The sequence below is a fragment of the Bidens hawaiensis genome, unplaced genomic scaffold (assembly GCF_021521415.1).
Source record: "Bidens hawaiensis isolate Kalapana, Puna unplaced genomic scaffold, B.hawaiensis_p1.1 tig00013425_1, whole genome shotgun sequence".
NCBI lineage: Eukaryota > Viridiplantae > Streptophyta > Magnoliopsida > Asterales > Asteraceae > Bidens > Bidens hawaiensis.
The window spans coordinates 171,863-243,951 of NW_027492137.1; the positions used below are offsets into that span (position 1 = coordinate 171,863).

Sequence of the window (72,089 nt, forward strand, 5' to 3'; positions counted from 1 at the left end):
AATTTCGGATCTCGTTTGTATTCGTTATCATGTAAACCGACCCATTTTGTAAACCAAAGCTTATGATATAATCAAAATGATGGATTTTATGTTACAATATTGTTATACACTTGTTGGGTCTTAAAAACATTTTTTTTGTCCTTAAAACTCTTTAAAATTGACTTAAACCAAACTTTGGGGACTATTATTGCCATTTACCAAAAACTTGTTTGACCATTTCAACCATCACATGCATCTTTACTCTATTTGTATGAACCATACTCTTACCATTATAAAAGCAAGGCTCCATACACCATTTTGGTTGTTCATCTTCTCCAAATCTCTCTCAAATCCAAGTATTCATCTTCAACATTTTGTTATTTTGATTTCTTAAGGTCAACTAACTATAGTCTTTCATTTTAACTTGTTCATCTAATATTACTAACACTTGAATATGGTGGTAAAACATATATATAATACACACCCATTGTTTCCTTAATTTGTTACTTCACCGACTCCGGTTGGTTAAGTTTCGAATGTCATAAGGCAAGGCTTCATGGAGGAATTCGTGTTCTTGATATATATTTACACACACATAACTTATTATACATATCACTTATGACTAACTTCTAACCCTTTTTAGTTTGTTCATCTTATTTACAAGTTCCATGGTGTGGGTTTGTATAAGACTAACTTCGGTTTAATCGAAACTAGTCCAAACCGGAAACCGAACTTTTGTTTACTAGTTTTGTTAAAATAGTTGTTTAAACATGTTTATTGCTATATTTGAGTTTCAAAAATTATTTTTACAAGTTCTTTGATATTAAGCATATGGAATCCATCTATGAACTCGTTGGGAGATGGAAACCGAACTAAACCGAAACTTTTGCTTAAAAGACTTGTAGTTAACTTTTTAGTTGTAAAATTTAAGTTTTCTTCATTTATAAACCAATATACAAGTTCTATGATATTTGGCCATGTAGAAACCATCTATGAACTATTTGTGAGATGGAGACCGAACCAAACCGAACTATACCGACTTTTACTCGCTTAAGACACACAAGTGTGTTTTTAGCTATCAAGACTTGTATATTTCTTTAAAAATAGTTACAAACTGATTTTAATTATTTTTCTTAAGTACTTGGAATTGTTGGATCCAACTTGATCTCATCACATAGTTTGGACCGACAAAACCGAACACTCGCTTAACGTGCGCTGTTAGTTCTAAACAATAGATCTACATACTTGGTTAAGTGTTAGTATATTTTAATGAGTTATCTCATAACAATTAATATGTTGGAAAGTTGACTTTGGGTTTGACCATTTGTCAAGACCCGAACCGACAACCCGAACACTCGTTAAAGACCCGTTTTAGTATCTTTGTCCCAAAGGAACTTGCATTTTAGCATTTTTCCCACCTTATTACTTAACATTGGTTAAGTAAATATTAAGGTTAGATACTTTAACCCGGTTTCGAGCAAACTTACGTTTTTAAAGGATTGTTATTATAAATTCTTAAATAGTTACATTTTAAACCTTGAACTTTAATTGTTTACTTTTTGCAACAATTATTTTATTTAAAGATCTTCAAGACAACCATTCTAAATCCAAGATTTTATTGTCATTTAGGCCTTGCTCGTTAAACTTCATCCATCCGGTTATTCATCTTTTACCGATCAAGTTTTATACTTGAACGTGAGTAACTTAATACCCCGTTTTCTATCTTTTATTTTGGGGGTGACATTTCATCTTATCTAAACTAAATGTTTTATACTTGGGTCTTAAACCACAAACGTTGTTTTATACTTTACTTGAGTAATTGCACGATTTGGTGTTCTATGCTTATTTGCCTATGTGTTTATCGCTTTTGGATGGTGGAACTATAAATCCTAGACCATTTGGCAACCCCTCATGGCAAGGTGTCGTTAACGTAATGCAATTAACGATAACTATAAAATACTAAACTATTTGGCAACCCCTTATAGTTGGGTGTTGCTAACTTGTTAGCGATAACTATTTATCCAAGTTTATAGCTATTATTTATGGTTTTGTATACTAGTTTTGTGGCTTTTCATACTATATATCTATTGTTCAAACTTATGAATTGCTCACCAACCTTTGTGTTGATAAACTTTATTTTATGAAATGTTACAGGCTTGCATCTAGGTTGATTTTGGAGTTCGGTGAAGAAAACGTCACAAATACCGTTAGGATATTAGCAAAAATGAACAATATTTGATTTGCTATATTTGGTTATATTTTGTTGTATTTGACTTATGAATATTTGGTTATGTGACATTTTCGATGTTGTGAAATGAAATGAGTTTGTTAAATATTGTCGCTTTAAATAGTGTCATGCGCTTATGAGCAATCGTTGCACCCCTTTGGTCGGGGTGTGACACACCAGATTTATGAATTAAACTTCCTTACGGTTATTTAATAACTTATGCCTAAGTATCTTTTATGACGAAAACCTACCTTACAGCGCGAAATTCAAAGATAGCAAAGCAGACTCAACTAACTTAATAGACTAAGCTGACAATCAAATCTAAACGGACTCCTTACGAAGAACTAAATCTAGCAATCCTGACCAACAAAGATCTATCAATAGCCTATCACCTTACAGCTTTTTAGGCTAGTAGCTCACTTTTATCTATTTAATTGATTTTATTGTTTCTATGATTTTAATCGATATTAATCACAAACTAGTCAAGAACACACAGTAAATGACCTAACAAAACCCTATCCTATGAAACAATCAACAAGGGCAATGCGAACACAATAAATCCAAGTAAACAAAACCAAACAATCATACGTATCAATTAAATCAAACTCAACAGTTTACTTAGAACATAAAATCCATAACGAAACGAAATCCAAATAAAATCAAACTGAACAATGGTTCATAACGACGTAGGTAGTTTATGAAGTTTAGCCTAGCATCATAAAGTCTAAATCAAACAAAACAATTAAAACTAAAAACATGGTGAAAATTTAAAGAACGAAGAATTAAAGGCGATAAAACCCGTAATCTCCAAACGTGAACGTATATCTCTTCACCAGCTGTCTCCTTGCCTTCAAAATCACCAAGAAACTCGAAAGATAGCTCCAAGAACTCTAAAAATCGGCCAGTGGCTTCAAGTTATGTTCAGGTTTAAGTTAAATATGTTTAAATACCCAAAACAAGGCCCAACTTGAAGCAAAAACGAATTAAACCCAACAGCAGCCTCCCTAGGCGTCGCGCGACCGGGGGGCTGAGAGCCTGGTCGCACGGCGCGACGTGTCTCATCCATAAGGCTGGTCAGACCGGCCCAGTCTGACTGGTTCTCTGCTCTAGTTCCTTCCTAACGCGTTCTGGATCTCCGTTTTGGCTCTTTTTAGCTCGTTTTTCGTCCTTTTTGATCACGATCAACTACCAGAACCTACGAAACATAAAAGTGTTAGTAGTATACAAATTCGACTAAAAACGGATAAAAACTATTAAAATATTAAATAAACTATACACGGGAAACATAAACATTTAGCATTATATCAAGATGTTTATCAAATTTATAAATTTGAGATTTCAGACTTCTTAATATTTGTACGATGTATTTCAATTCTTTTTTATCTTTAATTTTGTTCATTTATTTCAAATAGCAATCATTATTTTTATCATTTAACAAATCTCGTATAATACGCGGGTTCAAAAGCTAGTATACTATATATATAATGCATAATCCATGTGTGAAGTACCACTTAAATTTTAAGATATATAAATAAAATGTAAAAGTTACAACATGTAATGAAGGGGTGTTCTTTGATTTAGTTTTTCGGGTTTTGGTTTTTTAGGTTGAGTTCTTCGGATTTCAAAGTTTTAAATCCAGGCTGGAAACCCAACCCAAATCTCTCACAAATTCTTCGGGTTCGGGTTATTTCGGGTTGGGTTACTCTGGTTTAGAGTATCCTAAGATAATAAAAACTACATTGCTAAATTTAAATGTAACAAAAGTAAATTATAAACCATAACAAAACAAAGATAACCCGATAAAACATCCTAAAAAGAGTAAAGTTTAACAAAGTTCAACCATAATAAATTATGGTCAGGTGTAAATCATGTAATTATTTCTATTATTTTATTAGTTTTAGTTAGTTTATTACGTGAACAATGGTACTTCATACGTGTTTATATGTTGCAGGTCTTTGAATGTTAAATATGATAAATTGGGACTTGTACGAGCATTGATGAAGTCTTGGGATTATGGGGGGATAAACGGAAGCTAATCAAAGTGGAGAATTAAGCCTAAGCATGTTATACAAGCGTTGTATTGGAAACAAGACGAAAACATGGAATTTCAGGTCTCAGCGTAACTTACTCTGGGTTTGGTGTAACTTACTCTGGGACCTGACATAAAGGGCGTAAGCAACTTATAAAACAGTTGTATTTGGCGTTGGAAAACATGACCCGACGTAGCTTATGCCGGGTAGGGAGTAACTTACGCCAGGTGCTGATATGTGACGCGAACTTACGAGTTTTTTAGGGTATAAAAGGCAATAATAAACCCTAACTCGTTTTTAACTTCTCTGGCCGTTTTGGAACATCATGGGACAATTTTTGGAGCTAGGAAACACCAATAAACATTATTCGATCGATGGCTAACAGATTCCAATCATCAACTGAAGATCTAATGGCTACTATGAAAGGCTAATTCCCTTCGAGTCATACCCGGGATGTAGTGTTTGTATTTTTCAGTTTTCTCATGTGTTTAAGAACAAATGATTTGTAATTGTTTATGATTAATCTATAAGTATTGATATTTGGTATTACTGTGCACTCAGTCGATTTAGGTTTACTTCGATCAAAACGATTAGCTTGCCAGTTGTTATGATAATCGCTTATACGGTTGTTTTGACTAGTTTGAATATGATGAAGCATACAATTGCCCTTAGTTGAGTCACACTGTCAGGGACTGTTTGATAGTCAGTGTCGTGTGTTAGCGATTTTTGATGCCTAAGGTTTGCCTAGTTTGTCAATCTGATTTTATCTTTGACAATTAATTTGTTAAGTGAACATGAGATTACTGTATATTTGCTTACTTGAAACCCGGGTGTGATTTGGCTTTATTAACTGTTCAAAAGTTGTTTAATATTTGTTTGATATTAAAACTAAATCTCTTGCTAGTGTGATCAACACTCATCTGTGACTTCATAATTACAAATTGGTTACACGTTACATTGACCACATAATTCTCGTGGTTCTACACCCTAATTACCCTAGCTTGCTTAGGTGATTAGGAATTGATTTTAATTTTTCTTTACTGGATAGCGACAGTTTAGCATCAAAATGGCGCCGTTGCCGGGGAGTTAGTGCGCTTAGGGTTTTCGTGTTATTTGTTTTTCTTGTTTATTTTAGTTTTAATTTTAGTTTTAATTTCTAGTTTTCAGTTTAAATTTTAGTTTTCTATTTTACGCGGGGTGTGTTGTTTGCGCAGGTAAAAGGGTTATGCACACCCACCACTCGGGAAGGCAGTCACCGCTTGTTTTCAAGCCATTGAGATATTATCCCAACAGAACCGAGCTCAGAACAGAGGGCCAGAAATGGAAGTCCAACCTCAAAATAAAAACAGAACCAACCTTAGAACCAAGATCAAAACCCACTACCATAAAATAATGTTTTCAACCCAAGCAATAATTACCAACCCAAAAATGACCAACTCCAACCAATAAATTCCAACCAACAACAGAACCCAAACAATTCAGCCCGCTTATCCAGAAACCGAAACCGAAACCAAAATATTAATCAGGCCGGAGCATCAGCCCCACATAATACCTCCAGACGCAGAGTTCAAATTATCCATGATGAGGATTATGTCAGTATCCATACAGAGGATGAAGAAGAAGGCGAGTGGAATGATACTGGTCACGGTGAAGACGGTAGTAACGGAACAGACTAGCGAGTTAAAGATAATGCGGGTTTGAGCCAATAATCGAGGGTAACGATAATTGGGATGAAGTGGTGGAAGAAAGGGTAAACCAGAGACAGCGTGAGTTTGTTAATAGAAACAGGGGAAGAAATGGTATTGGGATAAACATGGTCAACAGAGCTGAAAAAGTTGATAGAGGTAAGGGGATTTAGGTGAATAGAGGGGGTATGGTTAAGTAGATAGGAAGAAGGAAGAATTATGTGGCCCTAGTTCAGAGTGTAAAAAGTCGGTTCAGACCGGCTATTTCAGATGAAGCATATCTGATTGTCCCACAAGTACGAGTGTCGGGACACCAAACATTTAAGTCCCGACCGTCTTACATTAACATCATGCCACATTTTCACGGGATGCTTCTAAGGACATGTATTCAGATTTGTCTGATTTTTCGGCTACTTGCGGGTCGATTGGCGATGGTACATATGACCAGGATGAGGTTCGGTTACGGTTATTTCATTTCTCATTGAAAGACAAAGCAAAGCACTAGTTTAACTCGTTACCAATGTACATTATTAGAAACTGGGCCGAGATGCAGCAAGTATTCTTGAACGAGTATTATTCACAGTCAAAGACAAACGAGGCCCGAATGGAGATTCGCCATTTTTCACAGTTATCGGGCGAGCTATTTCACAAGACGTTTACCAGATTCAAAGAAATGATTAGAAAGTGCCTGCACCATCAGATCGAGTTGTGGGAGTTAGTGAAGTGCTTCGATGTTGGGTTATCGTATGAAGACAGAAAACATTTGAAAGCCTCGTGTAATGGTCAATTATTAAGCCAGCCTGAAGAAGACGACTAGGATTTTCTTAAGTTCATATGTGAAGATTCTAAGTCAGAAGCAGCCGCAGAAAGGATAAGAAAACAGACTACACCAAATCAATAAGGTCGACCATAATTGAGTCTGAACGGATAACTGAATTAGAACGTGAGCTGGCTGTGTACAAAAAAGATAAGAAGAAAGAGGTTGGTAAAGTCGGGGTGAAATTCCCGCATTCTGAAGAGTGTAGGGAACTCGGGCACAAGGCATAAAATTGCCCCGTGTATGATGATAATGAAGAGAATCCCAAGGAGGTTAACTATGCTTACGGGGATTCCAAGGGCCAAAGGTTTTATTCAAATACATCACCCCGGCCTAAGAAACCACCCGAACTTTAGATACGGGACGAGGCTACCCAGTCAATTTATGTGAGGGGCGTTTTTATAATTTAGGAAGTGATGTAGGGTGTTGTGAGTGAATATTTTTTATATTTTAGAAAACGTAGTGATTTTTTAGTATATTTGAAAACTATTGTTCAGTGTTCACCCCCAATAATTTTTTAATATATTTTGAAAATTGTTGTGAGTGAAGCAAAAGGTATAAAAAGGTATTATTTAATTGAAAATGAGAGACAAAATATAGTATATTTTAGTGTAATTTTGAATTTAGGAATATGTGGTTGGATGAGAATGCTCAAATGCATAAAATTATGAAGAGTTAATGGCAATATTGGCTTTTTGTCTTTAGAGCATTGTTAACTTCAGTTTTTCTTAAAAAATACTATTAAGTTTGTTCCTTCAACTTCAATCAATTTTGTTAATTTATATAATAGTTACAAATTTACTCATTATTCAAAACCAACCATCCCCACGTCTTTTCAACGACTATAATTATCCACACGTTAATATTATTTTATAAAAAATTACAACATAAAAACGACAGTTTATTCTCTTTAATTTGAGTATAGTATTGCCATACGTTTTTAAATTTAAATTGTTAACATATAACACGTTTATCAGTTAAAACCGGCAACAGTTCCAGTTGGGCGAGCTCGGGTCATGCGTAAATCGCATTAGGTTCGGAAAGGGAAAGATTTTCATCACCTTTCCCTCCTTAGAACTATTCCGAACCTAATTTCCTCTCATCTCAAAACAGCCGTCATAAAAACGATTTGTGACTGCGTGCAACAGAGGTAGTGGGTACCCTGATATTTGACGAAACTCTCTCTGACAATTACTAATTGACCTTCAAATTTGATTTAGGGTTCTACAGTTCCGTATTGGGTGTAGTGGCTCCATATTTACTTATGAATGGTGGGCTTACGGTTTGAAAATCTGGTAAGATTTTAAATCAATTTACTTATTTTATTTACAACGGTCACTGTAATTGACTAGGATGCAAGTTTTCAAATTACAATTTGGGCGTGGCTCTTGTCATCGACCACTAATGATTCTATTTTTGTGGATGGTATGTTTTGTTGTATTAAGTGTATAGCTAATAATCACTTAATCATTAGAATTCAAACTCATTGAGGTTGAATGCCATCTATTTAACTCATTAATTCATATTTTTTTTAGATATTGATAATTTAGACATGGAACTTGTTCCTTTACAAATCTGCACATGTATGAGCTAAACAGACAATGTGAATTTTACAGAGGGGTGTTCACGGTTCGGTGTCAAACCGTGAAACCGCCCGAAACGGTCATCGGTTCGGTTTCATGGTTGGTTTTCTTACTTAATTTTTGGTTGGTCGGTTTCAATATTTTCAAACCGTAGCGAACGTTTGGTTTACGATTTACACCGAAAACCAACCGTATAAAACCAAACCGGACCGTAAAGATTATTATTGAAGTTTTTAAGTATTTCATGTTGTATATACATGATATATCATTAGATATAATTAAAATTAAATCTATTTTAAGTCAAAATAAACTAGAGTAAATGAAAAGTGGCTAAGCCCATTTTCACATTTTGGTTCTGGATAGCATTGTTATGTTTTTCAGAGTTGGTCATAACTTGTTGAACTTTGCAAATTCTAAGCAACTTTACTTATATATGACATACCTTATTTTGGACCATTTTGTACAATGGTCCAATGAACCAAACCGCGAAACCAAACTGAAACCAAACCATTACTAAAGGTTTAGTTTGGTTCGGGTTAAGAGTTCTACGGTTCGGTTTTGGTTCACAAAAATAAAAAACCGTTACTAATGGTTTGGTTCACAGTTTGACGTAAAAACCGCGAAAACCGGACCATGAACATCCCTAGATCTTATAAGTCTTTTTTCTCTTAAAGTTGGAGAATTTTATTGCAAATGGTGATATTTTTCTGGTGTAGTTTACTTTAGTTTCTAAAGAGTGGAGAATGTGGACTTGATGGGTTTATAACTAAAATAAGGGATGGAAGCATTAAATTTATTTAAAAAAATAAATAACTCTTAAAGTGAGATTTGCATGTTATGCTTCGCATCCTACAATAGAGATGATCAACAAAACCGGTTCCTGGAACCGAACCGGTGGATCCGAACCGGACCCGAACCGGTTCCTACCCGTTTTTTGTAGGAACCGGACCCTATCTGATTCAACCCGATGATCCGTGACCGGTTCTTGCATTTCTGAGTGGGGGCGGGTAGGAACCGGAACCGAACCGGAACCGGTTTCTAACCGTTTTTTTGGCCGTTGGGGTCAAAAATAGCCGTTTTTTGACCGGTTACGGTACAGAAACAGGGTTAGGAACCGGTAAGAACCGGTTAGATAGGTTAGGGGTCCGAGGGTGGGAGAACCGGTTCGGTTCCCTAAGCGGTTCGAGCCTGGAACCGGTTTAAAAGGTGGTTTTGAATATAGGAACCGGTTCCGGTTCCTAGTCCCAAACCGTTTTGAACATCTCTATCCTACAATATTACTGACGATAGAAGACAGGACAGACCTTCTACTATTCATAATCATTAGTATATATCTGTAAGCATATCTAATTACCTTTTTTAATGCTCAATAATACTTACGCATATATAGTCACACACAATGTTGATATGATTTTACAGTGGATATTCCTAGTATATTGCTTATGGCTGCAATGTGCAGCATCTAAATTGTATGTTCAACAATTTAGAGTCTACAGTTCCTTTTTTTTAATGTATTTGAGTGTGTCATGTAAAAGTTGAAAAGTGTGTGCTTTATAGGCCATGCCAAATATGGTAGTGTACTAGTGTAGTGATGGTGGTTACGGATAAATTGAGATGCAAGGTAAGTTGAGTGTTGATTTCTTGCACTTTTCACAACTGTTGGATATGTTTAACTTGCGTTATAAATCATTAGTGTGTGGAAATATAAACCAAATCAAATAGGACCAAAATGGTGTGAGGTAAATGTTCAAGTACCAATAAAAATAGATGAAAAGTTGGTGAGATCTTATGAGTTATTTTTCACAATTCAAAATTGTATTCGTGCATCAATCGCATGGCCTTGTCCATTCATCTCGGTATGTATTTGTTAAACTTATGTTACGATTAATTTTAATAACATGGAACTTAATGCTTATACTTGGATGGTTTATTTGTAGGTAGTCCGTGAGGATTGAGGACGTAAGCATGATGACTCGGGATTTTATGGTGTTGGTTTCTTTTATTGATTTTACTTTTTTTTTGTTGAATGTTACAAGAGTTTATGTTGGATAATATTATAACTTATCTATGTTTTGTTTTTTGTTAATTATAATGAAGTTTTATTTCTTTCAATATTTAGATGTCTATAACCGTATAGTAAAATTGTGTGTGTGGACGTTTAAAAAATGGTTGTATAATATGATTTGTTAGGACTTCTAATTTTTTTCCTAAACGTTAGAACATTGTAAAAGTGTCATAATATGTTTTTTAAGACATTTAAGTTGTTCATAAATATATTATGCAACCATAAAATTTAGTTTCATAATCTTGTTTGGGATATTAGGACCTTTTTCTTGTTACTATAATGTTCCATCATCAAGGTCCTATAAATTAATTTTTAAGAACGCTTGTATGTGTATCAAAAGTTTACAATTAGGTAAGCTCATGTCAAAACATAGTAAAAATGTACTAATATGTTAATATTGGGACGTTTTTTTGGTTGTTAATGGATATATTATGCGACCATAAAATTGGTTTCATAATCTTATGTGGGGCGTTTTTTGAGTTCCGAGACTTATTACGACCCCTTTACATGAAACGTTTTTAGGAAGGTGGGCCCTAATGTGGGGCATTGTATTGATAATCAACTCTCGTTAGTCATTTATATACAAGGTGGGCCCTAATTTAGGAAGGGAGGTTAAAATCAAATTAATTGTCTAGTGACACATTCTTAATTATGTGCAATCTAAGTATACTTCATGACACTCCCCTTTAGCTAGAGCATATATATTGATCATGTCTGGCTGGCTAGTTGTCCTAACATTTTAGTTGATATTGTTGCATTTTCTAGCTTGACGAGGGACATTATAGTTCACTTCCATATGCTTAATTCTTTTCTTAGATACAAGTGTTGGCGATATTCATTGTCACTTCATTGCCGTACCACTGATTTAGTGATGAACAAAACACATCTCACTAAATTGACCCATTGAATAGTTTTAGTAGACCCAAATGGTGCATGGTGCTCGCCCATTTTGGACCCGTTTTTATGTGAAGCAAGTTTAATAGTGGCTAGATTGACTGTTTGTATAATTTGAGTAGACCCCAGTGAACCCATAAGCTATTATTTTTATTATATTTATGTTGTTTTCTTCTCTACTTTAAGTCTTATTTTTGTTATTTATAAAAGTTATGTTTTATTTCCTTTCACGTAAGTATCACAACATATCTTTTTGTTATGTGTCCTCCTATTCCGTTAGTAGTGACTTTCCATTTGGCTTTAATATTAAAGGCTTATGTTTAAAAAGTAAGGGTATGAATGTATGATATCAGTTTTCAATGTATAAAGGTGCAAATAACTTACTTATGACGACAAAACAAGTTCAAATATATTAAAGCGCGAAAATATAATCGTTTAATTTTTATGTACAGGGTTTAAATCATGTACATATATACATTGAAGGGTCATGAACATAAGGTGATGGCTTTAGTCTTTGTAGAGAGGGAAGCACCTTTATGCATAAGCGGTGATAATGGAAGCGACATATTCATCTGGGCAATTGAGGACGAGAAACCAAAACAATTCAAAAGATTGACTGAGGAAAAAGACTGGAGTTACAGCGGTATCCATGCCCTAGCAGCTGTTTCTGGATCTGACTTCTTTTACACAGGCAGTGGAGATAAGTCGGTCAAAGCCTGGTCAATGCATGTAAGTAAACATAATTAACTCTTTTTTCAGTTAATAATAATAATAATAATAATAATAATAATAATAATAATAATAATAATAATAATAATAAAGTTGACTACGTAAATGGTCCCTGTGGTTTGGCAAAAGTAGCAGGTTTGGGGTCTAACTTTGAAAAGTAATGTGTTTGGTATCTATGGTTTTCGCTTGTAACATACTCAGGACTGTTTATGTGATTAAGCAAATGGGTAAAACCGTTAGTTTGTAAAATTGAACATAATTTTTAACAAAAGTTGGTGTTATAAATCAGATCCTGTTAGTTAGACCCCAAACCTGCTACTTTTGCCAAACCACAGCGACCATTTATGTAAATAACTCTAATTGTTATAACTGTTTCGTGTTTTTTTATCAGGATTACAGCGTGTCATGTACTATGAACGGTCATAAATCAGTGGTGTGTACATTAGCAGTTTGTAACGGGGTTCTTTATAGTGGAAGCTGGGACGGAACCGTGCGTGTATGGTGTCTTAGTGATCATAGTCCGTTAGCGGTGTTAGGTGAAAACACTTCGACATGTGGTTCGGTTTTATCTCTTGCTGCTCATACCCACACTCTCGTTGCAGCTCATGAAAGCGGGCACATGAAGGTAGAAAAAACCAAAACAATACTTAAAATTTATTTACGAACATTCATAAGGTTACACTTTTATTAACAATCTGTATTGTTAGATATGGAACAAAGACGTGCCCTTGGACCGCCCCATATCTGCACACTTGAGCTCCATTTTCTCAATTTATATGGAAGGGGAATGGTTGTTTAGTGGTGGTTGGGACAAGACTGCTGTTGTGCAGGTATGCATTCATGTAACATTATTAACATAAAACATTTGTGTTTCTTATTTGCTTACTGTTATATTGGTTTGTTGCAGAAACGTACTGTCATTTGGTGACGAGTCACAAGTAGATGTGACAGAAATCGGAACTATTGGTGGTGATTCGGTTGTAACTGCTTTGCATTATTGGCAGGGGAGGCTTTTCGTTGGGCATGCGGATAGAACAATCAAGGTATGAAGTATGAAACATCATTATTGTGTTTTTAGTAAATGTATAATGTTACAAGTTATTAAAAAATGTGCAATAGAGATGATGAAACATCAATCATCTGTTATGTTTGATGACATTTTGCAGGTATACAGTTATGGAGGATGACTCCATCTTTTTTGGAGATGATGGTGGTATAGTATTTTAACTGAGAACCTTGCTCGGCGGTCCTTTTGGATCTCTATGGTCGCCAGCGCACAATACTTGTTACAACGGGACATACTGTTGTCATGTATAAATATTCATATCCGGGTACTAGTATACATACACTTGAACTTAAAACTACAAAATCCGTTAAACTTAAGTTTTGTTAATATGTAGGCCCCTAAAATGTTATAAAATATAACCATTAGTAAGAAATTTTTTTAACAAACTCTTGATCAAGATTCAAGAGTATGGTAATGCTGCTTAGAGCAATGGAAATGGGTGGGGTGAAACAAACTAGTGAAACCTTCTTTCTCTGTCACGTCTGCGCCATATCAGCTTTCACATACCCATTTCACATACACATTTTTCACTGGAAATACCCTGTGTAAAACAGAGTATGTGAAACCTCAATTATTTTATTATTATTTTTTTAATATTTTGTTTTTTATATTAACTAATAAAAATTTAATTGATTAATAAAAATTACAATACATTCAAAGACTAATAAACATAAATAAAACATTACAAGAAAAGTTACAATAAGCATCAATAAAAGTTACATAAATAAACTACTGATTGCTTGAACGAACGTGAATACATTCGATCAAGTCCGCCGTTAATGCGTCATGAATCTCTTGGCTTCGAATTTCTTGACGGTTTCTTCGTTTTTTGTCTTCGTTGATTTCTTCGTACATAGGCGCATCCTCATTTGGGTTATGTTGACAAATCGCTAACCCGTTGTCCTCTAAAATCATATTATGAAGAATAACACAAGCGTACATAATGTTCCTCATTTTCACTTGAGAAAAACACTTGGATGGACGATCCACAATGTGCCACTTAGACTTCAACACCCCGAATGCTCGTTCAATATCCTTTCTTGCCGCGTTATGAGCTTTTTTGTACGTTTGTCGTTTAACGCCGATGGGTTGCGAAAGCGACTTGACAATGGTCGAGTAATCCGGATATATTCCATCGGCAAGGTAATACCCACGCTTGTAAAGCGTCCCTCTAAGCTCAAAAGAGGAGTCCGGTCCCGTCTCGTTGATCCAATTGTCAAATACGGGAGATTGATCAAGTACATTTATGTCGTTGTTTGAGCCGGCAACACCAAAAAATGCATGCCAAAACCATAAGTCTTGGGACGCCACCGCTTCTAGAATAATACTAGGATATGGATGATCACCTCGTGCAAACTGACCATGCCACGCAGTAGGACAATTTTTCCAATCCCAATGCGTGCAATCGATGCTACCAAGCATGCCGACAAAACCGTGTTTTCGGCATGCTTCGCCTGTAACTGTTCAACCTCACTAGCCGTAGGCTTGCGTAAATATCTACTACGATACAACAAAACAATAGCTTTAGAGAATTTGTAGACACATGACCTGATGTGTCGACCTGACATCTTCAAATATTCGTCAAACATATCACTAGCGGTTCCATACGCCATATAACGAATCGCGGCGGTACACTTTTGCAAGGTGGAGAAACCGACTCGACCTCTAGCATCAACCCGTTGGGTAAACCAAGGAACTTCTCGTTCGATGTCGTGTAGTATTCTTAAAAACAACTCACGACTCATTCGAAAACAGGTTTTAAACTCTGAGGCCGTGTAAACACACGGGGTGTTAAAATAGTCGTTTCGTAGTGCTTCGTGCGCAGCTGCTCGGTCACGGTTTAAGCGTTCACGTCGGGTTTCGTGTCGTATTGACGAACCCGAGTCCGTTGTTGCCACCACTCATTACACCCCGTTGCGAAAGCACGAAACATAAAAGCGTTTTTCTCTTCGCTCGAAGACGAAGAGGAATAAGATGATGATGACATTTTTAAAAAAATAATAGGGAATTTTTATAGATTATAGAGAGGAAAAGAGTAGTTTTGTGTGTTGTTTCAATAAAATGAAAAGGTATTTATAGATAAAAATCACTTGAAGTTCTTATTTTCCTAAAAAAAATAAAATAAATAAATTAATAGCCAACGGCTATTTTTTAAAAATATTACCGTTTAAATGGGGCCCACATGCACGGTTTGTGTCTTCACCAACGTTAAAGTAGTCGCGGTGGTATGGTCGCGCCCCCTTCACGGAGGAAGGGGGTGGTGTTTCACGGTTCACGGCGCCAAAACCCCTCTCACGGTGCACCCGTGAGGGGGTATTTCCACTGCTCTTAGCTCGAAACCAATCTTAATTACAGCTAGATATCCATATAAAAAGTTATTATTAAACTTCAACAAAATATATATATATATATATCTCTTCATAACATAATAATTATCCACACGATAAAAGTCACTTCACATAACAAAATAAACCCGAAACAAAATCATATATAATTAAAAAAGCATAACGTAAGACAGCCCTGACTCAACGCCCATCACCCGACCGTGGACTATCAACAAACGACTGGTCCTGAGTCAACTCACGAGAACTCGATGAAGTAAACAGATTTGGATACGACATAAAACCATCGTCCATTGATGGAAGCCGCTGTGGCTGATGAGAAGTCGACACCTGCGCAGTACCATTATGGTCAACGTCTGACTTCTCGGACTCACCAGAAAAGGGGTTCTCAGTTGACTCGGCTGACTCGTACTCGTTCTGTTTCTTAACCAGTTCACTGATTCTCATCTGTGCAAGACTCGCAGCCGCCCGAGCTGCCGTCGCCGCCCGCTCAGCACTTTCTGCGGCCGCCTGTGCTGCCGCTAATACATCCTGCAAATCATCTTTCACCCCAGGTTTGACCCGTGAAACCGGACCACGTTCTTGAACTTCTCTGACCGTCTGGAAGTCAACCGCTTGGGGTCTGGGAGATGGAACTTTTACGGTTTCTGATGGTGGAGATATGAACGGTAAAAACTGTTTCTGTTCGGTTTCGGTTTCATTTGTGGTTGACTTTTCAATTACGTTTTTGGGTTCTTCGTTGTTGAGGTCGGATAAGGCAGAAGGTGGGAACGGAAGCATTTCAGGTCTGGTAACAGGTACTGAAGGGCCATTTGGTTGTATGGATGAGCTCGGAACCTCGGGAAGATCTAGAATGTCATAATCTGAGTCGGAATCTGACTTTACATTATCGCTTTGTTCAAACGTTGTTTGTACTGGTTCCTCGAGTTTTTCTTCCGGAAGAGGTAATTTTGGACTGGCAAGTTGTGACGGGCCATTCTAGAACAAAATAAAGTACCATAAGTATCACAGTTATAAATATTATGTTCAACATAGGATGTAGATTTGAAGTTTGAAAAAAGAAACATTTAGTTATGGAAGAATTTAATATATACCCTTATAAACTTGTAGAACATTATATAGAAAAAATACTAGGAAGATAAAAAGTGAATAAGATGGGTAAATATGAAATTTTAAAAGGTTTTAGAAAAATAAGGGTAAAATAGTCATTTCTTGAAAAGTTTTAACAAACCGAGTAAACTTGATACTTAATTTTAAGTCCATATATTACACTTCGAGTTCGGGTTGGGTATATATGATATTTTTGAATATTTGTAGGAGCATATATATGAGATTATCCCTTTAATTATTGTATTTAAAAGGAAAGATAGAAAACTGAATGATTAATTGATTATTAAACAAAACAGATAAAGGGAAAATTGCTAACCAGCAAATCTTCATGTGGTTTAAGCAATTCGGTTTCAGATGCGATTGGATCCCAATCGACCTCATATTCCTCTGCTATTTCCATTAACAGATTAAGCTTTACATCAGGAGCTGGAGCACGAACAGATAGATGCTCGATCAACTGTAATATACAGAAAAGCATACAACAGCAATTAACCACCGTGATCACGCATATAATAGCTAGCACTTTAGCATAAGTTACCATACTAAATTTCTAATATAAAGAAGAACTGTTTCAAACTTAAAAGGTATGTTTTGTTCATTTAGTTAAACAAGCAAACATGAACACATGTCTTGTTCATTATTTTATGTTCATCGTTTTCGTTTGTTTTTTACATTCATTAGTTTATGTTTGTTAAGTCTGTTCGTTTACGTTGGTTTATATTTTCATTCAAAATATTTAGGCCCATTACCCCTAACCATTTAGTCTAGTTTTATTAAATTTTTAGGCCCAGCATATTGACGTGCACATTTACTTCAAATTCATGTTCACTCAGTTATGCTTGTTAATCTATGTTCGATCATGTTTATTCGTTTACATTGGTTTATATGTTCACTGAACACATTTAGGCCCGTTATATGTTACTTTAGTTTTATGAAATTAAAACATCTCTTACCATTAAGTCTAGTGTTATCAGAATTTTTAGGCCCACCATATTGCCGTTAACATTTACTTTTAAGACAAGGTTGCAAAAGTCGCTAGGCGGCCGACTGGGGAGTTGGGTGTACTCGGAGTACTCGGACATGGTAAATCTAAAGAAAATTAATTTTTGGATATTATATATATGTCAAATATAATAAATTTACTAATATTTATAACAAAATAGGTAAAGATCAATATAAATAAGAGATATACATTTTTAAATAATAAATTATTCTAAAAATTGTTATTGTAAGTAAAAAAATAATATTCATTCTTTAATATTAAGGAAATACGAGTTGTGTTTTATTTTTTTAAGCCAAAATCGGCCCAAGTTCACCGACTAGATACGATTTCGACTGAGGTTGACCACCTTTAATCAATTCTTAGTAAATAGGCGGAATTAAAGAAACTCGCCTCGGCGACATACCTTGTAGCGAGTACTCGGGGAGTACTCGGCCTTGGAAACCTACTTTTACAAAATTAGTTTTAACTGATGTTCACTCAGTTATGGTCATTCATCTACGTTCGTTATGCCGTTTTGTTTGTTTATACTATTAATAAACGAACACAAACACACACACATTTTCTTATTGAACTAACACGAATAACACAACCTTGTTTTTTGAGTTGTTCATATCTGATCCTTTATTCGGTTAAAGCTAAAAAATAGCCTAATAAAAAATTGAAATAAGTGACATTTAATTACCTGGCGATTAACACCACATTCTGGCATGAGTTCAGTAGCAGCAGCAACAAATTCTTTGCCATATTTAGACGCAAACGCCATCTGAACCTGAATCAGCTCTGGAAGATCCGCACATCTCGGAGCAGCAAAACACAAACTTGAAATCGCCTCTTTTAAATCAAGAGGACATTCCCTATGTGTACAAAATTCCAAATAAAGTTAGTAAATTTCATATAGAAATTCATCAACAAAACAGTAACAGCAGAACGGGTATGACTCTTGTTTTGTAATAAAGCGATCATTTAATCCTGTAAACTTTTAAATTCTGTAAGATATTTAGATCTTTGTTAACAATTTTCACTTGTATTTACCTTAATAGAATATCAAACTAAAGTAAACAAAAAAACATCAAAAACCGCAATCAAACAATGAAGCGTGAACGAACCGAACCTTTGAGCTTCAATAATCGGTAAACGAACAACCACAAGCTCACAAAACAGCTCAATAATTTCTTGAGCTGCCATCATTTTCTCTTCCCTTATTATATGCTCCACCTATATCAGATAAATTATCCTAAGATCAATTGAGTCTCATATAACGGACAATCGAATCAATACAAAGAGATTATGCACGAAATTATACCCGAATCCGAGCTGTGGCTTCTTGACCAGTCTCCAATAGTTTCGCAATGTCACGACGCATCTGCTTGATATGAATCTCTCTACGGTTTCTCAACAACTTTATGCGCGGAATCGTCAATTTGAGAAGCGTCTTACTGTTATCAACAAAACAGATATAATTGAGGTTCTAGGTCACGTTAAACTAGAGAATGCTTATAATTAACAGTAATAATAAACATCTCAGTAGCAATCAACAAATTACAACAAAAAAAAACAGCAAATAAATTAAATTAAATTAGGTATACCATTTGGAAGCCTTGAACGCGCCCTTGGCGAAGAAGGAATCCATCAACGGAATCTGTAATTGCAGTGGATCAAAAATATAACGTATAATAGATTATTAGGTATATGATGAAAGAAAGATATATGAATTATTACAACAACTGCTCCACTAGGAAGAAATTGAAATTATTACATATAAATATATAATATTGATCGTACTATTTGGATGGATATTTGATTTGCGAGAAGGAATAGGAATGTTTACTTGTTTCTTGGTAGATTCCAGTCGTAAGCTTTGATGATTGATTGAATTTTGGGGATTATTAATTGGGACTATGATGTTTTTCACCGTAGTCGGCAGCATGATTAAGTTTTGGGGAATTATATTTATACCCCCTGTTGTTTTTAGTGTAACATACAATTCTAACAACAACAGAATTATAAAACTAATATTTTTCTAACTCACAATACTTTTCTAGTTTTATAATAGATAGAGATTAGTTAAGGATGAGTTACATGACATCGTAATCATAATTGTATCTTACAATTCAAGTTAGAGTTGGATAAACCAGGTATTTTCAGGATCCGGAACCGACTTCAAGTATAGTCAACAAAAGTTAAAACCAGTTCGGGTAGGAATCGGTTTCGGGTATAGACATGTATTTGACCGGGTCTTTTCGGGTTTTGGTTAAGGTTGGGTCGGGGTTTGACCGGATATTGGTGGAACTGGTTCTAGCGGGTCCTGGCCTGTTCCGGTTGCGGTTTCGGGTACAGTTCCAAGGATAAACCCAAAGCCCGGTCTGTACCTGCGGGCAAGATAGGGTCGGACCCGGTTCCTGATAGAAACCGTTAAGGGTCCGAAACCGGTTTTTTTTTCACCTCTAACTCAAATCATTTTATTTCATAAAACGACTAAAATCCACATCATGCGTGAGTCAACATTTGTGTATCATTTTTTCCTTTGGGTATCATCAACAAGATGTTTCTTATGCTAAAAAAATTCAATGCATACCTGGATTGGATTTGTGTAATGACTGTTTTATTTGTATAATTGGCTATTAGAATTTCTATTTGACGCGTGAAGTTTAGACACACAAACGTTGAGAAATATAAAGTGGTGGTATTTTATCAATAAATGTTCAAGCACATTGACGGTTTTAAAATCATAAGATCAATCATTGTTATTGATTGGTTCGTAAGATTAGTCATATGAGTGGTGTTGTGTAACGCTATCAGTTTATCTAAAAGTCAAATTACAACTATTGTCACTTCATAGCCATAGGTTTTGATTATACATGACGAAAAATGGTGGACATATGTCAAGTTTGTTGTTACTTTAAAAGTAATTGACTCTTCTGATCATTTTTAAACGAATTTAAAATTGTATCTAGGAAACTAACATATCTCTTAATTCCTTTAGCACTATGTTTTATGAAGATAACAATGAAGCTTGGGAATTTTGGTCAATTGTTGGCTTAATTAGCCTAACAACTCTTTCCAACAACATTCACTACGGTTTTACATTTCTTAGTTGCATCAACAAATCATCATGAGTTAACATCACTGTAAGTTGCAACTAGGGTTGTTCACAAGTTAAACAAAGTCGAGCTACACTCAAGCTTGAAGGCAGGTTGTTTACAAACCATGCCAAGCACCCTTGTTTACAACCAAGTGGATTTCATGCGAGCTATTTCCAAACCTTTTTTAGCTAGTTTCAAACAATTCGAACATACCTAATTCGACATGAACATTACTTCCCGTCTTGGTTCCCCACAATTGATTATTTGTGAAAATACATATTGTCGAAGCACGAAATGAATCTTACCTGATCCATGACGATGTTTCCACGGATTTTCGAGATGAACGAACCACGTCTTGATCTTCTTCTTCAGCTGCTGCGCCGGTGACCTGCAATTGTTTCGGGGGTGTGGAGGCGACTGCTAAGATATCCTGAGGATTTCTTGTTCACAGACACAAAAAGTGGTGGTGGCTCTTATTGAGCATGACCCATGATAAGGAGGTGGAGACCTCCTTATATAGAGTCTCATGGCCACCATCATGGTACCCTAATGGGCCTAGCCCAGTTAGGGTTACCTCCACAAAACCCCCTCGGCCCAATAACATTGTATTAGTCCATGCGATAAAATAGGCCAAACATAATAGATTTAGGGTCGTAGAACCGGGTTTTAGTACCATACCCCTACAAGCCCCCCCCCCAAGTCCAGTGTTGCTCCTGGGCGCGCAAGCGTCTAGGTGGAGCGCTGGACTTTATAAGGTGTGAGGCGGTTTTTTCCCCTTTTCTTTGGCCTTGTCTTTATTGTCTGAGTTTTGAGAGGCTTTCTTCATGATGGTGACATGTTGTAATAAAAGCCTGCGCGAGGCGACTTACGAGCTATAATAATAATGAAGCTCGCGCGTGAGGCGACTTACGAGCTATAATAATAATGAAGCTGGCGCGAGAAGCGACTTACGAGTTATAATAATAATGAAGCTGGCGCGAGAAGCGACTTACGAGCTAAAATAATAATAATGCCTGCGCGCGAGAGGCGTCTTACGAGCTGTAGCATAATAAAGCCTGCGCGTGAGGCGTCTTACGAGCTAAGAATAATAAAAGCCTGCGCGCGAGAGGCGTCTTATGAGCTTTGAGAATAATAATTGAGCTGGCGCGTGAGGCGACTTACGAGCTGTGAAAGTAATAAAGCTTGCGCGCGAGAGGCGTCTTGTGAGCTTTGAAAATAATAATTGAGCTGGCGCGTGAGGCGACTTACGAGCTGTGAAAGTAATAAAGCTTGCGCGCGAGAGGCGTCTTATGAGCTATAAGAATAATAATTGAGCTGGCGCGTGAGGCGACTTACGAGCTGTGAAAGTAATAAAACTGGCGCGTGCGGCGACCTACGAGCCTGTAGAATAATGAGAGCCTGCGCGCATGGCGACTTACGAGCTGTAATAATAAAGAAGCTGGCGCGCGAGGCGACTTACGAGCTGTAATAATAAAAAAGCTGGCGCGCGAGGCGACTTACGAACTTGTAGAATAATGAAGCTGGCGCGTGAGGCGGCTTACAAGCTGTAAAATAATAAAGAAGCTGGCGCGCGAGGCGACTTACGAGCCTGTAGAATATTGAAGCTGGCGCGTGAGGCGACTTACGAGCTTGTAGAATAATGAAGCTGGCGCGCAAGGCGGCTTACAAGCTGTAAAATAATAAAGAAGCTGGCGCGCGAGGCGACTTACGAGCCTGTAGAATAATGAAGCTGGCGCGCAAGGCGACTCACGAGCCTGTAGAATAATGAAGCTGGCGCGTGAGGCGGCTTACGAGCGTGTAGAATAATGAAGCTGGCGCGCCAGGCGACTTACGAGCCTGTAGAATAATGAAGCTGGCGCGTGAGGCGGCTTACGAGCTTGTAGAATAATGAAGCTGGCGCGCAAGGCGACTTACGAGCCTGTAGAATAATGAAGCTGGCGCGCAAGGCGACTTACGAGCCTGTAGAATAATGAAGCTGGCGCGCAAGGCGACTTACGAGCCTGTAGAATAATGAAGCTGGCGCATGAGGCGGCTTACGAGCTTGTAGAATAATGAAGCTGGCGCGTGAGGCGGCTTACGAGCTTGTAGAATAATGAAGCTGGCGCGCAAGGCGGCTTACAAGCTGTAAAATAATAAAGAAGCTGGCGCGCGAGGCGACTTACGAGCTTGTAGAATAATGAAGCTGGCGCGCAAGGCGGCTTACAAGCTGTAAAATAATAAAGAAGCTGGCGCGCGAGGCGACTTACGAGCCTGTAGAATAATGAAGCTGGCGCGCGAGGCGACTTACGAGCCTGTAGAATAATGAAGCTGGCGCGTGAGGCGGCTTACGAGCTTGTAGAATAATGAAGCTGGCGCGCAAGGCGGCTTACAAGCTGTAAAATAATAAAGAAGCTGGCGCGCGAGGCGACTTACGAGCATGTAGAATAATGAAGCTGGCGCGCAAGGCGACTTACGAGCCTGTAGAATAATGAAGCTGGCGCGCAAGGCGACTTACGAGCCTGTAGAATAATGAAGCTGGCGCGTGAGGCGACTTACGAGCCTGTAGAATAATGAAGCTGGCGCGCTAGGCGGCTTCCAAGCTGTAAAATAATAAAGAAGCTGGCGCGCGAGGCGACTTACGAGCTTGTAGAATAATGAGAGCCTGCGCGTATGGCGACTTACGAGCTACTTTATGTCACGCGTCACGTGCAGATGTTGCATGCGCGTGCGCGTAGACTTTGGTTTTGTGTTATGCGCCACGCGCAGATGTTGCGTGCGCGTGCGTGTAGACTGTGACATGTGCGAGCATGTGATGCGTAAGCATGTGATGCGTGAACATATGGTATGAGGATTCCCAACCCCTAAGTTTGGCGCGTAGCCATATGGGATATTATGGGGATTCCCAACCTTGAAGTTCGGCGCGTAGCCATATGGGATATTAGGAGGATTCCCAACCTTGGCGCGTAGCCATATGGGATATTATGAGGATTCCCAACCTTGGCGCGTAGCCATATGGGATATTAGGATTCCCAACCTTGGCGCGTAGCCATATGGGATATTAGGATTCCCAACCTTGGCGCGTAGCCATATGGGATATTAGGAGGATTCCCAACCTTGCAGTTTGGCGCGTAGCCATATGGGATATTAGGAGGATTCCCAACCTTGAAGTTTGGCGCGTAGCCATATGGGATATTAGGAGGATTCCCAACCTTGCAGTTTGGCGCGTAGCCATATGGGATATTAAGAGGATTCCCAACCTTGAAGTTTGGCGCGTAGCCATATGGGATATTATGAGGATTCCCATCCTTGGCGCGTAGCCATATGGGATATTATGAGGATTACCAACCTTGGCGCGTAGCCATATGGGATATTAGGATTCCCAACCTTGCAGTTTGGCGCGTAGCCTGATGCGCGCATGCACGGCGATAGAGTGGTGACTCGCGAGTGCGCGTGCATGGCGGAGGTCTCTTGCGCAAAAACCCAGATGGTGGTTTCCGCGGCGGCACATGCACGGCTGCGGAGTGAGAACCCACGGGTGTGCGTACATGGCGGCGGAAGTCTGGTGATTTCCGGATCTACAATTTAAGAGTCAGATCTGCAACTTTAGACCTAAAATTCAGGTCTGTAATCTAGACCTAGATCTGTAAATCAGATCTAGACAGATCTGAAGCCCGGAGCAGATTTAAAACCATCACAGATTCGGAGATCTAATCATTCCAATCACGGATTTTCCTTCTTGCCCAGATCTGGAAGCCTCTTTTTAGATCTATGGATCTTTTTGAGCTTTAAATAGAACAAGCTTTGAAGCCTTTTTCTGTAAACTTCCAGATCTGCGTTTTTCTTGGGAGAGATCTGACAGCCGAGATGAAGATCGAAGGGCAGTTCGTTGCCGTCCCACGGATGGCGCCAATGTCGAAGCACGAAATGAATCTTACCTGATCCATGACGATGTTTCCACGGATTTTCGAGATGAACGAACCACGTCTTGATCTTCTTCTTCAGCTGCTGCGCCGGTGACCTGCAATTGTTTCGGGGGTGTGGAGGCGACTGCTAAGATATCCTGAGGATTTCTTGTTCACAGACACAAAAAGTGGTGGTGGCTCTTATTGAGCATGACCCATGATAAGGAGGTGAAGACCTCCTTATATAGAGTCTCATGGCCACCATCATGGTACCCTAATGGGCCTAACCCAGTTAGGGTTACCTCCACAAAACCCCCTCGGCCCAATAACATTGTATTAGTCCATGCGATAAAATAGGCCAAACATAATAGATTTAGGGTCGTAGAACCGGGTTTTAGTACCATACCCCTACACATATCACAACATCATAAAAGAGCTTCAACCTCTAATAACACTTAATTCTCAACAACAAAAAATGTGCGATAATACTAAATAAACAGTATAACAACAAAAAACTTAAAGTATGTTAACCATCACCAAATCCGTTATCATCACTTAACGAATAACTCCGATTTAAAACGAGACCAAAAAACCGAAACAAGCCAAGCCAGGTCAAGCTCAAACTCATAAACCAAACCGAACCGAACTAAACAGACACGTTTATAATACTTTCAACCTCTGGTGAGAAGAGGCGTCAGTTTCTCCCAATCGCCGCCCAATGTTTCATCTTCATCAAATGCAGTCCATTTACAGAACCACCACCACCCAATGTTTCATCTTCATCAAAAGCTTAACCACTTCAATTGTGCCCACGATTAATCTGTTAATGAGTATTTTGGGGAGTAAAGAGAAGATTGTTAAGGCCTTTTTGAAGTCACATTTTCCGATTTACGGAAGGTATTTTAGAACGAATCTCGGGTTGTTGAAGAAGTATGGTGTTTCGGTTGACGATATTCGGAAGCTGATACTGAGAAACCCGAGGCTGGTTACGCAGAATCCGTTGCGCTTGGAGGAGAAGTTGATTGAAGTGGAAAAGGTGTTTGGGATTACGCCGGGTTCGAGTATGTTTTCGTACGGGTTGTCGGCGCTTTGTTCGTTGAATAGTTTGAATTTACGGAGGAAGTTTGAGGTGTTTCGGAGTTTTGGGTGGTTGGATTCGGATATTTTTATGATTGTGAACCGGCAGCCGTTGTGTCTTACGCATTCGGAAGAGAGGTTGAGGAAAGGGTTGAGTTTTTTTGTGGAGGAGCTTGGGTTGACGCCGGCGTGGTTGTCGACGCGTGGGAGTCTTTTGATGTATAGTTTGGAGAAACGGGTGAAGCCGAGGTATAGGGTTTATTTGGTGTTGAAGGAGAAAGGGGTGTTGACTCGGGAGCTGCATTCGGTTATGTGTTTTTCGGATGAGGATTTTGTGAAGAATGTTGTGGAGCGGTTTAAGGAGGAATTGCCTGATCAGTTGTATGCTAGTTATACCAAGAAGATTTAGGTGGATATATGTGTATGTCTGTTTTTGTGCCTTGCTCACCATTGACTGCATAGTATTTTTATGTTAGCTTGAAATCTTTTTGCAAGATGGTAGTTTTGAATATGAATGTAATTTATGGTTTGGTTGGCACTAGATGGAATTGAATTGCTTTCATCTGAACTTCTTTGTTACAAGAAACTCATTTTTCCCCTCATGGTTTGGGATTCATCAACCTGACTGACATGACCCCATAAGTTTTCTTGTGTTCCTTTTATGCTATGCGCAGTGGAGGGCCACAAATTGGGGGGTTTAGCGTCATGTGGTGCCCAGTCAGCAAATGATGGGTTTTTGTTTTTGGGTGTAATGGTGTTGTAGCCTAATATATATATATATATATACACTACACACAAACATATATAATAATAATATTTAGTAATATATATATATACTAAACACAAACACATTTCGCCCGATAAAAAATTCTTGCCTCGCCCAATTTGCCCCAAAAACCGCCCACGGAGGCGGTGTTGTAGCCCCTGTCACCCCTTTCTTGCCCCAATTCGTCGCCCACTACGCTTAGTCTTATAGATTTCTTATATATCTAGGATCACCTAAATAATCCAGAATCCTATTTCTGTGGAGAATAATAATGAACCATGCGAGTCGAATGAAACTCAGTTCCCTGCAATAGTGACGAGATAAACTGAAATCTAGGCAATAGTAACGAAAACGATTTAAATCCAAGCACAACTCGACCTCATGCAATAATCATCACTCGCCAGACTTCAATGTTGCTCAAGCACTTGCTTCTTTATGTTTGAATTCAAGTCAGTTCAATGAGCCACAATCGAGCTTAAGCTGTACCAGCCGAATTCGCCTTCATAATTTCAGCTTGGTAAAGGTTTTTAACCCCACAGACTTGTATTACTTTCAAGCCTGGACTGTTTTTTTTTTGAACGGCAAAGCAGATAAAATTAGAAAGCAAAGATCCTCCAGCTAGGAGCTGGAGGGGAATTACAGACTACAACCAAAAAAAGAATAGATAAAAACAAGCAATACATTATAACGGTATTATACTATTATATAAGTGAAAGGTTGGATTTTTATCAATGTTTATAAATATATTAGTGTAAGATGAGTGTTTATCAAACTTAACTAGTTCTCATAAAATATGCAAGAGGCAAAACATTGCCTGCGTTAGCCGGTCCAATATGGCATAGAAAACGGCCATACACCACGCCAGAGCCGCGTTACAGGGGTGGCGTTATGGTGGATCAATAGCCATAGAATCCTAACCCAAACATGGCAACCAAATCAAGCAAATTAACAATGACTGTATGCACCAAGAACAACTGAGCCAACTATCAGACTGGTGTCAACTCAATTGGCATTACAATAACAAAATTATATATGTATAACAAACTCAATTATCAATCAATCAGTCAATCATACAGCAATCGTGATATCCCCAATCTCAAGGTCAGCCGCAATATCATCCAACTGCTTCTTGACACTCATATCAATCAACTTCGACTGCGCATTCCCATACCTAATGGTAAACCCCGCCACCAACGACTCGTCAATCGCTGTCTTAACCCTCACATTCCTCGCCCCAGTCAGCTTCTGCACCTGCTTGGCAATCTGCGCCAAATGCTACGGAGTCTTAGGCCGCCGGAGAATGAGAGGTTTGGTGAATTGACGGAGTGAATTTGAGGATAGCGAGATTGAAATGTGACCGGAGATTTTTGAAGAGCGTTGGTGGCAGACGCGACGGTGACGGCGGCGGCGGCAGCCATGTTTACCGGTGAATATGTGTGGAGGATAAGGTGAGGGTGTTTGGAGATGAAAATGGAGTTCAAGCATTTTGTGAAGGAGGAGTTAATAGGGTGGACAGTCTCGGTTTGATTCGTTACGTTACTTGTACGATATGTTGATAACCACACTCAGTATAATAGCAGAAAGAGAAAAGTTAAAATATAAAGTCGTGATATGCCTAGCAGGAAATCGAAGCGTATTTTAAATGTTAGTTTCAGCGCCGATACCAGTATTTCTCGGTTGATATTATTTCAGTTTGGTTTATTATAGTTCGCACTTGATATAGTTTCAATCATAAAAATGTGTGTTTTCTCGGTATGATAACAGAAAGAGAAAGTTCAAAAAATGAAGTTGTGATATGTCTGGTAGGAAATCGAAACGTGTTTTACATGCCACTTTCAGCGCCGATACCAGTATTGTTCGATTGAAATCGGTTCACTTTGGTTCATTATAGTACTGCGCTCGTTTTGGTTTTAATAGTAACAATGTGTTTTTTTTCCGTTTATTAAAGTAGATGAAAAAGTTGGGGTTATTGACAAACTCAAAAAAACCACTCTCATATAGATTGAATTTGTATGTACATATTTAGGCAAACATAATAACTTCTATGCTTTGAACATATAGCCCAGTAGAACAAATACTGTTACATATCTCATAGGTTCACGTGACCAAGGTGAATTTGGCTGTGATTTGTAGGCTCACAAGAGTGAACGCAGTTTTAACTTGTGGGCTCACAAAAACGAGCTGACCAAAGTGAATTTAGTGCGCGAAGACGTTGAAAGTACTCCCCTAATGCGAGCAACCCTCTTGCAGCTTGGTGTGTGGTTAAGATTCGAGACATTTGTTGCAACACTTGTTGTCGTAAGTGATCTGCCTGCAAGTTCTTTTGTTATTAGTTGGGACAAAGATTATATCTAACTTATAAATGTCATACGAGTTATATATTATATAAAATTTGTGTTGTAAAATTTTTAATGTATAAAACATTATGATAAAAGTAGAACCACTGTATGGTATAAATCTATAATGTAACTATAGTAAAAAATATTAATATTAGAACTTACCTGATTCAAAAAATTTTCTATTCCTTCAAGCCTTTCCATTGCCATATTCATCTGCGAATTGTAACTTCCAACTCCGGTTATGTCGATGGTGATACCCTGAGCGAGAGTCTGTTGAAGCTTTTCCATTCCTATACTCAGCGCATCCTCGGCTTGTCTACAAGAGTGTTTCAAAGTTGAGACACTCACGAGTTGTGCATCCGATAATGGCTCAAGTTGTGGCATTAGCATCTACATATAAAAAAAATCAAGTACAATGCGTGAAATTACCCTTATAGCATTTATGAGTGTTTCAGAGTCGAGACACTTACGTATAGGAGCTCTGATGGTCGTGGTCCACCAAGCCACTGGAAGAATCTTTCAATAGGCGATCTCCATGTCCCATTCATTAGATAAAATACATCGGCTTGCGCAACATTAGCTTTCAATTGGAAAAGCTCATAGTAGTGGTTCAAGCCACTATCTACGAACATACGAAGCTCAAGCTCGCTTACTTGACTTTGCAACGCCTCCTTAAGTTCATTGTCCATTTTTTGTTGTGTGGCAACCCATAAATCATACGCCATTTCAAATGTAACGACACCTACAAATAATTAGTCTAGATCAACACTCTGCTTGTAATAAACATCCATAGGAAGAGTTGATTAGTATATAAAATTTTTAAATACACCATACTATACCTGAGTTTACATTAGTAGATAATAAGCCATTGCTTGTGCTTAGTAAACCTTCATATGCACGCTACAATCAATCAAGCAATGTAAAATTTTAGATTGAGATAAAATGAAACATAGGCTAAAGTTGTTTAAAAAGTGAATCTTTCAACGATTTACCTGTTGTCGAGCTCTCTCAAGCTCCAGCTCCAATTGCGCCAACTTCAAACGACCTGTTTCTAATTGTTGAACATATGCCTACGAAGTACAATGCATCAACAATACATTTTGTGCACTTTACAATATAGAAAGATTCTCCGCTCACATATGTGATACGAGTATATTATTGTGACTTGTGAGTGAAAAAAATCTTCATTACGATGATGAATTATTGTTTAATATGTGATCAGGGAACACTCTCCCTTAAATATTCTTTAAGGAAGAGTGTTTCCTATTCAATACTCATTGTTGGCCATACGGTCTACAAGAGCGACTAGTAAATAGGATTATTGAGATGGAAGATCTAAATTAAAGCTATAGACATACCTTTTTCCTTAAACGACTTTTACGTGCAGCTTCTCGATTTTGTGCTAATCTTCTTTGCAACTATATGTAGACAAGTGATTATACACAAAGCTAGGTTAATTAAACAATATAAGATCAACAAAAGCAAATGAATGAATGTGTTACCTTATCAGACATGGTTTTTGCTTCTTGATTGTCCGACGAAGGTCCTAGTGATTCCTGAGAATTGCACTGAATCTAAAGAGCGCAAAAACCTATATGTTAGAGATGAAATACTGCATAAAACAAGACCCGTACTACAAGAAATTAAGAAAATATATGGTCTAAGTTACCCATAGATATGCTTTATATTTCGTGTCCTGTATCATGTACCATATACCTCTAATAATAACAATTTTACACGGGCCAACTAGTTTAATTAAGATTAAGTGTCATGATGTAAGTGTTTTATGACCATTCATAGCCGCTTAAGCACAATTTTGTATTTCCATGTTTAATTAAGATAAATAAGGTATTTGTTTCTTTCAACTCTTACATAAATACTTTGAAGTTAAGTTTTTCTCCGTATACGTGATTCACCGTATACGTGGGATTGTTATTGGGCCTGGGGCCACATAAACGTAGTTGAATTTTAATGGAAGGACCACAATACAAAACCCATGTACGTGAAGTACATCTTAGTAGGCCTCATGTTAAATATGAATATATTATATACACTTTTTTAGTTTTAACAACAAAATCTTAATATCACGCAAACATGTATAACTATTACTTTTAACTTTCTTACTATATATGAATGTTACGACCATGGCCGTCCTTATGAACGTTAATAATGTTTGGGCCAACGGTGAGTAGAAACATGGCCCATACACTTAGACTCTCTCTCTCTCACACACACACATATATGACACGTTGATTCAAATACACATCTTTGCGAATAAATTTAATCAAGGCCATGTGTTTTGTAAATAAAACTTATTATATAAAACAGTAGGATTTAGGAATTAATAAAGGATGATGGATGACAGATCTTACCTTGTTAGATTGCCTTGTATCAACTTGGGAGATCGAAGAAGTACCCGTGTTGGAGCTGATATTGCATCCAAACGTGTCATCCCACATGTTAATATGGTGTAGAGGATCAAACATACCCATCCCTCTAGAACTCGCAAATTGTGTTGACGTTGATGCCATACCGACTCGCTAAAAGTTTAGAACCTGGTAGGCACGTCAAGATTAACATAAACATGAAACATGAAACATAAAAATGACACATATATTATAAAATGATGCAAGTCCTTGACTTTTAAAGTTCAAACCTTGTATTCTTCATAGTCCAAATAAAAATATATATGTTATAACCTTTTCTTTTTAACTTTTTTTATATTTGTAATAAATAATAACCGAACATCATTTTTTTTTCTCCATAAATGAAAACGATATTTTGATAGTGTTAGTGTTAGTGTTGAAGTTTAAGATTACTAGTTTGACTGTAAAAGTCAAAAAGTTGAGTTCCATATATTCTAACTACCAATGATTGTGTACTGCCTGAAGAACATACCGATCATAGCACTCCAAATCAACATACACATACCCGCACACACACTCAGTTTACACATGAGTATACATGTTAACTGTAAACACTTGTATATATAATAGAAGAAACACACAGTTCACAAACAAAACCCTATGAAAAGTATATAGAAATTATCAAATTAAACACACACAGATTCTAACCAAAATATACCAGAGAACTTTTATATATATGTATGCATGTATGTTTGAATATATATATATATATATATATATATATATATATATATATATGTATGTATGTATTGAGAGAGAGAGAGAGAGAGAGAGAGCTAACCTTATCACGAACATCTGAATGGTTAAGAGAGATCTTCGAAAACCAAAAAGATGCAATTTTTGGAGGGTTTTATAAGCAAGAAATTTAACCCATTAAAGTAGATGTACATGATTAAAGTTTGTTTGGGTAAAAAGGCATCAAATCATATGATTTTGGAGAAAAAGGAAGAGCATCATGGGTTTAAAAGCAAGTGAAACACCAATTGGCCAAGAAACAGACAACCTAAATGAATTGACAAATTAAGCACTCAACTTATAAACAAAATAATTGTGTTTACATTGTGCTAGATTAAAGTGAGGATTGTTGAACGAAAAAAGAAAAAGCAATTAATATCATATTACATTTATAATATTGAAAATTGGATTTAATTAATCCCAGACTATACATCGGCATATAACAAACCTAACTAACGAGTAGGTTGCTGGCGGTTTCAATTTTTTAACATATTTGTTTCAATGATTCGCGACTAACAGAAATTTAACTCTGTAAATCTCTGGTCCTCGGAAAAACATTCTTGTCAGAAAACTCAACTTTTTCGACTCAAGCCTCTTTGTAACATTAGATTGGACATTTAAAAACATTTTTCTTGTAAAAGCTCCAATTATTAAGGTTGTCAGAACCCTAGAATCATTGTCAAAGTCAGCAGTGGTATAAGAAAAGGGTTGCACCAGCTCTATGATGGTGATGGGCTGTGGTTTGAGGCAAATCCGGCTAGCACCCAACTACTTGAATGGCGAACTAGGGCTCTAACGACGGTGGTGGATGTTAGCGGTGGTGATGCTTAGGTGTTGGTGACGGTAGTGGTAGTGTTTAGGTGGTGGTGGTCTACGGTGAGGTAGTGTTTAGGTGGTGGTGGTCTACGGTGATTTTCAACTGTCCAAATGGTGGTGTTGGTGATGGTGTTCAGGTTGAGCTTTCCGGTGAAAAATATTGAGCTTTCAAACAAAAACGTTTTTTCAATGACCGAAGACTAATGGAGTTAAGCTTTTATTAGTCGCTTGTGGCTCGTTGGGAACAAATATATATTAAAAAATGAGACCGTTAGCAGCCAACTCGTTAATTGTGATTATTATTTGCCAAGAGTTCATAGTTGTGATTATTTAAATCTAGTTTTCCTTATAATAGTATAATAGCTATGTGCATATTATAAAACTGAACTACAATTAAATTAAATTGAATTATATATATATATATATATATATATATATTATTAAAAAAAATAGTTCTGGACACATAACATTTTGGGGTTAATTCTTATTACCAAATTCCTTCCAAAGTCACTTCTCTTCAATTGATGGGGAAAAAATATCGATTCTAAAAGTATTATAAATTCAACATGCCATATTAATTGGTAAATCTCCATTAATTGAATTATTAATGCCATAAATTATATTTGTTAAACATACTTAATATAAAAAATATTATTATAATAATTAGGTGTCATAAATATATTTTCTTTAAAATTAAAATGTATATATAAAATAATTTATGTTTAAAGAGTACATTTTCAATTCTTTTAGACATTTTCATATATAAGAAAACTATTATAATTTCTTTACAAATATTCAGTCCAAAAAGTCATAGACAAATTTTTCATTTTTTATATTTATTATAAAATTATTGTAATAGTTGAATAACAACGTTTTTATAAGGACAACATGAAAGCTGTTCAAAAAAAATAATCTTTTATCTTTTTTTTGTCTATGTCAAGGTATGAAATATATAACATACACACAACTTTTTATATACTCCTAAATTTACATTATCGCTTATCACTAGCCTAGAACTTTCAACCACTAGGAAAGAAACAACTATAATACACATATTGATGGACTACAAATCAATATTGGTGTGTGTATATTGTAAAAATATTAACGGGGTTGAATAGTTTTCTTTTGCACAATTCCATTCCCGATATTGATATTGGGAACACCGCCTCCTAAAGCCAGAATATTTGGGCGAGTGTCCTTTACAGTAAAATCGTCTTAAGTTTGGGATGGGAGAGAAGTTTGACCTATCTACTCGCCAGAAAGCAGTATTAGAATATCTTCAGCTCCTCATGCTCAAGAATTCTTGACCGTCACCCCCATCGAAGAGTTATGCAAGCACATGTCAAGTTGTCAACAATGGAGTACCGGGTCATTCTTAAATATCTGTTAATGATCCCTATGAGCCATGTCCGGTCTGCCGTAAGGTTTTTTATATAATTTTGGTGAGCATGCAGTTCATTCAAAGAACTTTCGGGGTTTAAATATATATCATGTATTTGTATTTAACACCAAAATAACTTATTATGGACTAATATTTACTTCACGTAACAAAACAGTTGGAATATGGCATTACAAAAATGTTTCCAAGAAAATTTAAATAAATAGGTTTTTATTTAAAATTGTCATTGAAGCGAATTTATGATGACAAGTTCGTCTGTAACTTCAAAAATATCCTGTTGTGAATCAGTTGATAATAGTACCACCGAAGAATACTTACCAACAACTGGAGAAGACTTGTTGGACAATGGTTACCAGAGAGGTACCTTGCCATAATGTAATGTGTGCCAATACAAAAATCCCATCTAATGGTATTTAACATCTAAAAAACTGTCAAATAAAATGTGTCCCAAGCCAAATATCACAAGTACTACCTGGGCCATTACACGAAAAACCATAAACAAAATCCTTTTTATTTGGCGTTAACTTTTTGGTTCATCATGTTATTGCTCTTGGTTTACATGCAACTACGTTGATCTTAGTAAAAGGCACATTAGAAGCATGTGGGCGATCTCCACGATTTTATGTCGATAGACTCGGGGAAATTCCTTTGGTAATCCAATGGTAATCAGATTACTTAGACCGATATATTCCCGACAAGCTTTTGCTGATGAACACTTGCCAGTGATGAATTTCAACGATGGAGTGAGACAAATTTGTCCGTTTGTGAAAGAACGTAAATCAAATCCACGGGATGATCAAGTTCAAAGATTTAGAATACAATGGCTAAAAAGATCACTAAACAAGTTTTATAAAATCAAAAGAGTTTTATAAAGAGTGAAGTTTTATTAAAAAAAAAAAAATTAGTCACAGGTGGGTTCTTAATGGTTCATGATTGGATGTCTTACAAAACAGGAACGTCATATGAAAGGCTTGGATATGCAAATTCATAGTATCCAATGGTAGGTGAGTTAAATGCTAAATGATAAGTTATAATGGATCATTATAGATTTTATTTTCCGGAACTGTTTGGTAGACTCTTAATAATCTTATTTAAACTACATTTGAATCGATAAAAAAGAGAGAGTGTATTTAATGTATTAAAAATATATATCTTAATGGTCCTTAAGCCTTTGTTTCATTGTGTAGCAATTCATGTTATTAATTTAGTTTTATACTACACTATTTTTTTTATAAAATATCAGATCATCGTCTCCTACAAGGCTACAAGACACAACGTGTTGACCCCTTGATATTAAGTACACATTTTGGTATGATTGAACTTATAATAACGTTTTGGCATTAACTAATTTGGTGTGATTAAATGTCAAATCTAAAACTCTTTTTCTTAAATACAACAAAAAACACTCTTTCAAACCTACATAAGCTCTTTTTCTTTTGATCAAACAATAATGTCCGGGTCTTTAATTTGGATATATATATATAGATATTAATACTTCATATTTATATAATTTGTGTTATTGATATACTATTAATTTTCTAGATAACTCTTTTCTAGAAAAGGATAAAGCAAATCATAAACTTCAGTAATCGGGTTATCCGTATTAACCCGTTTTTTTTTCAGAAAATGAACCCAAAACCCGACCCTATTAACAATTCAGGTTATTCGGGTTAAATCCAGGTTAACTCGAATATCCTAATTAATACTTTTTAAACCTATTTAACTCGACCATAATTAACTTGTTCAGGTTCGGGTCAGGTCAGGTTAATCAGTTACATGCATTTTGGACACCCCTAAAGCCTAAGGATTTCACATACATCACCAATTTTAACCCTGTATCTCAACTTGCTTAAGTCCTAACACATTCATCATTGCATTATGAAAATCTTCAAGGAGAAATCATTATGTTACCGATTGAAAATATAGTTTTATTTTTTTGAACGGCTAACGGATTATCTAAGTGGGCTACTGGCTATGTTCATTACATCGGGATACACCCGGCTTTCGATATGCGGAAAACCCTCACCTGAAGCCATTATTGTTAGTAATAATTTTAGTAATGATTATGAGTCAAATTGTTAGTAATAATTTTTTATCCTTGTAAATCAAGTTAAAAATCAAAACCAAACAAACAAGTTACTAACTGTTTAAGTGTTTAGCATCGTTATAAATAGACCGAATATATCTACTCTAATAAAATACTACCAATTCTTGACACTTGTCAATCTCATAGTCATTCTTACCTTTTTTACAACATATTTCAATATTTGGTCCTTTATCTTTTAAGCCATTTTAATATGTGAATTCAAGTTTATTTTTATTAAACGCAAATCTTAACCGATTCATTCATTAACATTAATAGTGAAATAAGAAAATAAAGAAATATCAAACATGAAGTTGCAGGCCTGTAAAAATAAAAATTTTAAAGTTACAGGTAATTGCAAATTAAAGAAAATAAAGGTGCATCACTATCGAAGAATTTTGATTTGTATGGTAATAAAAAATTGAAAATTGTTTTTAAACTGGGATTCAGGCAGCAATTGATGGTCGGTTAATTTGTTTATGTTTTAGTTCGTTTATTATTTAGCTTTAACTGTTTAGTCTAGAACTATCGATACTTCATACGTGTATTATTGGATTTCAGGTCAAAGGCGTTAAAGTACTCATTGTGGACCTGTTGTGACACGGAATGAAGACCCGGGATGTCCAGCACGCAAAACGATAAAAGAAGTGAAGGTTGCTGTGTCAGAGACCCATCGCGGTACGCGATGGGTGTGCTGAAGTCCCCATCGCGTAACGCGATGGGAGATAAAATTATGTGTTGACTAATGGTCAATCGCGGTACGCGGTAGGCCTTAGAAGACCCCGTCGCGTACCGCGACAGGTGTGCAGACGGCATTTTTTGGTTAATATCATATCTTCCATCATATGAAACCCTAACTCCGTTTTGACGAACGATAGGCGATTCCAGCAGCTCGATAGGCGATTTCCACCATTATAGCTTGTGCCAAGACCTTCCACATGATCCATATCATCTGTATCGAAGATTTGATGATGTCTCGGCTCGGGTAATCTCCTAGAATCGCACCCGGGATGTATAGTTTGTAACCTTTTACAGTTTTTCTCATGTGATTAAGAACACTTGTGTATTGTTATTGATGATTGATATATGATTATTGATGTTTAATATTTCTGTGTGTTCGGTCGGTTTAGGTTTAAGTTGGTCTGAACGATCTGTTATCAGTTGCTAGATAATTAGTCATATAACTGTTTGGTTAGATTGAATACGATAAAACGTACAATTACCCTTAACTGAGTCACACTGGCAAGGACTGTTTGATAACCAGTGCCGTGTGTAAAGTAATTGTTGACGTCTAAGGTTTTGTCTGGTTAATCAGTTTTTAGTTAATCGTTAATAATAAATCTGTTAGGTTGCATGAGATACTGTTTGGTTGCTTACTTGAATTCCCGGGTGTGATTTGCTTTGTTAACTCTTTACAACTCGTTTATTTGTTCGTTGCTTAGTTCTCTTAATTCAAAATATTGCTTGTGTGATCAGCACTAAAACCAGTTACTTCATAATTATAATTCTGTTACACGAATTGCATTGACCACATACTCCTTGTGATACGATACACTACTTGCTCTATCTATTTAGAATAATTAGGTTTTTGATTGACTCAAACGACGGTCATCAAAATGGCGCCGTTGCCGGGGAGTTAGTGCGCTTAGTGTTTTCGTGTTATTTGATTTTTTGTGTCTAATTTTAATTCTAGTCTTAATTTTTGTTTTCAATTTTTATTTTTAATTTTATTTTTCTGTATTTTACGCGGGTTGTGTTAGTTGTGCAGATTACAGGTTTATGCGCACCCGCCATTCGGGTCGACAGTCTCCGTTAGTTTACGAGCCCGAAATCGAGAGAGTAGCTCGGCAGAACCGAGTACAAAACAGAAACTCACAAATGGAAGACCAGAACCAGAACCAGAACAATAACCAAAATCAAGATTCACTTCCACAAACCAACATGTTTCACCCAGAAAACTTTCAAGTCCCGGCCATCTTACATCAACATCGTTCCTCATTTCAACGGAATGGCTTCGGAAGACCCGTATTCGCACTTGATCGATTTTTCGGCTGTTTGCGGGTCTATTGGTGATGGTACGTTTGATCAGGATGAAGTCCGGTTGCGGTTATTCCAATTCTCATTAAAAGACAAAGCGAAACTGTGGTTTAACTCGTTACCAACACACAGTATCAGAAACTGGGCCGAGATGCAACAAGTCTTCCTAAACGAGTTTTATTCACAGTCGAAGACTACCGAGGCCCGTTCAGACATTCGTCACTTTTCACAGTTGCCAAGTGAGCTATTCCATGAAGCGTTTACCAGGTATAAGGATATGATCAGAAAATGCCCACATCACAATATCGAACTGTGGGAACGGGTAAAGTGCTTTGTTGATGGGTTGACATACGAGGACTGAAAGCATCTTAAGGCCTCGTGTAATACTCAGTTGTTGAATCAACCTGAGGAAGATGATTGGGAATTTTTGGAGTTCATGTGTGAAGATTCCAAGGCAGAAGCAGCAGCTGAAAGACGAAGACGTGGTAATTCATCCAGGTCAGTTAAGTCAGTCACGAGTGAGTCTGAAAGAATTGCTGAGTTAGAACGTGAACTGGCTGGTTTCAGAAAGGGTAAGAAGAAATAAGTTGGGAAAGTTGGAGTGAAATTCCCGGTTTGTGAAGATTGTGGAGAACTCGGGCATAAGGCAGAAAATTGCCCCGAGTATTATGATGATGATGAGGAGGATGACACCGAGGAAGTTAACTATGCTTACGGGGATTCCAAAGGCCAAGGGTTCAATTCGAACACATATCACCCGGGCCTGAGGAACCACCCGAATGTTCGTTACGGGAACGCATCTTCTCAGTTGAACCCGAACTTTCAGGGATCGAGCCAGAACAGATCGCAAGGTAATTACCGCCATAGCGGTTATCAGCAGGGTTCGAATAATCAGAATCGGGGGTATAACAGAGACAGTAACCGGGGTGAAAATTTTTCGGGTAATCAGGATCAGCAGAAACGGTCCTCGAGTAATTCGGACGAGTCAGTACACTCGAAGTTGGATGCGTTATTGAAAGCCATGACTGATCAAAAGGCCGAGACGAAGCAACAGTTCGAGTTACGAGATAAATCGTCGGAGGCAATGATGAAGCAAATTGCTCAGCTCGCTTGAGATATGGCGAAATTACAAAAGAATTCGGGCCAACTTCCAAGCGACACCACAGTCAACCCGAATCATCACAGTTCCAGTTCGAAAAAGCAAGTCAATCAAGAAAATGCTTTGATGGAGGTGTTGGTTGCAAATAAAGAAGCAATCGGGTGGACGATAGCGGATTTGAAGGGAATCAGTCCCTCACTTGTGATGCACAAAATTTTAACAGATCCGGCTGTCAAACCCGCACATGATGCTCAGCGGAGGTTGAACCCGAACATGAGGGAAGTGGTGAAGAAGGAGGTGCTGAAATGGTTAGATGCTGGCATTATCTTTGCCATATCAGACAACACGTGGGTGAGCCCGACACAGACAGCACCGAAAAAGCGGGCATCCAAGTCGTCAAGGACGACTCAGGTAACGAGGTCGCCACCCGGCCGGTAACCGGGTGGCGCATTTGTATTGTTTATCGTAAACTGAACACGGCAACATCAAAAGATCACTTTCCGCTTCCGTTTATCGATCAAATTGTCGAAAAGCTATATGGTAAAAAATTTTATTGCTTTTTAGATGGGTATTCCGGTTACATCCAAATAGCTATTCATCCTGAAGATCAGGAAAAGACCACGTTTACGTGCCCGTATGGCACATTCGCGTTTAGGCGAATGCCATTCGGGTTATGTAACGCCCCTGCTACCTTTCAGAGGTGCATGATGAATATCTTTTCAGATATGGTGGGGGAGTCTTTGGAAATTTTCATGGATGATTTTTCGATTTTCGGCACATCTTTCGAGTCATGTTTAAACCAACTTGAAAAAGTTTTGAAAAGATGTGTCGAAACGAACTTGGTTCTTAGTTGGGAAAAGAGCAATTTCATGGTCCAAGAGGGAATTGTATTGGGCCATGTTGTTTCGAGTCAAGAGATTGAGGTGGACCGGGCTAAGGTCCAAGTTATTTCCACTTTACCTCATCCCACGCATGTTAAAGGCATTAGATCATTTCTAGGGCATTCCGGGTTTTATAGACGGTTTATTAAGGGTTTTAGTGACATTACCAAACCCTTATGTAATTTATTGCTTAAGGATGCCCCGTTTGATTTTAACGATGAAGGTGCTAAGGCCTTTGACATTTTGAAATTGAAATTAGTTGAAGCCCCGATCTTGCAATCACCCGACTGGAGTTACCTTTTGAAATAATGTGTGATGCAAGTGATTATGCGGTCAGGGCTGTTTTGGGTCAACGGGTTGAAAAGAAACCCGTTGCTATATACTATGCAAGTAAAACTCTCTAGGATGCTCAATTAAATTATACCACAATCGAGAAGGAGTTACTAGCAGTAGTATATGCTCTAGATAAATTCCGGTCTTATATTTGGGGTAGTAAAGTTATTATATATTCTGACCATTCTGCTGTCAGGTACATCATGGACAAAAAGGATGCAAAACCGAGACTTATCAGATGGGTTTTGCTGTTGCAGGAATTTGATCTAGAGATTCGGGACAAGAAAGGGAGTGAAAATGTTGTTGCAGATCACTTGTCCCGAATTATGGTGGAAAATGGGAACACTGATGGGCCCATTAATGAGTCATTCCCAGACGAGCATATTCTGGCAGTTTCGCAAAATCCTTGGTTCGCTCATATTGTTAATTTTAAAGTTGCAGGTGATTTACCAGAGCATTGGCCAAGGAGAAAGAAGAAACAGTTGATGACCCAAGCTAAACAGTACATCTGGGACGATCCGGATTTGTTTAAAATTGGTGCAGATCAGATGATCAGACGATGCATACCCGAGGAGGATGTCAGATCAGTTTTGGAACATGCGCATTCGTCTGCGTGTGGTGGTCATTTCAGTGGCCAGAAAACCGCTCGAAAAGTTTTAACGAGTGGTTTTTTTGGCCTTCATTGTTTAAGGATGCTCACGAGTTCGCGACACACTGTTTAAAGTGTCAACAACTTGGGAGTATTTCTAAGAGGGATGAGATGTCTTTGAACCCGATCCTCGTTGTTGATATTTTCGATGTTCGGGAGATCGATTTCATGGGCCCATTCCCAAACTCTTATGGTAATTTATACATCCTAGTGGCCGTCGACTACGCGTCTAAATGGGTTGAGGCGATATCCACTAGGACGAATGATCATCTTGTCGTTTGCAACTTTATTCAATCTAGTATTTTCTCGAGATTTGGAATCCCCCGAACCATCATTAGTGATGGGGGGTCCCACTTCAAGAATTTTAAATTTGGGAAATTGCTTAAACGATATGGTGTTGATCATAGGATTGCAACTCCTTACCATCCACAAACGAGTGGACAAGTTGAGGTTTCCAATAGGCAAATTAAACAGATTTTACAGAAAATTGTTCGGACGGACCGAAAGGATTGGTCAACCAAGTTAACCGATGCATTATGGGCCTACCGAACCACTTATAAAACGCCAATTGGAACCACTCCTTATAGACTTGTGTATGGAAAGGATTGCCATTTACCGGTTGAAATTGCACAAAGAGTGTTTTGGGCTACTAAACAGGTTAACATGGATTATGATGATGCAGGTAAAGCGAGAAAATTGGCTTTGTGCGAGATTGAGGAACTGAGAGACGAGGCGTACGATTGCGCATCCGGTTACAAGGCGAAAATGAAGAAAGTTCATGATGCTAATATCCGGTTGAAGAATTTTGAAGTTGGTCAATGAGTGTGGTTGTACAACACGAGAATGAAACTCTTCCCGGGTAAGTTGAAAAGTAAGTGGACGGGCCCGTATTTGTTTGTAAGGGTTGGAAATTATGGTCAGTACGAGATTGAAGACGTTGATGATCATTTGAGGCAAGTGGTAAATGGCTATAGACTGAAGCCGTATTTGGAGATGAAGGACATACACGAGCTGGACAAGGAATCGGTGAATTTTATTGTGACTTCACCGGTTTATGAAGATAACTGAGTTCGAGACACTGTCGAGCTGTAGACTTTAAATTCAGCGCTTACGGGAGGCAACCCGAGATTTGTAAGTGTCTGTCCAGTTTTTTTTTTATTTTATTGAGTCTTGTACTTAGTGTCGTCTCGAGTTTTGTGCAGTATACGCCAAGTGTGAGGAAGCTCATTGAAGAATGGCAAATTAGAGAAATTCGGTAAGCATGGGTTTAGCACACGTCAATCCAGGTATGTAAAGGTATTTTTCAGTTTTGAACGTGTCCAGGGTGATGTCGGGATGCCAAAACAGGCGCGTTTTTGAAAAAAATTCAAAGCTGATGTCTGAACCCATCGCGGTACGCGATGGGCATGGCACATCACCCCATCGCGTACCGCGATGGGGCAAAACCCTAATATTTTTTATTTGGGCGGCGGTACGCGCCCAGTGCATGTAAACCCATCGCGGTACGGTACGCGATGGGCATGGCACATCACCCCATCGCGTACCGCGATGGGGCAAAACCCTAATATTTTTTATTTGGGCGGCGGTACGCGCCCAGTGCATGTAAACCCATCGCGGTACGCGATGGGTCATGGGGCATCGCCTAACCCGGCCCTGATAAAGCCCTTCGTCTTCTTTCTTTCTTCTTTCCCGTCTTCTTCTCTTCCTTTCTTTCTCTTTTCCGGCGAATCATCACAGCCACCCCGCCGCTACCATCACCATCAACACTCACCTCCACCTCTGTACTTCCCACTTACCACCACCATCCCGTCCACCCTCGTCCACCAATTCAACTGTACCACCATACACCCGCCACCTCACCTCGCCGTCTTCCTCCTGTCACCATCTCCATCCACTCAACACCGCAACCCCCACCACCACTCACCATTACCCTCCCACTGTCACAACCACCACCCCACCAACTGTCCACCGCCGTCTCCGCTATTATTATCATTTGTTTTTTTTACTTGCCGCACCGACATCGAAGTAAGTGTTATTATTATTATATTATTTTAAGTTGGTTTATTGAGCTGTAATTGCGGGATGGCTGTTTAGAAGTTTGGGTTCGTGTGTTAGTTTGTTAAAGTAGATGGAGGGATTTTAGGATCGATATGGAATTTGTGAAAATGGTTGAGTTACCGGGTTAAGGGCATATTAGTTTTTGTTACTATGGGATTATAGTTGTCGGGTGGGTTAAGACAATTGTTCGAGTTGGTTATTCGGTTGAGTAATCGAAATTGTTCAAATATGATGAGTCGGGTTTGATATTCACATTTATAATCATTATTTTGTTATAAAATAAATGATAGTGTTTGTTCGTTATTAAATGATTTATGTGAACATATTTTTAAAATATTTTATTAATATTTCAAAATCCGAATCGACATATTCATTGTTTGCCTTGCACGTTTTTCGAGACAGTTGGTCAGTATGTGTCAAGTTTGTTAGTGTGTCTTTTGTTTTGTTTGTTTGTGTGTTTTGTTAATAGAGTCTCGGGGATACCTTGACAGTTTTCTTGATTGTTAATTGATTACCCGTCCGTACTCAATCTCCATTCGAGCGGGTTAATCTGGTTTATAGAAATATGCACAGGGTGTCCCCGAATTTTTCGTCTTTATTTATTTTTATTTCAATATTTTATAAATATATTAATATTATTTTATTATATGGGAGGACCGCGACCAAAATGCTATACGGTCGTCGCCATATTAGCATATCTAACTTGTTTGCTTGAGTTTGCAGATATGGCTGATGCAGCAGAGTCCTCGCGCACACGCCGCAAGAGGCGGAGGGTTGACCCTCGTGTCATCCGCTACGATAGTGACGAGGTGCAGATTGTAGAGGGCATTGACCCAGCAGACATTATGGGGGATGCACGCATTCCGCATCAGGTTCTCCGATTTTACGTGACTATAGACGAGTATACGAGACTACAGCGGATCCGACAGATGCAGCTTCTTCACCACCGTTCATTTGATTGGACATTACTGCGTCAGTTGAGGATTTACGACCAGGTACATGATTTATTGACTGCTCCGTGGGCAGATGCGCTTGCGTGTGACTCGATTCCGTATGTCGAGCTCACACGTGAGTTTTATTCGACATTTAACTTCACGCCCATTGAGTTCAGTGAGCCACGAGCAGTATCATTTTCGCTGGGACGACAACTGTACGAGATGTCCGTCCCAGACTTCGCCGTGGCCACTGGATTTTACACGGCCGACGAGGTTCAGGCGCCTGCCTTCCTACAGAGCATACGTGGTTACACGATACATGCTCAGGACCCTCGTGACCACTGGCTCACGGAGGCCCAGCTCGGCCAGTATTGGGCGGAGATCGCCGACGAGGCCCACTCCAGTTCTGTTGTGGAGTCGTCTATTCGGGACCCCGTCAATCGCTACATTCACAGGATCGTTACTTGTACTCTCGTCGGCCGACATTCGGGCCACGAGAAGTGCAGCAACTTAGATTTGCTGTGTTTATATTCTATTCTTGGCCATCGCCCGGCCAATGTGGCGATGCTCCTGCTCACGTCATTCGCTCGGGGTAGCAGACTTCAGGGATCCTCGGCACGCTTACCTTTAGGGCCGTATATTACGAGGATCGTTGAGCGACTTGGGGTATTTAAGCGTTATCCGACGAGATACTTTACGTGGGGGGCAGATATAGGCGTTTTTGGACTACAGGAGGCACGTTGGGCCGGGATCATTAACGAGCATGATCCAGTAGCTTTAGTCCCGGTCCGACGGGGTCCACAGGCACCACCACCTGAGGGATCAGAGGCTGCTGTTTCTCTTCAGAGGGGTATTCCGACACGCCGCCAGCGTCTTCCGACTCCACACATTGAGCGACCTCAGCAGCAGCATCCGTTGAGACAGGCATCTGCATCATCATCTTCACAGCCGCAGCAGCCAGTCACATTGGATATGATTTATTAGCTGCAGTCGGAGATACATCAGGAGCAGGTGGCACAGTGGGCCCGGTATGATGATTACTTTCGATTATTATTTACTGCTTTGCAGGTACCTCTTCCAGATTCTTTGACTACTACAGAGGAGCAGCCTGTAGACCCACAGGACGAGGCAGCTGATGATCCACCAGCACAGTAGTTTTTGGTTACCCTATTTCACTTTATTTTGTTTTTATTAGTATCATGGTATGTAAATTATTATATTATTTTTGGGGAATCATGTTTGGGTAACTTGTTGGGCTTATATGTTCATATATCTTTTGATGGCTACTGTGTTTGATTTTATCTGTATATTTTGTTGTAACCAAACTTTGTGGGTGTAGTTCACTATAAACCCTCACGAGACCCCACTCGTCTTCCCGGGCTACCGGGAGGTTTACAGGGCTTGTTGCATACGCTAAATGCAATCGTGATTCCTACGAAAGTGAGTTAGGTCTTTTAACGTTTTTAACTAATTTAACATAATTTATTGTGAAACGAATTAATTTGGCTCGGTAATTGTTTTAATAAAATTAACAATTATTCATTTTCGAAACTCTTAAAAGACCTATGTCTTAAACTTGTGATAAGCTTGCTTCTACACATCTCGAGATTTTGCAGGTTCAATTGTCAGTTTGGTAATTGGATGAGATGAGAGTATACGAGCGTTACGAGAGTTCACGAGCCGACTGGTCCTTCTCCAGTCACGTTGATATCAGGTGATTTCAGTTTCATAATTTATTTTGTTTTTATTGCTTTAAACGTTAAAAGTGTAATTGTATAATTGTTAGTAGAACCGCCTCACATGAGCCCCGAAATTTTAAAATTGCTTAATAGTCAAAACTCAATTTCAACCCCGTCCCTCAAATGTTTATTAATCGTTCTATCATTTCTAACTTTGAGGACAATGTTAAGTATTCTTACATTGAGGACAATGTAAACCTCAAGTGTGGGAATGGGGGAAATTTGAAAAATTTTAGCCCGATAGTACCTCGAAGAGTGTTCAGAAACCAAAGTTGTAAACTGTTAATTATTGCCATTAATGCCAAGTCATAGGTTTCTGGTCATGGTTGGTTTTTCAGCGTCTCATTAGTCTTACTCACAAATGTTTTTATAACGAGAAGTTGAAAATGGGGTCGTTTAGGCGGGAATAACGAGTCATGGGGACAGGCACACATGTTTATATCGTCAACCCTATTCCTCCGGTACGTGTGTGAGTTGACCCAAATATATATAATACACATATAATATATAGTACAACACATTTCATTTGAGTGCTTTCACTGATATTCATGGCTTACGGGATCACATTTGGCAAAATGCAAAAGTGATAGAGGCAATTAGGTTAAGCCTCGTCTGGATGAGTGTGAGTGTGGGTACTGGGGGGTTGGGGTCTCATTATTACACATGTGAGGTGTGGCTAATGTGAGGGGCGGGGGGTTGGGTCCCTTAGAAAACATTTCTTTGACTTATTTTTTTCGTTTGTTTAACCCCGACATTATGTTACGAGACGATCCGGCTTACTATGTTTATTTGTAACTGTAATTGTATTTGCCTTTGTTTTGTATTTGTATTTATCTCATTGTTAAAGCATCACGTTATTATGCTTAAAAAAAATGAGAAAACGACAAAAAAGATGTCTGTTTATATTCAGTTATGTATTCTATAGTTCGTTGAAGTTCGTTTTAGTACCAAAAAAAATGTGAAATCAGTTCTTTATAGTTTACTTATTTAGATGTTCTGTATATTGTTAGTTTGCTTATTTAGATGTAATAATCAGTCAGTTAGTTGTACAGTAGTTTCGTTTATTCAGATGTTTTGTAATAAGCCGGGTCGGATCGTTTGAGCTACTTAAATATTTCCCTTCCATACCCTTACACCTAGCCCCGTTACAACCCTTTTAAAGACCTCTTGATTTGCATTTGTGCCAAAGCAGCTTGATGGATTAATATGTATTTCTGAGTGATATTGAGAGCTGAGCGATACTGGCACATCTTTTGCCAGTCCATATATTAAACCGAGAGAAGAGATGTTATATTACGAGTGGTATGAGCATGGGTGCCTTAACCGGAAACAAAGTACACCTGTCTGGGCGGCTCTATTGTTTTTATTATAGCATTTAACCGTATTTGTGAGATGTCAATCTAAAAACAGTGTCAGTCTGGGAAACTGGGTATGACCTTAAACCTTACTAGTATTAATGGTGATAATCTACATACCTATGATGGAGGTCGATGTTTGCTTTAGATTTTTGCTTGAGGGCAAGCAAAAGATAAGTGTGGGGATGTGATGGTCGCTTAATTTGTTTATGTTTTAGTTCGTTTATTATTTAGTTTTAACTGTTTATTCTAGAACTATCGATACTTCATACGTGTATTATTGGATTTCAGGTCAAAGGCGTTAAAGTACTCATTGTGTACCTGTTGTGACACGGAATGAAGACCCGGGATGTCCAGCACGCAAAACGATAAAAGAAGTGAAGGTTGCTGTGTCAGAGACCCATCGCGGTACGCGATGGGTGTGCTGAAGTCCCCATCGCGTACCGCGATGGGAGATAAAATTATGTGTTGACTAATGGTCAGCGGTACGCGATAGGCCATAGTAGACCCTGTCGCGTGTGCAGACGGGATTTTTTGGTTAATATCATATCTTCAATCATATGAAACCCTAACTCCGTTTTGACGAACGATAGGCGATTCCAGCAGCTCGATAGGCGATTTCCACCATTATAGCTTGTGCCAAGACCTTCCACATGATCCATATCATCCGTATCGAAGATTTGATGATGTCTCGGCTCGGGTAATCTCCTAGAATCGCACTCGGGATGTATAGTTTGTAACCTTTTACAGTTTTTCTCATGTGATTAAGAACACTTATGTATTGTTATTGATGATTGATATATGATTATTGATGTTTTGTATTTCTGTGTGTTCGGTCGGTTTAGGTTTACGTTGGTCTGAACGATCTGTTACCAGTTGCTAGATAATTAGTCATATAACTGTTTGGTTAGATTGAATACGATAAAACGTACAATTACCCTTAACTAGGTCACACTGACAAGGACAGTTTGATAACCAGTGCCGTGTGTAAAGTAATTGTTGACGTCTAAGGTTTTGTCTGGTTGATCAGTTTTTAGTTAATCGTTAATAATAAATCTGTTATGTTGCATGAGATACTGTTTGGTTGTTTACTTGAATTCCCGGGTGTGATTTGCTTTGTTAACTGTTTAAAACTCGTTTATTTGTTCGTTGCTTAGTTCTCTTAATTCAAAATATTGCTTGTGTGATCAGCACTAAAACCAGTTACTTCATAATTATAATTCTGTTACACGAATTGCATTGACCACATACTCCTTGTGATACGATACCCTACTTGCTCTATCTATTTAGAATAATTAGATTTTTGATTGACTCAAACGACGGTAATCAGCAATGCATAAATTTTTATATAAGATTGATTTCAAATTTGGATTTAAAATTTTCTCAGGTGCATTTTAACTCAGAAAAATGTGTATTTTCTTAATTTTCTCCAAACATTTTGTATACGTATTGAAAACATGAATAATACCTATTATATATATCTTGGTGTTTAGCATTAAATCATTGAAGTTGAATATTATAATTATAATCCATATGGATAACAATTTACTATATGAACTATCTGTCATTTATTTATATGATTTTTTTGTGTATGTTAAATGGTTTTAGTAGTAAAATGATCAATACTTACATTTTTAAAATTTTCTTTCATAACTCAGACCAAAATGCTTTAGAAACATTTATTTTATGACTTGATTTATACTTTTTTTATACATTTAAATATATTTAATATTTAATTTAAAATGCCTTATAAGACAAAATATTTTATTAAAAGCATCCAAAATTTTAAATCTTATAATATTTTACTAACTCAAATAATCACTATTCTTTAAATAATAGTTTTAATGTTAGTATGTCTCTATTATTTTCTTAACAATTACATTCATATGAAATAAAACAAATCATTTTGTTATATTTTAATTTTTGGTTTTATATGTTGCTTGATTATACAATTGTTAATTGTAAAACATAAAGTCAACTAAAAGTTTTGTCATACACAGAATATTAATGACAACAAATTTATCATGATCAATCGATTTCGAATTCTAACGATTTTAAGGATGCTTATATCATCAAAGTTATAGTAATTTGGTTTTTGGGATAATCATGTTTTTTTGAATAAACATGAGTGGATGTTCTCAAAGACATACATAGTAATTGATTAAAATGTATGATATTTTATGTGTATGAATTTTTTTTGTTAGTTTCATGGATATATTATCATTTATCTAGGTTGTTATATACTTGAAAGAACTTTATTTGTCACACGGAAAACTATACGTGACTATATCAATAGTTACAAATAGACCTATATGTTATCTTATCAAGAATTACAAGCAGACATGAATAAAAAGTTTTGATTTTTTGATAAACAATGTATACCAATCAACATAATAACAAATGTAGTGTACAAGGAAGTTCTCTTATTTGTAACATATATGTGTAATCTTAGTTACGTAATTTATGTGATTTTAATGTAATTTGTAATTGTGTTAACAATATATGATCATTTTGTTGACTATATTTCACTTAATGGTTAAAGTAAAATTTTCATCAATTACCCGTGAAATACATGAAGCTCAAACTAGTATGTTAATAATTGGATATATATTAGGAATTTGTGTTAGTTTACAATTCTTGCATCATATCTCTAACTAACACTGCATTCTTGAGTTTTTTATTGGAGGATTGGAAAAGAAAAGATAAGAAAATATTTCTTTTTTCATTCTTGAGTTTTTTCATTAAAAGAAAAAAAAGAGAATGGAAGGAAAAGTTAAGCGTTTTTTCCTTCAAAACTTTCCTGCCAAATATGGCCGGATTGTGAATGAAAGTTTATATCCTATTACCATATTACCAATTTACCCTATTTTAATTCTCTTTTTCATGTTGCTATGAAGATATAATTGTAAAGTTACAATTTTTTTCCTATCTTTTCATTCCAATATAACTCAAGAATGTAATAAATACTTTCTTTTCTTTTCTTTTATTGTAACTCGAGAATGCCTTTTAAGTATATAATTTCTTTTCCTTTCTTTCTTTATCCAATCTTATAATTTCTTTTCCTTGTATTTTAAACCCGAGAATGCAGCGTAAGAGACGTGGTTAAAATATTTGTAATTGTCCTACATATATGAAAGAGATCGAGAGAATATTTTATGCAAAAATATAATTCCAACATGATATCAAGATGAGTTTATCGACTTGGGTAAACCCGGAGAAGATGAGGACTTGCTACATCAATTTATGGAAGATGATCCATGATGGCAAAACCAATTTAGGTTATTTATATACTTGGTGGTGTACAACATGGGATTGGCAGAACTCAAAGCTCAATTTGCAATGGTAATCTTTTTTTAATAGCTACAACGGCTAATTATTACACATAATGCGTGGATATAATACTACAGGACACCCGTGTTGGATTTAATGGTCGATTCGGGTCAAGTCAACGCGACCGACGCGGACTGAGTTACATCGGGGGTGACGAGATAAAGGCCTATTTAAATGTTAATTAGGCCCGACACAATTATTTAGATGGACAGGATGATGGACAAGGCTTTGTTTTGTTATTTGGGCTCAAGCCCAATTGGTTTAACTTGATTAAACCCTACTAATAATACTATATATACTATAAAATATTATTATTATTATGAGATTACCTTAAAAGAAACAAAACCCTAGCCTCCATTTAAGGATTCCGGCGCCGTTTTCCGGCCACCTCCTTTCCTCCACAGCCACCACACCTAAGCCACCGGAACCACCAACCCCATATCTATTGGTGTTGCTGCTCGCTACCGCTAACCCGTAGCTCGATTTTCCGGCGGATCCGTTTTTCCGGTGACCTATAATTTCCAGCAACCCTGTTCGTTGTCTGCCGTTCCGTCGCTTCTGCTGCTACATATTGCAGCTAATACCATTGGTCTGCTGTTGTACGTCGGAATCCACCCACCACCGCCGTTTCCCGTCGTCGCCGGAGAAGTCCGCCGCCGTGAGCCGCCGCTACTGCTGTTGGAATTTTGGAGGCTGTTGATAGTGTCGTTCGTCTAGTTCATCTCGTTAGCCTTCGGTGTCTTCCCGGTTTCGATAACCGAGGTATATCGACAAACTAAACTATGGTTGTTTATTATTGTTTAAATCGTACTCGTTTAAAAGTTGTAATCGGATCCGGGTTTTGGGTTTCGGTTTTTGGTTCGTTTAATCGTTTAACTTTCCGCTGCGTTTTATAGTTCGTTTTTATATCTATGATTATTAATATTGATTAATAACTATTAAACGAAAATTATAACTAAAACGGGTTTGAAATTATTTGACCGTTTTCATTCCGAACCACCGTTGAAACCCAACAACCTGCTCTAAGGTTATGCGAAAATAAACATAACTTAATTTAGTATGATGCATAGCAATATTTCATGTAGTACTTCGTAGGGATACGAACAACAAAACTTATACATGAAGATAAGGACGATAGACAAAATGATCACACACATATCATAGCTTTATGTTAGCTTTGTTTGTATCAGGATTTCGACAACGTGAGCTATCAAAAGTCACTTGTAACATTATTTTATCTTTGTTTTTATGTACATTAATTTCGATTGCTTATCTAATTTGCTTATTAGACTGTCCTCTATGGTGAGGGGTTTCGAAGCCCCTCCACCGTGCCATGTTAGCGCCACGTAAGCACCGAGGCTTCGAAGCCCCATTCCAAAGATGCCCCGCTATGGTTTAATGCCCAAGGGTGCCCCTATTATATATATATATATATATATATATATATATATATATATATGCATATGTATGTATGTGTGCAAGAGAGATGGAGAGAGCTGCTGAAAGGGGGCCCACCAAAAATCCTTAACCGTGCCGGCCGTTGCATCGCCTAAACCATCGATGCCTTTGGTTGGACCACGCTCCACCGCGGTGTTCCACACCCACCATGCCCCAAAAACCATTCCAACCCCGTCCCATAACGAGCAGCCTTATCTTCGATCTTTGTGCTTATATACAAAGTTGTACGCTTATTAGATTTTGTTAGTGGTTTCATTTCTTTAATTAATATTTGCATAAATCTTAAGGCATTTATAGAGAAACTATATTAGCTACTCTTCATTGGCTTATTTCGTCCAATCAGTCATCCCACTCTCCTTTCGTTTTTATTTTATTTTCTTGTCACTTTCTTGTATTTTCTTGTGGGTGTTTTTTTTATTTGTTATGGACAAAAAGGCATAATCATAGTAAAATTTGGCATGCTTAGATAGCTAGGAGTTTATTCTGATTCTAACGAGTCATTTAACATAAATTTTCTAAATTAGTTACAGAAAGTATATTTATTTAATCTGTTTACATAATAATATTTGATTAAACCAAACTTAAAACTATAGTTTTATTTGAAAAAAAAAAAAAGAAAAGATTGATAATGACGTTAGAAATATCCCGTAATATAACCTTTAAACATTTTACATTTAATTAAGATTTTTCATTATGACATAAATGGTCCTTCAACTTTCTAAATAGATTATTTTTCCCTTTATATAAATTGGATGTCGGTACGTACAATTTAATCATAAGTTAACCAACACCAAGGACATTACTATGTGTAATTATCTTCATCAACATATATACATCATAACGAGAATCAATTTATATACAGTCTCCGATTCTCCAACGAAAATTTATCTTTCACATAAAACTATAACTTTCGCTTAACTTCAGATATGGAGTTAACAAGTTTGAGTCCACTCATAAGATTTATTACAACATCCTATTGCGTGTTGCATTGTACGTTGCAACGTATTCTGCCATTATCAAGGAGGTAATTATAAACAACAGTTAAAAATGATTATTTTTTTAAATTAATTCAATCATTAGTGACACTATGATATTCCAATTTTTGGAATGTGTAATATGCTGAGTGTTTTGGACAAAAATCTGCTAAGGATAATGTATCTGTTTTGTGAGGTTTAGTGCTAACACGATAATGATGAATGTGTAATCGTAATCTTGGTGAACACAATGATTTGATCACGAGGGAAAAAGCCCTTAATTACGATAATCTTACTTCGGTCAAAACTTAACAAGGCAATCTTTGATCAAATGACTTCGGTCAAGGATTAACAAGGTAATCTTTGGTCGAATCACTTCGGTCAAGGATCAACGAGGTAACCTTTGGTCGGATAGTACGTGATTATAGTAATCTTCAGCACAAAAAACCCTCGGACGGTGAAAACTATCAGCGTCAAGTTTATTAATGGTGAAAATCGGGTTACAAAGGTGGAGATATGATCAAAGATTACAAAGAATATCTAAGTATGTGTGTGTATGAACTGCTAGAGAGAGTTCTTGACAGAGTATTGTGAAATGTCTGCAGCTAATGAGTGTGTAGTGACCTAATTTTGATCATAATCTCAATATATATAAAAATAAAGGCTAACTAACTCCTATTTTTATGGCACTACTCTCACTAGCTTAGTCTTCACTATTGACCACGTGCTGGAGGTGCCTTGTAGGTAGACCACTTCCTTGAGCCGTTACACTTGATAAATATCAGCCTTCATATAAGAAACAACCGTTAACAGCACCAAATACCGAGGATCCACGATCCTGACATAGCTCTGGAACTCTTCAGAAGGATAATTGATCCAGACATGTTTTCAAGAATAACATATCCTCAGTACTCAGTTATTTGTAGGGCTGTCAATTCCTGACACGACCCGAAACCCAACACAAACCCGACACGAAAAAATATAGGTTTTGGGTCGGTTGACACGACCCGTTTTCTTAAATAGGTCAACCCGAACCCGACCCGTCTAAAAATGGGTCAACTCGAACCCGATCTGTCAAAATGTGGGTTGACCTGTTAATCCGTTTAAAACTTTTATAAAAGATAATATTTTTTTAGAGATAAGAAGTGTTAGATTTTTAAGTTAAATAATATGATGTATATTTTTGAGAATTCTGCAATTTGTCTCCCTGGTATATGGACCAATTCTACAGGTTTGACACTGAAAATGATTTTGCGAACTTTGGACCATCGTGATATTTGGGCGGGTCAATCTGACTCCTTGCCGTCAGTTGACCGTGAGTTGACTGACCAAAAAATAGTGAAATTACCTTTTTACTCCTGAGTCTATAATTAAACCTAAAACTAAATATCCAAATTTTGTGTAGTGGGTGGGGTTCAAACCCCGGACCCCCGGTTTAACAACAAACAACACAAATCAGTTGGACTGAGCTACTATTTAATAAAACTACACAATATCTAATATATATTAAGTACCACAATGTGCTGTATATATGTTCTGTATGTATGCCATATAGTATATATATATTGTGTATGTATAGTCCGTAGATATATATATGCTGCATATATATATGTTGTATATATATGCTGCTGTATATATATGCTGCATATATATATATATATACTGTATATAATATTTTTAAACGACGAAACGAGTCCGAAAACGACGAAACGAGTCGTTTTTTAACAAACTTTTTGTTCAAGAACGACGAAACGGGTCGTTTTTTAACAAACTTGTTGTTCAAAAACGACGAAACGGGTCGTTTTTTAACAAACTTTTCACTAAAAAACGACGAAACGGGTCGTTTTTTAACAAACTTTTCACTAAAAAATGACGAAACGGCTCGTTTTTTAACAAACTTGTTGTTCAAAAACGACGAAATGGGTCGTTTTTTAACAAACTTTTTTTTCAAAAACGACGAAACTGGTCGTTTTTTTAACAAACTTGTTGTTCAAAATGACGAAACGGGTCGTTTTTTAACAAACTTTTCACTAAAAAACGACGAAGCGGGTCGTTTTTTAACAAACTTTCACTAAAAAACGACGAAACGGGTCGTTTTTTAACAAACTTTTCACTAAAAAACGACGAAACGGGTCGTTTTTTAACAAACTTTTCACTAAAAACGACGAAACGAGTCGTTTTTTATTGTAATTTTAGCTAAAAAACGACGAACCGACTCGCATTTTAGTTATCACCAAACCCGAGACCGAACACACAATGAACACAACCATTCTTTTATATATATTACACAATACATAAACACATAAACACAATACATAAACACATATATCAAAACACCTGAATTATAATCTTCGGGATTTTACGCGCCGAAGTCGAACCCGAACACCCCAAACACTACGGTAGGGGAAGCGGGTCGACATTCCACGTTCTACGGAATGCCAACCGGACTACATCGACGACATTAACCACAACACGGACAGAAATTTGACGAATCCGAAACCGGATTCGGAGACCTATTGCTAGTGGGACTCCGATTAAACATGTGAACCGAATAATGAACACGAAAACCATGGCGGCGTCGGATGTGGATGGGGATGGCGGCGGGTTGGCGGCTCACGTCGGTGGTGGCGGCGTGGGTCAGTGTTGATGATGGAGATGGAGATTGCGATGGTGATGGAGATGGCGACGGTGATGGTGATGGAGATGGCGGTGATGGTGTTGGTGACGGGTGAGGGTGTCGAGTATATATAATGGGTGATGAAATTGTGGGGAAATTGTGGAGGTTGAGTTGAGTAAGAAACGAAGGAAGGAAAGAGGGAGGAAGGAGGATGGAGAAGGGGGAAGAGTTTGGAGGAAGGGGGAAGAAGATAATACCCGGTGGTCGGACTATCATTTTTCCCTGCAAGCTGGTTTTTTCAAGCTTTTAAAAAATATAACTAACAGAGGGGCACATATGTGACTGGCCAAAATTACATTTGTAAAAAGTCTAAAATACCCTGCAAATAAACGGACTTAAACGAAAATATTTAACGGAAGGATTCAGATTGACCCGCCCAAAGATCACAATGGTCCAAAGTTCGTAAAATCATTTTCAGTGTCAAACCTGTAGAATTGGTCCATATACCAGGGAGACAAATTGCAGAATTCTCTATATTTTTTCATATATCTATTAACTTTTAAAATTAAACCAATTAATTTTTAAATATTTTTATCCACTCTTAATTTCCAAATTTTATATTCTATTAGTCATAACCGTCTATTCTTCTATTATTTTCATTCGTATAGTTTTATCTTAAGCAAAATATGTAAACCTAAGTTTGTTAAATGGAAATCAGAGATAAATACACAAAAACAATTAGATCTATCACAAAATTATTAAAATGTTTTACATGAATAAGAGTAATTGATTGTATAGGTTATTAATAAGCCACTAGATATTAATCATATTCGTAATGAACGTAAAATGGGTTGAACCGAAATACAACCCGAACACAACACGAATTTAAATGGGTCGACAAGACACGACACGAATAAATATATGGGTTGGGTTAGGGTTGAAGAATTTCAACACGCCAACCCACCAACCCGAAACCTATTAACCCGATAACCCGCCAACCTGACACGATTGACACCCCTAGTTATTTGTGACACAACAAGAAGTCCTATAAATCCGCCACTTCTCCCACTAAACGTGTTACGGCCATTTGACCACGTGTTTGACAAGTCCAATAGCGAGATATCCGGTGGAATAAGTCTTGAAGCCGTTACACTTATTAAATAACAACCTACACACAAGAAACAATTGTTAATAATACCAAGTACCGAGGACCAGTGATCCTGACAGGATCTGTCTAAGCATAACTGATCCAAGAACATATGTCAGGATAACGTATCCACAGTGTCAAATTTCCGTGCCCTAACACTGAGATAAAATTTTTATCATCACGATATTTTCGTTTATATATGTGTGTTAGTGCACAGAAATTTGACACTGTGGATATGTTATCCTGGCATATGTTTTGGATCAATTATCCTTAGCGTGTGTTCCAGATCTCGTCAGGATCAAGGATCCACAGTACTTATTATTTACTAACGGTTGTTCTCATGTGTAGTCTTATATTTAGCAGGTATAATGGTTAGAAGACTCAGTCTATCCACTAACTTGCAGTCAAGAAGATATTGATGTATCTGGATCAATTATCCTTCTTAAGAGTTCTAGAGCTACGTCAGGATCATGGATCCTCGGTATTTGGTGTTGTTAACGGTTGTTTTTTATATGAAGGTTGATATTTATTAAGTGAAACGGCTCCAAGACTTATTCCACCGGATATCTCGCTATTGGACTTGTCAAACACGTGGTCAAAGTGGCTGTTACGTTTATATTGAAGGCAATGGCGGATTTTTAGGGATTATTAGTTAATATTCTTTATTATTCATAACTCCATAGAGTTATTATCTTTTATGTATAAATAGAGGTTACGATCAGCTAGAAAATACAACCCAATACACTCTGCTCTCTACGAACACAGCAATACACACACACACCTAGAATTATTGTAAACACTGATCATAATCTCAAACCTTGTATCCTCATTTTTAATATTAATAAAGTGGTGATTGACAATTTGTCATCACCCGGGGGTTTTTTGTGCCGGAGATTATTATAATCACATACCATCCGACCAAAGATTACATTGTTAATCCTTGACCGAAGCAATTCGACCAAAGATTACCTTGCTAGTTTTTGACCGAAATAAGATTATCATAATCAAGGGTTTTTTCCCTCATGATCAAATCCTTGTGTTCATCATTATTTCGTTTACATATTCATTATTATCATCATACCACTAGACCTCACAATTACGAATTTGGATACATTATCTTGGGGTGATTTTTGTCCAAAACAATTTGGCGCCCACCGTGGGGCAATTGGTGCTAAAATCCAGAATATTTCCTATCAATTTTCAACTTTTCATACCCATATCACCATCAATGGTCTCTCAATCAACCTCTGCTTCATCAACCATGCCATCCTCGGTTTCTCTCTCATCAAGAACTTTGCCCCCGATGCCTCCTCCAATTACGGGAGCACCAAGGACCACCGTGGTTGGAAACAAGACACAAATTTCAGTCTTCCAGAGCTTAAAAACCACTGCTGCCACTTCGGTGGTCAAATCTAACAATGATGTTTCTGCAATATTTTCACAGGTTAAGGCATACATGGAGCAGCAGAACAAAACCAACCAGAGGATCCTACATGAAATTGAAGATCTCAAGAAAATAAAGAGGCCAGCGGAGGATCAGACTCCCTTAATGCCTAGGGTGCTGGATTTCACTACTCCAGGATCCGTGACTCAACATACTCAAGGATCCTCGATCTTTCAGCAAGGATCATCTATCCTTCAACAGGGGTCCATGGGTCAACAAACTCAAGGATCCTCGTTCTTTCAGCCAGGATCATCTATCCTTCAACAGGGGTCCATGGGTCAACAAACTCAAGGATCCTCGTTCGTTCAGCCAGTATCATCTATCCTTCAACAAGGGTCCATGGGTCAGCAAACTCAAGGATCCTCGTTCCTTCAACAAGGATCATCCATCCTTCAACCAGGATCCTCTAGGTTGTATCCTCAAGGATCCTTCAACTCCTAACCTCAAGGATCCTTCTAGTAGAATCAAGGATCCTCAGGAATTCACCATCAAAGGTCTTCTGAGGTCCATGAAGGAGACATCATCCCCATGCAGACCATTGCCTATGGTGGACCTGCTACTGTAGTAGATGCCTTTTATCTTAACTACACTTCTGGGATGCCAACGTTCAACCAACCAAGAGGTAACGCCTATAATCACATATCCTCAGACACTAACCTTGGCTCTATGCAGGATACAGGTATCAATCAGGCTATGGCTAGGGAACTTCAGAAGCTTAAGGATATGATATACAGCGTGCCAGGAGTGGTCCGTACAATTCCTGAAATACCATAAGGGAGCCACAAGCTTTCCAGATTTGCTCCACCGATATGCGATGCGGAGATCCCGAAACGCTTTCAAACCCCCAACATGAAGGTGTATGATGGGACTCCTGATCTGGAGGAACACGTGGCTCAGTATAGGGAAAGGATGGAGATCAATCCAATTCCTGAAAGACTCAAGGAAGCTTGTCTATGCAAGGGTTTCAGATCCACACTAACAGGATCTGCACTTAAATGGCTGCTAAGTCTTCCTCCTTATTTTGTTACTTCTTTTTCACATTTAGTTAACTTGTTCAACAGCCAATTTTCTTGTAGTAGGAAATTTGAAAAGTTAACTAGTGATTTATATAGAGTTGTCCAACCGTATGATGAATCCTTAAGGGATTTTGTTACAAGGTTTGGTAGGGAGGCCCTAGAAATACCTAATCTTGATATGGCTACGGATGTTGAAGCATTCAAGATGGAACTTCAAAGGGGCTCCCCATTTTATGATGATCTTGTGATGACTCCATGCGGGACTTTAGATGAAGTCAGAAATAGGGCACTCAAATTTATAAGGCTAGAGGATGATAAGAAGATCCAGGATCTTGGAGAGAAAGCAAGGTGGCCTCGGAAAATTGAGAAAACAACATCCTTCAAAGACAAGTCCAAGTGGTGTGCATTCCATGAAGACTTTGGCCATCAGACCGATGATTGTATTGGTTTAAGGAGGGAAATTGGATACCTCCTAAGCAAAAGCCATTTCAAAGAACTATTGGGAAGAAGAAAATCGAGGATCCAGGATCCTGAGGATATCCCGCAAAAAGCAACTCCGCCCCCACCAGATGCACAAGTAATCAACTTCATCTCTGGTGGCTCGGATATATGTGGTACTTCCTTCTCCGCAGCTAAGAGACTGACCAAAGAAACCAAGATGGAGAACTGGAAACGACCAGTCATATCCACTACTTTGACGACTGACAAAATAATCTTCTTTGATGAAGAAGATAAGACAAGCATCCAGGATCCTCACCACGATGGTTTGATTGTAACTTTATTTATTTCTACCATTATGTGCGCAGGATCCTAGTCGATGGTGGAAGCTCGATCAACATCATCCAACACAATGTGCTTCAGAAAATGAACATTCCAGACTCAGAAATTATCCCGAGAACATCAGTATTAGTCGGTTTCAGTGGTGAAACCAAGAAAACATTGCGGGACATTAACCTCCCAATATACATCGAAGGGTTAAACTTTTACCAAATATTTTGTGTTATTGACAATCTGTCTTGTTGCAATGTTATTCTTGGTAGGCCTTGGCTACATGGGATGAAGGCTGTAGCCTCTACTTACCATCAATGCATTAAACTACCAACTCCTTGGGGAATAGTAAGGATAGATGATGACCAAGTGGAAGCCAAGAATTATTATTCTTCATCCATGAAGCCGACAGCTAAAAAACCGATAGCATAGCAATTACAGCAAAATCCTAGGAATGTACTGGAAGCTCGAGAGCAGGACCTAAAAGAAGTATCCTTGGATTCCGAGGATCCAGATGTGAAAGTTTTCCTAGGATCCAATATTCTTGACGACATCGAGGAGGATCTAATATCCTTCCTAAAGCGAAGAAAATCCGCGTTTGCCTTCAAACATTCATACATGACTGGTATTTCTAAGGAGGTAATTACTCACAAATTAGGCCTTGATTTATGTATTAAACTCGTCCATCAGAAGCGAAGGAAATTCGCTCCTGAGAGGAACGCGATCATACAAGAAGAAGTTGAAAAACTTCTTAAGGCCAGTATGATCAGATAGGTTAAGTATCCTCGATGGTTTGCTAATGTGGTTGTTGTTTCTAAAAAGAATGGAAAGTGGAGGGTGTGTGTCGATTTTACTGATTTAAACAAGGCATGCCGCAAGGATCCTTTCCCATTACCACATATAGACTCCATGGTGGATGCAACGGCGGGACATGAAATGCTTACCTTTATGGATGCTTCCTCTGGATTCCAACAAATTCAGATGGAACCATCTGATCAGGAGGATACAACATTCATGACTCCTACCGGCATATACTGTTATACTGCTATGCCGTTTGGACTAAGAAATGCAGGGGTAACATACCAAAGAATATTCAACATGATGTTCAAGGATCAGTTGGGAAAGACTATAGAAGTATACATAGACGATATGGTGGTAAAGTCGAAGAAATTTGAGGATCACCTTAGAGACCTCGAGGAAGCATTCAATACCCTCAACCAGTATAACATGAAATTGAATCCGTCAAAATGCCACTTTGGTGTTAAGGCTGGAAAGTTTCTGGGATATATGGTGACTAAAAGAGGAATTGAAGCAAGCCCCGAACAGATTGAAGCCATCCTCAATTTGAAATCTCCTGCAAACGCAAAGGATGTCCAAAGGCTCACAGGAAGAATAGCCGCTCTCAATAGGTTTATCTCAAGATCCTCCGAGAAGTGCAAGGACTTCTATGACATCCTTAGGAAGAATAAGAAGTTTGAGTGGACGGAAAAGCATGAGGCTACGCTTACAGCCTTGAAGGATTACTTATCCTCAGCTCCAGCTCTAATGAAGCCTGTGGATAGAGAATCCTTATATTTGTATTTAGTTGTCTCAGGAAACGCAGTAAGTGCTGTCTTGGTAAAGGATCATGAAGGTGAACAACATCCCGTTTATTTTGTAAGTAAAAGTCTTCTAGATGCAGAAGCCAGGTAATCTCATTTAGAAAAATTAATTCTTGCACTTATTATGGCTTCTACTAAATTAAGACATTATTTTGAAACTCATACTATTATTTTAATAACTAACTATCCTGTTAAGAATGTGCTTAGAAAACCAGAAATGTCAGGTAGGATGGCCAAGTGGGCTTTGAAGCAGAGTGCATATGATATTAGTATGAGCCTAGAACAACCATTAAATCACAAGCATTTGCAGACTTTGTGGCTGATTTCAGTAGCGACATGCAGAAAGAAGCTGACTTGGAAGTTCAAAAACTAGAACAAACCAAGGATCCTTGGATCCTCTTTACAGATGGAGCTTCTAATGTAAGAGGAACATGATTGGGTGTCCTACTAAAATTGCCACAAAGGGACATAATACCCCAGTCCATTGCATGTGCATTCCAAGCCACAAACAATGAGGCGGAATATGAAGCACTTATCGCAGGTTTACTTTTAGCCAAACAGATGAGGATCAGGTATCTTCAAGTTTATATAGACTCTTTACTTATAACTAACCACTTTAACGGTTCTTATACTGTAAAAGGTGAGATATGGTCAAATATTTAGAAATTGTGAAGGAATTAGCGAAATCCTTCGAGTTGTTTAGTATCATGCAGGTACCAAGAGAAGAAAATGCCGAGACAGATGCCTTAGCAAACTTAGCATCATCATTAAAAATCCCGGATGATGTAAAGATACATATCATTCATATATTGTCTCCGGCAATTGGAGAGCATAAAGTTATGGAGGTAACAGTGGATTGCACAGGAGAACATATGGATCCTCCATCCTCTTCAAAAGTAGGATCTTGGATCCTTCCAATCAAAAAATTCCTCCAAGATGGAGAGATCCCTACAGGGGAAAATCCTAAAGCTTTCAGATTAAAGGTATCACAATTCATTATTTTACGAGATATTGTGTATAGAAAATCTCTTGCAGGTCCCTATCTGAGATGCATTGAGGATCCTGAAATACAAGAGGTACTTCAAGACTTCCACGAAGGCGATTGAGGCAACCACACAGGGGGAAGAGCATTATTCTCCAGGATACTTAGGGCTGGATACTTCTGGCCAACAATGAAGAAGGATGCTATGGAATACTCAAAGAAGTGTGATGCTTGCCAAAGGCATGGAAACATTCTTCACTAGCCAGCAGAACCTATGTATCCTATATTATAGGCAAGCTACCAAAGGCACCAGGCGGAAAGGTCTTTATGCTTGCTATGACAGACTACTTCTCTAAATGGATTGAAGTAGAAGCATTCGTGCAAGTCCGAGAAAGGGAAGTTATATCCTTTATTAAAAGAATATTATAACTAGATTTGGTATCCCTTCTGAAATTGTTTGTGACAATGGTTCCCAGTTTATCGGGAAAAGAACCACTAACTTTTGTGACAGTTGGGGCATCAAGATGATCACTTCTACACCAGTTCATCCTCAAGCCAATGGTCAAGCAGAGTCAAGCAACAAGATTATAATCAACAACTTGAAGAAGAAGCTAGGATCTAGAAAGGAAAGTGGGCTGAGGAACTTCCTTATGTTCTTTGGGATGATAGAACAACACCTAAGAATGCAACAGGTTAAACACCCTTTTCATTGGTGTTTGGATCAGAAGTTGTAATCCCTAAAGAAATGGTGTTTCCTACTGCTAGAACAAGCATCCGTGATCCTGAGGCCAATAATGAAATCCTTCTCCAAGATCTAGATACTGTTGATGAACTAAGAGACCTAGCATCCGTGGGCAAGTCACCAGTTGACATCCGTATCCTTGGGCCAGTCCCCAGTTTGGGCTTGTCCCCAGTTTTTGGGGTTGTCCCCAGTTTAACACCAGATTACATGGGCTTGTCCCCAGATTACACGGGCTTGTCCCCAGTTCACGGGTTTGTCCCCAGATTACACGGGCTAGTCCCCAGATTAAACGGGCTTGTCCCCAGTTTATTTTATGGGCTTGTCCCCGGTTTATTGGGTTTAATCCCAGATAATATCATAAGTTATTTGCATCAGGTATCAAAAATTAGATTCTGAGGATCACCGAATGATCAATACTTATGGATTCAAAATCCTTTAATTCAGTTTTATAAGGATTGCAAAAGGATCAATACTTATGGTATATTAGGTCTAACCAGACCTTACGGTATGATTTCTGTTTATCGGTTTACACTTATTTGATTTCAGTTTATATCTTCATAGATATAAGGATTCATTATTCTCAATCTATTTTTATAAGGATTTAAGATTCTGGTTTATTTTTGCAAGAATATTTTATCCTAAAAACTTTTTACTAAAGAATATTTTTCAAAACTTTCAACAAGTTTAAAGCTATATCAGACAAACTTTCAAAATAACAGACAATCAACAGATAGTTAAAAGATACTATTTATTAAACTTACTTGCAATTACCAAAAATCTTAACCCAGATTTCACCATTCAAAAAATGGACCGTCCACCGGGGTTAAACAGGTGTTACTAGTTGTTCATGATTTGCAGGGAGAAGGATATACAGCCGGAAGGGAAGTTCCCATGGAAACTCCATTGATATGTGACAATTATATCCAGCTTGTCAAATCTCATATGTTTTTGCGGAAGTTTGAATTCAAAGGAAAAATGACAGCTATGATCTTATCACAACCGCCATTTTGGGGACAATTGTTAGTGCACAGATGTCACACCCCCATCTAAGGCCTAGGAGTATGACCATAAGTTGGTATCGTAATTTTAAATAAATCAGAGTTACGTTTAGTTTGCGGAAGACTTATAAATTTTAAGGATCGAAATAAAATATTTACATAAAAGGCGGGATTATAAAATACCCGTTTGAGTTAACAAAAGATTAGTTGTTTATGTTACAAAACCACCATATATTAAGTTTTACAAAATAAATCCGAGCCATCGGATATATAAGCACTTCGTAACTCCAAGTGCTAAACTTGTTCACCTGCAAAATGTAAGAAAATACGTCAGCAACGAATGCTGGTGAACATGTTGATGCAAAATAACTTATTTTACTTTATTACCCCTCGAGACTACGCCTGCCTCGGCCCAACGTGGCTTAGGAATAACAAATTCAAATAACACAGTATAAACTAGAGCCTCTACACTAGGTCACCTCACAAACACCGCAGCGTTTGACTTAGTTAAGTACCCGTAAATATACACAACGGTCGTACTCCCAGCAGGAGAGCGTCCTACGACCAAGGGTGGTGCGATCATGCCCATACATCGCATAGTACCACCTATGTAAGGATCCAGACATATGTATACCACAGCCTGAGGGCTAGGTTCATACCCATAGTTATAACGGTTTTAGGAACACATAGTTCCTTGTAAACAATTTCATATAACAAGTTGACTCTTTTGAAAACAGGTTTAAAAGTTTGGGGGGCGTATTCACCTTATCTCTTTAGGATCGGCTTCACTCACCGTCCAAGGGTCTTTCCCTTTCTTTATCTAGAACCTTATAAATATTTGTTAGTCGGATACACGATCCGGCTTAAGACCTTTAGTCTTATATCTCAATCGTTGATTGAACCTTTAGTTCAATTCTTATTTACTTAAAAACCTCTTGTTTAAAAGTAAATTATAAACCTTTAGTTTATATGAAAACCCGACGTTTCTTCTTCTCTAAGAAACGTAATCGTTTCTTTTATTATTTAAGAATACTCTTTATTCATTAAATAATATTTTCATAACAAAGAATATATACATATATACTTACACACATATATATGTTATCACATATTCAACATTCAATATTTCATTCATTTCTTTGTTATGTTTTCTTTTCTTTTCTTTTATCGAGGTATCGAGTATAACCCCGACTTAAGGCCAAAGCCTTGAATATAATATTAATTTATATTGAATTCGATATTACGCCTAACCTTAATGGCGTACCGAAATCCTAGGGACTTGAGCAGCACTCCGACGCCGCTTTACTTCGGTACTCGTTGACACGTTTATCGAGATTCATTTCCATTTCAACAACACCTTCTTGGTATGTGGGTGGAGGGTGGTATGAACTTTCAAGGAAACGATGATACACAAACGAGATTCGAGGCACGCTTATCGAGGAAATCGTTTATATGATTGTTGGGTTTTAGAGAGAGACTTGAGAGCAGGTTCTGGTGTGAAGAATGATCCACCCCTTGGCTGCTATTTATAGGGGAAATTTGATGTCCCATCGATGTACGCGATGGGCTCCTGGGCACCCGTCGCGTACCGCGATGTAGCCCAGGTGAGTCACAACGTAGGTCTGCCACGTGTCGTCACGTGGCAGACGTTGTGTCACGTGGCGGACGTTGCGCCACATGTGGCCACGTGTCAGGACACGTGGCGACCAATGTGCCACGTGTGGACACGTGGCATACCACGTGTCTCGTTGTCAGACGCCCCATCGCGGTACGCGATGGGTTTCTCTGATGACCTATCGCGTAGCGCGATTAGTAGAAAAATCAGAATTTTCATTTTAACCCTTTAGTTTGGAATTTGGCAATTTCAGTTCCTAGACTTTGGAAAGTTGATACTTTGAACTCGAAATTTTCACGTTGTTACATCCTCCCCACCTTAAAACAAATCTCGTCCTCGATATTGCTTTACTCGAACAAGTGTGGGTATTTTCTTTTCATTTCCGATTCGAGTTCCCAAGTATATTCGGGCCCTCTACGCGAGTCCCATTTAACTTTCACAATTTTCAAATTTTTTCTTTTCAATTTCTTTATTTTCGAATCTTCAATTTGTATTGGACGTTCTACGAATTTTAAGTTTTCGTTTATTTCTACGTCTTTTAATGGCGTAGCTAAAGATTCGCTGGTCAAGCATTTACGCAGATTCCAAACATGGAATACATCATGTATCCCTTGCATTTCCTCGGGTAATCACAAACGGTATGCAACATTACCGATTCGTTCGAGTACCTCAAAAGGTCCAACGAATCGAGGACTTAACTTTCCTTTCTTACTGAAGCGAACAACGCCTTTCCAAGGCGAGACTTTCAACAGAACCTTGTCACCGACATTAAATTCTAATGGCTGACGATGAACATTGGCGTAGCTCTTTTGGCGATCACGCGCCGTCTTAACTCATTCTCGGATTTGGAGAACTTTGTCAGTAGTTTCTTGGACTATCTCGGGTCCAGACAATTGATTATCTCCAGTTTCAGACCAACACACGGGCGTTCTACACTTACGACCATATAACGCCTCAAATGGTGCGGCTTGAATACTTGTGTGATAACTATTATTGTACGAGAATTCCATTAGGGGTAAGTGGTCATCCCAACTTCCACCTAAATCGATCACACAAGCTCGGAGCATATCTTCCAACGTTTGAATCGTCCTTTCACTTTGCCCTTCGGTTTGTGGATGATAGGCAGTGCTAAGGTTTAACTTCGTACCAAGAGCTTGTTGGAAGCTTTTCCAGAAATGAGACGTAAAACGACTGTCTCGATCAGATATTATAGACAGCGGTACTCCATGCAAAGCGACAATGGTGTTTACATATATACGCGCTAGTCTATCCATAGAATACGACTCATTGATGGATATAAAGTGTGCGAATTTCGTCAATCGATCCACAATCACCCAAATAGCATTGTGTTGTTGAGTCGTCTTCGGGAGTTTGGTAATGAAGTCCATAGTAATTAACTCCCACTTCCAAACGGGAAGTTCGGGTTGCTGAAGCAATCCCGAAGGCTTTTGGTGTTCAGCCTTGACTTTCAAACACGTCAAACATTTCGCAACGTGCGAAGCGACATCTCTTTTCATTCCATTCCACCAATAATTCTCCTTGAGATTATGGTACATTTTATCACTTCTGGGATGCATCATATACTTCGACTTGTGAGCTTCGTTCAAGATTTTCTCACGCAATCCTCCAACTATTGGTACCCAAATCCTATTGCCGAGTCTAAGGATACTATCGTCACCTTTGACTAACGAGTAATGGTGCCGATGCGTTTTTCATCGGCAATTTGGTTTTCCTTAATTACTTGAGCTTGAGTGGACTTGATTTTTTCAATGAGATCAATTTGAAGTTCTAGACGCAACGCTCGGACTCTTTTGGGTTTCTCATGTTCCTTGTGACTTAAGGCATTAACCACAACGTTGGCCTTACCTTCATGATAAATGATTTCACAGTCGTAGTCGTTTAGCGTTTCCATCCATCTCCGTTGGCGCATGTTCAACTCTTTTTGATCAAAGATATGTTTCAAGCTCTTATGATCAGTGTACACGGTGAATCTTACTCCATAGAGATAGTGCCTCCATATCTTAAGTGCAAAGATAATGGAGCCTAACTCTAGATCGTGAGTCGTGTAGTTCTTCTCGTGTACCTTGAGTTGACGAGAGGCGTAGCGATTACTTTCTTGCGTTGCATTAGTACACATCCCAAACCCGAGTGAGATGCATCACAAAAGACTACAAAATATTCAGTACCTTCTTGCAAAGCCAAGATAGGTGCTTGGGTGAGCTTTTGTTTAAGTATATCGAAGCCTCTTGTTGCTTCGTTCCCCATTTATACTTGATATTCTTACGAGTCAAGGAAGTTAAGGGAACGGCAATTCAAGAAAAGTTCTCGATGAATCTACGGTAGTAGCCGGCCAAACCTAAGAAACTTCGGATCTCGGTTGGCGACTTCGGGACTTCCCACTTAGAGATAGCTTAAATCTTAGCGGGGTCAACTTGAATACCGTTAACGTTAATGACGTGACCAAGAAATTGCACCTCGTGCAACCAGAACTCGCATTTCGAGAACTTAGCGTACAGTTTCTCGGTCCTAAGAATTTCAAGTAACGTTCGAAGATGAATTTCATGATCAGCCTTAGACTTAGAGTAAATAAGTATGTCGTCGATGAATACGATAACAAATTTATCCAAGTAAGGTTTGCATGTACGATTCATCATGTCCATGAACGCAGCTGGGGCATTAGTAAGTCCGAACGGCATAACCGTGAACTCATAATGTCCATACCTTGTTCAAAATGCGGTCTTTGGAATATCTTCGGATTGGACTTTGAGTTGGTGATAGCCGGAACGAAGATCGATTTTAGAAAAATAGCTAGCACCTTGAAGTTGGTCAAAAAGGTCATCGATACGAGGGAGTGGATATCGGTTTTTGATTGTGACTTTGTTCAACGCACGATAATCAATACACATCCTCATGGAACCATCCTTCTTCTTTACAAACAGAATTGGCGCTCCCCAAGGCGACGAACTCGGTCGAATAAACCCTTTCTCCAATAACTCATCGAGTTGTTTCTTCAACTCCTTCATCTCGGTCGGCGCTAAGCGATACGGAGCTTTGGCGATCGGAGCAGTACCGGGAATAAGATCAATCCTAAACTCTACTTCACGATCGGGTGGGATACCAGGAAGTCCATCAGGAAAGACGTCAGAAAAATTAGAAACGATAGGGACGTCTTTAATTTCTTTTGGCTTTGATTCTTCAGTGACGTAGGCCATGAATGCGAGGCATCCTTGATTCAAACATTTGATAGCCCTAATCATGGAAATTATGCTAACTTGGCCAACGTCTTTGTCCCCCTTCAATTAGAATCGTTCGTTTGTCGAGGGCTTGAAGTTCAGTAGTTTTGTTATTGCAAATTATACGGGCATGGTTATCGGATAACCAATCCATACCAAGTACTATATCAAAACCAGCCAGACTCATGGGTAACAAACATATAGGCAGAATATAACCAGCCAAATGAATTTTTCCGTTTTCAAGGGCTTCGGAGATTTTAACGATTTCGCCACTAGCAGTCTCGACGCTTAGAGTTTTATTTAGTTTTATTAATGATTCGTTTAATAGACTACAGAAATTATAATCTATAAAACTTAAATTTGCACCTGAATCGAATAAAACTCTAGCATATGTGTCGTTGACTAGAAACGTACCGGTGATGGTTTCTGGCACATCAGCGGCTCTTTTTGTGTCGAGTACAAAGACTCGAGCGTTTCCCTTTCAGTTTTGGCCACTTCCACCCGCACCACCAGCAGCAGGCTTGTTCTTTGGGCACTCGAAACTTAAATGGCCCATCTCCTTGCAGTTATAGCAAGTCATCTTTTTCTTCCAACAATTTGCAGCATCATGTCCTGTACGATTATAGGATTCACAGACTTTAGGAGATGGGGCGAAATTGCATCGGCCGTTATGGTACCTCCTACAAGTCTTGCATGGCGTTGAGTTGTTTCGGTTTACGCCTTTGCTTCTAAAGTTGGATCCTTCTCCAGTTCTCCCTTGTGAAGTCGTCGGTGTCACCTTCTTGTCCTATTCTTTGTTGAGGACTAAGCCGCCCATCAGATAACCAGCTAATTCCATAGCAGAGTCAGCGGTTTGAGGTAGGTGAGACCTCACCATATCGCGGATTTCCCGCGGGAGTCCCCAAATGTATCAGGTGACTTTGCTTGATTCAGGACTTACCAGCTGAGGAACGAGACGACAATACTCAAGGAATTTAGTATTGTACTCTCGTAGGTTTGTTCCCACGACCTTATGATTTAAGAACTTTGTTTGAATCTGGTCGGTCTCGTGCATGGGACAAAACTTTCCAATCACCAATGCCTTAAACTCTTCCCAGTTCAAGCCATACATTGCTTCTCTCCCTTTGCTCATCAACAGAGCATTCCACCACTCATGGGCTTCACCCTTGAACATAAGGGCAGAGTATTGAATTTTCTCCTCCTCAGAACACTTACTCGTGATTACAATCGTTTCCATCTCCTCGAGCCACCTCACAGTCGTGATGGCTCCCTTATCGCCATGAAACTCTTTCGGCCCATAATATTTAAAATCCTTAAACGTACACCCACTCACTTACAATTTCTTAAACTTTTGCCTAACACCCTCATCGGCATTAGACCCATGATCGCTTTCTTCATCACGGAATGGATTAGGACGAGATTTAACAGATTTCTATGGATGAACGGAAGGGTTAATAGTTCGGGAATGTCTAGATTGTCGAGATTGAGATCTAAACGTTGATTCTTCCCTAACCGCATCTTTAATCATCTTTTGGATTTTATTCATGTATTTCTCGGGAATTTCTTCCTTTCGTTCGTTCTCAGGGCCTTTCCCCTTATCTCTCATTTCTTTTCGAACGTTCTCATTATTGTTACTTTGTTCAGACATTTTCTTTCTTTTCAATTAGTCTAAAAATTTTAACGATGTTTCTTTATTAAATACACATTTTATTTCATATATACATATCTCAAACGATATGTATATTTTATATTACATATATATATATATATATATATCATTTCAACGATATATATATATATATAACTCGTCCTATCATTACAAGAGAACTTTTCAAACGTTCTTTATTTATACACATAGCATATAGAACTATTTTACACACAGTCTTCACATGACCACCATCTTCAGTTCCTCAAGAACTTCTTCACAGCTTTCGATATTTTGTTGCACTTATGAAGGATTGTTTCTCCAACTTTCTTCTTTTTCTTCTCTTCCTCGTCTACCTTCTTCCTCCAGTCATCGGTTTCGTGCAATGCGCGATCCAGGTGTTCTTCATATGACTGTGGGATTATGTTGGGGTATCCATACTGCGGAGGTGGGTCACGGTAACCCAGAGTCACCATCTCGTAATGATTCCTCGGCTCTGGATACGGAACATAGTCCATGTCGGATGAAAGGTAGAGGTAGGTCTTGGCAGCTTGGTTCTGCTCTCGGATCTCGTCGGCTTGCTCTTGAATTGACAAAATTTCTCCTTGAAATGATGGGAAGCTTGATGAAGCTTGGTTCCTTAGTTTCTCAAGGTGTTGAACATACGGGTCAACGGAACCATAGCTTGGTTGATGGGAAGTGAGTGATCTTTCCATTGAGCTTGACATCTCGTTGGGATTTTCAGGATGCTCTTCTTCCGTTTCTTCCGCGATTTCTTCCTCATGGTCCTCTTCTTCTTCAGGATCCTCTTCTTCGGATTCCTCCTCTTCTTCTGGTTCCTCTTCTTCCTGTTCATCTTCCTCCATGGGTTGTGTGGTTTCATTGTTTATTGGTATCATCTGAAAAGTCTCAGTGGGTATCATAACCCTCATCTTGGGTCTATGGGATGGTCCTTCATGATTGGTTGGTTGGGAGTTAACTTCATTGAAAGTGGAGCTTCCGGCATGCCACTCTTGCTGTTCGGAGAGATATTTCATCCACTCGGAGGATGGTTGAGAGTTTGGTAAGTATCCGGCTAGATAACATTGTGGTATCTCCAAGGGTTGGTAAGTTGGGATTTCAGTTGGATGGTACATCAGTATTTTGGAGGGATTATACATCGGTATTGCTGATGGATGATAGCTTGAGTGTCTTGGTGGTTTAATTCCTTGTTTTGGTGGACTATCGGGAACATCTATTGGGTAATGCCTGCTTCCGGGATAATACAAAGGTTTGGACAAGTCGTGTTCTACGTCTTG

The 72,089-nt window shown here is 38.1% G+C and overlaps 4 protein-coding genes across 4 annotated transcripts; 2 read left to right on the forward strand and 2 right to left on the reverse strand.

The window, feature by feature from the left end:
• The first annotated feature begins 11,553 nt into the window (after window positions 1-11,553).
• LOC143544008 (uncharacterized) lies at window positions 11,554-12,869 on the forward strand. The gene is made up of 3 exons (XM_077036192.1): window positions 11,554-12,009; window positions 12,401-12,634; window positions 12,717-12,869. The coding sequence occupies exons 1-3, from the start codon at window positions 11,743-11,745 to the stop codon at window positions 12,867-12,869; spliced, it is 654 nt and encodes a 217-aa protein (XP_076892307.1). The 5' UTR covers window positions 11,554-11,742.
• Window positions 12,870-15,437: 2,568 nt separating this feature from the next.
• LOC143544014 (uncharacterized) lies at window positions 15,438-19,166 on the reverse strand. Its single transcript, XM_077036198.1, has 6 exons — window positions 19,117-19,166; window positions 18,834-18,966; window positions 18,642-18,745; window positions 18,213-18,384; window positions 16,844-16,984; window positions 15,438-16,395 (listed from the first exon to the last, which is right to left on the reverse strand). The coding sequence occupies exons 1-6, from the start codon at window positions 19,158-19,160 to the stop codon at window positions 15,601-15,603; spliced, it is 1,389 nt and encodes a 462-aa protein (XP_076892313.1). The 5' UTR covers window positions 19,161-19,166; the 3' UTR covers window positions 15,438-15,600.
• Window positions 19,167-25,317: 6,151 nt separating this feature from the next.
• Window positions 25,318-26,010, forward strand: LOC143543996 (transcription termination factor MTERF15, mitochondrial-like). Its single transcript, XM_077036184.1, has one exon. It carries the CDS (start codon window positions 25,321-25,323, stop codon window positions 25,978-25,980), a length of 660 nt encoding a protein of 219 aa, XP_076892299.1. The 5' UTR covers window positions 25,318-25,320; the 3' UTR covers window positions 25,981-26,010.
• A 2,305-nt stretch (window positions 26,011-28,315) lies between these two features.
• LOC143544015 (transcription factor TGA4-like) lies at window positions 28,316-32,118 on the reverse strand. Its single transcript, XM_077036199.1, has 9 exons — window positions 31,884-32,118; window positions 31,049-31,231; window positions 30,179-30,250; window positions 30,035-30,094; window positions 29,669-29,746; window positions 29,516-29,576; window positions 29,147-29,418; window positions 28,839-29,066; window positions 28,316-28,648 (listed from the first exon to the last, which is right to left on the reverse strand). Exons 2-9 carry the CDS (start codon window positions 31,205-31,207, stop codon window positions 28,493-28,495), a joined length of 1,086 nt encoding a protein of 361 aa, XP_076892314.1. The 5' UTR covers window positions 31,208-31,231; window positions 31,884-32,118; the 3' UTR covers window positions 28,316-28,492.
• Between the last annotated feature and the right edge of the window lie 39,971 nt (window positions 32,119-72,089).

Coding starts and splice junctions, on each gene's coding strand:
- LOC143544015 (XM_077036199.1), bottom strand. CDS start 31,207: ATGGCATCAACGTCAACACAATTTGCGAGTTCTAGAGGGATGGGTATG. Junction 30,095..30,178: donor CAAAAACCATGTCTGATAAG/GTAACACATTCA, acceptor GTCTACATATAG/TTGCAAAGAAGATTAGCACA. Junction 29,419..29,515: donor ATCTACTAATGTAAACTCAG/GTATAGTATGGT, acceptor AATTATTTGTAG/GTGTCGTTACATTTGAAATG.
- LOC143543996 (XM_077036184.1), top strand. CDS start 25,321: ATGAGTATTTTGGGGAGTAAAGAGAAGATTGTTAAGGCCTTTTTGAAG.
- LOC143544008 (XM_077036192.1), top strand. CDS start 11,743: ATGTACATATATACATTGAAGGGTCATGAACATAAGGTGATGGCTTTA. Junction 12,010..12,400: donor TCAAAGCCTGGTCAATGCAT/GTAAGTAAACAT, acceptor TTTTTTTATCAG/GATTACAGCGTGTCATGTAC. Junction 12,635..12,716: donor ATGAAAGCGGGCACATGAAG/GTAGAAAAAACC, acceptor CTGTATTGTTAG/ATATGGAACAAAGACGTGCC.
- LOC143544014 (XM_077036198.1), bottom strand. CDS start 19,160: ATGGATTCCTTCTTCGCCAAGGGCGCGTTCAAGGCTTCCAAATG. Junction 18,385..18,641: donor CCGATTATTGAAGCTCAAAG/GTTCGGTTCGTT, acceptor TTGTACACATAG/GGAATGTCCTCTTGATTTAA. Junction 16,396..16,843: donor AACCACATGAAGATTTGCTG/GTTAGCAATTTT, acceptor ATTTTGTTCTAG/AATGGCCCGTCACAACTTGC.